We start from the raw sequence: 72089 nt of genomic DNA on the forward strand, positions 1-72089 counted from the left end.
AACTCGTCATTTATCTAAAAAAAAAAAAACACAATCAGTACAACATGATAATGTAATACACAATTTCCCAATTACAAGTTATACTCTAAATTATTTAATAAAATCACCTGTGTTGCATCAAAAGTGCAGGCCATCTACTTTTGAAGTCACTGACAGGTGGTGCCAGATTAACAACTTCCTGTCTGCGACTCGAGAATGTTTTGGCCATTTTTTCACTGATGATCCGATAGTTGTTCCTCTTCTTCACTTCATCAAGAAGTTGCAATCTTTCCTTTTCCAAACTTTCCTCTGTTTCTCCTTGTGGGTTAGGTGGCAAATAGTTCACCTCAGCCTTTCTTGGCTTTTTAAGATTCTTTGAAGGTGTCTTCTCATGTGCTTGCTTTCTTTTGAGAGAGTTCACATCCAGCTCAGGGCACCCAAGCCCTCTGAGTTTACTTCTGTAATTGCCCATTTTATATTTTAGTCTTTGTTGCCATCCATAGCATCCATTATAGGATCCTGGTTCTTTAAGGCATGGATGCTGTCGAACAAGTGCTTCAGCTACATCTGCTAACTGTGCAGATGTTGGGTAGGCAACATACTGAAAGATCGTTTCAGCCAATTTCTCAAGGATATCTGGAAGAACTGGAATAAAGTTGAGTTTAGTTCCATCCTTTTTGAAAGCTTCATTTCCTGAAGCAAGTAAAAGCTCAGTGTCATAAGCAAAGCGAGGAACAGAAAACTGGTAGGCCAGCGCTGTGTAAACGCTGACTCAGATGTTCAGGTGAGGAAAGAATTACTGTATCCTGAGATCCAGATGAGCAACTGGTGCCACAGGACACACTGGAAGTCTCTGACATTGCTGAAGCATTGACCAAGGTCTCTGATGCAGATATAAAGGAACTGTCTACATCACTAAATGTCAGAGTAACTGTGGGGGGTTCAATAATCTGAACCACCTTGAGTGTGTCCTTGTCCTTGATATCACCTGTTGATGTCAGAGAAAAATATTCTTCTCCAAAGTCAGCATCCTTATAGTGCAAAGTAAACTTTCCATCAACCTCAAAAGTGTCTTTCACAATAGATTCAAGTTCCTCCACTGTTCCAGGGATTCCATGTGGTAAGTCCAATTTTCGAATGTTATGGTCTTTGAGTATGATCCGAAGTTTAGCAGGATGAGACATTGAGATACCTACATAAAAAAGGAAAACAAAAAACGAAACAGAATTTGAGACTTCAGGCAGAGCAACAGACTTGAGGCAGAGCAAGGTAGTTGTACTACTAAATGTCTAATTATTGATTGAACATTACTATCCACAAAATTATACCATTTGAGCTATAGTGAAAAACTAAAATAAGGAAGACAAAGCAGCTTTGACAATACTGTATTGAAATGGCTACTGTGCCTTCTACGGCACATAGATGTGGTGCTTTAGGGTCACCATACGCTTCCCTGCTACAGTGTATGCTGCCAGTGGGATGATATCAGACAGATCACTGGGCTCAATAACTTTAACACTTCTTGTGTTTTCAAGCTCAAAGCTCCTGAAATGTTCAGAATACCATGCATTTAAGCATTTCACAATGAAGCCAACATTTCCATTAACTACAACCATCTGAGTCAGTTCCACAAAATCTGGCAGACCACCTGTTGATCCATGTGCCAGGATCATTCCAGTGGTGTAACTGGTGCCACTGTAAGACACAGTATTTGCCATCTGGACATTTGACTCCCCAGGGAACTTATTTTCCACTGCTTTCCTAATGTCTTCTCTTAGCACAGTCAAATTCACAGTTAATAGTTTTGTTGCCTGTAAAGAGGGCTGGGCTGTTTGATTTCCATGTAGATGGTAGGCAATCATTAACTGATGCTTCACTGATAAAGACAACAGAATGTTTCGAAAACAGTGGGTATGCCTCACCACACGCTTAAAAAAGCTGTGCTTGGCTTCAAAACGCATAGTCCACAGAAAAACAAGTGGACCAAAAGCTTTTATGAGTTGTGGATAGTGCTCTAGGAAATGATGTTTTGGTATCAGTCTTTCCTGTGGGAAAACTTCCTGAAATCTTTGCCGATGCTCAAAATCTTGCTGTCAAGAAAACAAATTGTTGAATCTGTATGAACAGATGAAAGGACAAGTTCAACTATATCCTTAAGGTTGAGAAGCAGCAGCCATGCTGGCTCACTCTCTGGTATTCTTTCCCCAACTATAAGGGGGAGGAGGCGAAGCAAAGCCCAGTTTTCATGCGCATTCCCTCCAACTGTTTTTTTTGTTGCAAAATTCAATGGAACTGGTTGTGGTGCATCAGTTTTATCAGCCCATCTGTATGGAAACTGTTTAATTGATTTGTTGAGCTCGTCTAGAGTAAAACACTTTCCCTTGATTAAGGTACTAAGGCAAAGTGCTAATTCCAAAGGTACAATACCTTCAAAGAGATCATGTAGCAAATCCGGTGGATAGCCAGATAAAACATCAAAATGTTTTAGGTTTTCGGTCAGTGGGCACAGTTTTTTTACTCCATAACAGTGAGACTCATTTTTATCTCCTTTTACAGTGTCAACATGTACCCTGTGTTCTTGTACTGTTCTTTGACTAAATGCTCCACTTCGAACATCACTTACTTGGATTTGGGACCGTTCTCCAAGACAAAACCTGCAGACATACGCACTTGAGAAACTCTCCACAAATCCTCCGAGAGAGTGTGCACCAAGGTTGTCTGCAACAACACAAAACACAGTTCCTTTGACACATATGCCTAATGAGGGAATGTAAAGTCCTTCTTCTTCTAGGCATGCAAGATCTTTCAACAGTGGCTCAAAGACAGCACTGTAACCAAATTGTTTTATATCATCAGATTTGCATAGAATGGCTAGGTAGATTGATGTCAGTGAGGACCTGAGCAATGGTGGTACATTAGCTAAAACCCAATATACTGCTGTAATTTTGTGCTTTTTTCTTGAGGTGCCAAGTGGATTACACACTTCAAACTCATCCACATACAAAATGAGGGAAATGGCTGGACTCTCTTCTGATAACAATTTATTGTTTTTAAAATTAGTGCCATGACGAAATGAGGTGTATTGTGTTTCAGAGCTAGTATCTGTTTCAGAGGCCTGTGTGAGGAAATCTTGGATCTCCTTTTTTCAAGACTTCATTCAGGGACTTTAAAACAGGTACATACTGAAACTTCTCCGGTCCCCAACACTAAGCAAATACTCAGTGGGTTCCACCAAACAAAAATGCTCCTTGAAATATTTGCTTCTTTTGTAAGAGGTAGAAAGAGGACCTTTATTTCCAAAAAGCCAATGTGATTGGGTTGCACTGACAGAGGTCTGCCACCATATCTGAAATCACTAAATCATCAACAGCACAATTATGCTTTTTAGGCTTAACTGTAAAATCTGTTTTAGAATAGGACCTGAAGCAGAGGAAGAAATGAATTGTAACTGTTCAACTAATTCATCAATACACCTGCGAGGTACATTGTATATACTTTCCAATTTTAGTAGTAGGTGGGCTAAATGTTTCTCAATTAAATTAGGCAATTCACCAATTTCTTCATCCTCTGCATTTGCTTCATCTTCACTCAATGGATTTTCAATATGTTCCTCAAGAGGATCATCTCCTGTATTCAAACGATTGACACACCTCTGTATCAGCTCAGGCTTGAAGTCATCCAATGAGTGAGGAGTGTGTTTTCGGTTCCTATGAGAAGCATATGTTCCATGAACATTTGTTCTGAAGTTACAGTTTTCAAAAACACAAGCAACAGTTTCCAGTTTTTTAAATGGTGCCCAATATGCTTAAAATATTCCTTTCAGTCGAAAATGTCCTTAAAGAGCAACATGGACATTTGAAAGATAAGACCTCTGAAAATGTCACTATATCAGAGGATGAATGGCTTCTTGATAAATGGCTTCGGAGGCTACTCCATGTTTTAAATGAGCAGTAACAATCCCAGTATAGGCAAGGCATAAACAGTCCACCATGGCTATGTCTAAGCCTGTAATGCTTTAAGAGCTCACTCCTTCTTGATGTTTCAAATTTGCAAATTTTGCAAGTCCAATGCATTTTGAAATTTACTGCAAGCTTTTGTAATGCAAAGAATTATTGAAGCTTTTGAGTTAACAAGCTATTTTAAGTATAAACCTTCTCTAAAACACTACAATGCAACACTGAAAAAAAATTAATCATAAAGACTGAACAAAATTGAATTTTAAAATGTACATCTACAGACTTCAGTTTAAACTTGTAATAAGGTGTCAAATCCAAATGTGTAAGAGAAATTTCTTTTAAACTATTTAAATACCACTGTGGACATGCCACAATCCCACACTTTACATTATGCTTACAATTACAGAAAGCAAATGCAAGTCGTATGCACACAAACACAAAAAATATTATTTTGGGGGTTTTTTTGCTAGGTCAACCAACTTTAACCTCAGGCAGAGTTCCCAGTCGAGCTTAGAACATCAGCACAATTGATATAAATACTTTTAGTCAAGGATAAATTCACCACATTTTACTCTGTCAGTAATTAGTTACCTCACCCGAGACCATCTTGTGGAAACACGAATTTACTCTGACACCATGATAAAAATGCAGACAGCTGCTGACTGGTTAATTTGAACATATACGGGTTCAAATTGAACATGCTCTGCTGTCGGCATGGTCTATCAGCTAACCAAATGTACCCTGACAAGTCACATATTTTAATTGTATCTGTACTCTTTTATTTGTGAGGAACGTTTGCTAGCTAAAAGAAACAGCTAGCTAAACTAAAAAAAAAACAACAACAACTCTACTCTGCTAAATTACGATTAAAACCATCAAATTTCAGTTTTTTAAAGATGACATTTTAAAGTGTACAAATATAACTTGTAATTCATCCATTTAAAATTCAGTACTTACTTAATTCACCGAACACAGTCAAGGGCAAACACACCTCTTCTCCCACGAGGCCACAAGAATCCAGAAACTGTTGTGCACGATACGAACATATGCTACGGGGTTGCCCTCTGCGGTCTGAACGGTCTCAATTCAAACAGGAAGGATGTTGAAACTCATTTTTACATGTTACACAAACTTAATATTTTCTGTTGTTGATTGATGACAAAAGTATTTTATTCAATATACTCAAACATTTAAGTTAAGGAGCTGTTTTTAATTTTGTGTTGCACTGACTTTTAACATTGATTAGTCAACTCACTGAAACGTGTACATGTAGACAACTTACTTTTTTTAGCAGAAAAGTGGTTTTTTGTTAAGTTCTACCGACAAACACAACGAATATTTTTTAGAGTGTATGACCGCCGGCCAAAACTGACACTAATATATTACTTTAGCTGACGCTAACTTCAAAGAACAGCATGAGAGTGTTAATAACGTTACTAATGTTCAGTTACACTTTACTAGGTCACATCTGTGACACACGTCACTTAAATAAAGAAGGAAATATTGGCTCTGTTTTATCTGCTGGGCCCAAAAGTGACTCCCCGTATTTAAACTGCTATGAATAACTTGTTGGTCTATAATATGTGAAACATGTGTCAAATGTCTCCATCATGAAAGATATCAGGTCATCTTGAGCCACAAAAACATTCCTATCATGAGGTAGAAGCTGGAATCAGTTTGTTGCAGAGGGACGTTTATATATCCCATATTTATCCAGTTAAAGTCACATTGAAATTCAAAATGTCTTTTCAAGAGTCGTCTGTCCAAGAGGAGCAGAAACAAATATAACAACAGTTATTTAAGCTGTTTTAAAGGCCACAAAGGAGCAGATTGGTTATAATGCAGCTGCTTCAGAGGAATAAAGATGAAACACTGTTTTTATTTCATGTGTAACACCTTTCAATCATGTGTTGACTAAAGTCTATTGACCAGTATAAGTAAAGACATCACACACACACACATGGAAACACTGAAACCTGTTTTTGGTGCAGCAGCGGTCCCAGCTGCTCGCCTTTATCTAGACTGGGTCGGCTGCTTATCTCAATATAATCAATGTTTAAAGTTCTCAGTGTTTCTGTGTTGCTTCGTATAGGATCTCCCAGCATCATCACTGTGCTGTCCAATCATTGTGTGCTAGGTTACCCTTATAGTGCAATGTGTGTTTGCACAAAGAGAAGCATGTGTGTCAAATATAAAGAAGCACAGAACAGAAAAAGCTGCCAGTTTCTTCTATTTAGAGTCAAGTTAGTGTTTTGTGTCTTTGTTTGAGGCCTAATGTCAAGCAGAGGTGTGTGTAACTGCACTGGTGTCACAGGCTGGGTCTCTGACCCAGCAGTTTGTTTTATTTTGTAATTTTTGAAGTTTTCATGTTAGTTTGGTTATAAGTTTGTGCTGTTCTTATTTAGGGGTTAGTGGAGGTTTAGGTTAGTTATTACTTATCATCTGTCTCGTTGGTTTCTGTGTTTTGGTTCCTTGTCTAGTCTGTCATGTGTGTCAGGTGTACAGAGGCTGAGGAGGCAGGTGAAGCAGGTGGAGCTGTTGTAATGCTGGCAGAGGGTGTGTCTTAGTAACTCTGTGAGGTAGAACTGGATCCAACATTGTGGATGTGTTGATGTTGGAGCCATTAAGATTCTCTGCACACTGTAGGATTTCCCTGTGATTCACTGCGGGGGCATTTTGGAGTCTGTCAATGAAACTCTTCATATTTGTGTTTGACACCAGTTTATAGAAACAGACAAATGTGTCATGCTTTTGTTCGGCCTCCACAAATATACACATTTGTTCATTGGTTGGACTTTTTGGAAGGAGACACATTGAAAACCATGTTAATAAGATCTTGTTGTTTCCTGTGGATCCGACACAGAGAGTGGACTTCAGACAGAAAGCGTGGAAGAGATTTTAGAGGCCGTGTGTGGCAACAGGAAGTTTCTGTATGTTTGCTGATCTTCCATGTGGAAAACAACACGTGATGTTTGTGAAGTTCTACAATGATCATTGTTCTGACAGCATTTTGAGTGGGAACAGTTCAAACTGAGAGTAGTGGGAGTTATTTACTGATTGAAACAAGCTGAATGTTTCTGTGCACGATGAAGATCAGCAGCAGCAGCTCAGCTGATCAATGAATTGACATCTATCAGTCATTTCATGAGATGAAGTCATCAGCAGACATTTGTTCTAACTGTGTGATAAATGTCAGAACGTCAGGGCTCTGCTTTAGTCACTACAAAGCGGTGGGGTGACCTCTACTGGCCACTCTAAAAAACTACAGGTGAACAACTGAACAGAATAAAACTGTAACTATGGGGCCTTTTCACAGATGTAGTTACTTATCTAAGGTGGAAAGTTTTTTTGTTTTGTTTTGTTTTGTTGTTTGTTCGTTTGTTTGTTTTGTTTGTTTTGTTGTTTGTTTGTTTGTTTGTTTGTTTGTTTGTTTTTGCTTTGCTTTGTTTTATTCTTTACTTCCAGCCCTGTGTACAGGAGCTGCATGGGAAAAGATCTTTTGTTACAAGGGTTGGCGTAATAAGCAAATGCTTCAGCCAATACCTTTTGATTAGCCTTGTCTCGTGCTTTCTTGCTTTGTTGTAATCTTTATTCTGTATTCACTGAGATATTTGAATGCTAATCAATAAAAAACAATAAATCAATAAAGAAGTATGCCAAAAATGGAGTGTCCAAGACAGGATAACTGCTTTAGTTCTTTAGTTTAGTTTACTGATTCATGTCTACCTGTTCTCTGGCTTAAATTGTTATGTAAAACTTTGAAATGCATAGATATCAAAAATACTACTGACAAAAGCTGTGTTGAATTAGGTTTCGACTGCCAGCACAACCTACCTTACATCTACAGAGAGTTTTTCTCCAAATGCATCCCTTATTTGTTCAGAGACAGTTTTCTTGTCCCAGGATTTTTGGAATTCAGATCCATTGAATATATGTCCTTGTTCATGTAAATGTTGTTTTGTGTGATGCTTGTGCGATAGATTGAAATATATGAAGGGTAAAATATATATATTTTTGAATAATTTTAATTTGTATTTTGAAATATATTATGAAATTTATTTCAAAATGTATAAAAAATGGCCACATTTTTTAAAATATATTGTAGCACATATTGTGGTGGATTTTTGTGTGATATGTATAACTATGTAACTATATATCTATCTGCACTGAACATATATACTGTAATTTTCACTGTAACTTTCATGTAGAGTCTTAAGCACAAGACATTTTTGCTTCACCGAGGTTTATTAAGTTGGTAAAATAACAGGGCAGTTAATGTAAGGGGAGAGTTCTCCTGAATAATTTACTCTCCGGTAACTAACCTTCCCTAATACACGCTCAACGTCTTTCATGCAGCACAACCAAAACAGTAACATTGTAACAGAGATCCTGAACACATCACAATAAAATATCATACGATATAATCACACACACGTACACACACACACATACTTTGAACCCACACTGAAGTGTTTTTATATATGAGAAAGCATGTAACCTATGTATTATATGTTATAAGATTGTGCCACTTGCTGTATAAGATATAATAATTAGGATTGATGTGTGATGTTTGACCGTGTCATGACCTACGGTGATAAGCCAGAGCAAGGGGTACTCAGAGTCCTGACTGGCCTTTGGCCAAGACCTTGGCCGCTGCCTGACCTGAGCAGCTGTGTTGGAGGCGTGGGAAAGTTACCCAGCAGCAGGGGGCGGGGATACTGGTCCCTATATTAGGGGACCAGAGGGCACCCCTAGTGCTCCTTTTCCTCCTGCTGCTGCTTCCTGTCCGTCTCGGTGTTGCTCTGCTGTCTGTGTTTAAGGCTGTACATCCCGGGGTTTTGCTTTGCTTGCTTTCTGCTATGTAATTGTCTTGCTAAATGTCTGTATGTATTTTTTCTGCTGTTCATATGATTCAGTGTATTAAACTCTGTTCCAAGAATTCTACTCTTTTACAGAGCATCTTTTTGAGTGTCTTGATTTTAATTGGATCTAAAAGGGTTGGATCTCCACATCGTTGGTGGGAGAAGGTTATCAGGATGGCTCCAAAATTGGCGACCACAATATACTTTTTTTTCTTTACCGTACTTCCCCCAAAAATGGGCAAAAATCTATATAAGAAAATTTTTTATGCCCGTCACCACTCAAGCTCACTGCGGTGCATGCAAAAGCGATGAGAAAATTCACACAAAAAAAGATTATTACTATCTTGTGTCTCTTTTCCTCAGTTTTTCTTCTGGTTTCTTTTACTTTGGTGTGACTAACCTCAAGCATGAGTGTTCTCAAGTGGGAGCTGGCGTTTTATTACTGGACCACCTAGATGATTTGCTGAGCCAGAGGACGGTTAGAGAGGGTCGGAGCAATGACACAAGTAAAGTGTGGTGACCCTCTCTTTAAAAGAGGGTCACCACACTTTACAAGAGAGGGAGTGTAGAGATTAGAGAAATATTTTACTGCTATTGTTCATAATCATCATTATTACCATTGCATTAATAATACAGTTTATAGTATTGATATTGCATTCAGATGTTTAAACATATTGGCACCCAATTAGCCTTTATTACAGATGCAGTTATAACTGCTTTAAACTGCTGAGTTGAATCTATAATCTTAAATGCTTTTGAATGCTTTTTATAATCTTAAATGTTTATATGCAGATTACATTGCATTATAAAGAAGGGCCTAACTCTGAGTACACTCTGTGCCAAAATAGACAGGAAACTGCATGCTTTGCAGAAAGTGAAACTAAAAGCAGAGTCTAAGTGCAAGTTATTTTGAGGAGCTGTTTGGATGATGTTATTTGAAAAATCAGGTTATTCATTATTGTCCTTTATTCATTTATATCCTTTTGATTAAGCTTTTAGTAGTGGTTCCTGATTAAAACATTTGTTCAACCTATTACATATACATAGTTTCAGTTAGGTTATTACACATATGAGAGTGGCTTCTGTCTCTCTGTCTGGTGAGAGGTCAGGAGCTAGTCGGCGAGGTGAGGCAGAGTGCATTTGAGGTTAACACACCCACACACACATACACTGTAGGTAAACTAATTTAGAGGTGAAAGTTTAATCATCTTTGCTTGCAACTGCAAAATTGTGTCTGCACAAGTGACAGTGTGCCTTACGATATGCTGCTAACGTTCCGAGATAAGCGAGGGCACCCCTGGGATGGAGACGAGGCCATGTTCTTTTCAAACTGTGTTAAAAGTCATTGTGGTTTTGAGTTGACGTATGCATGTATTGTATCTGCTTAATGCAAGAGGGGGAGTTAAACCCTGATACTATAAAACTATTGTCTTGTGTATTTTTGGGCGGAGATCTACAGCTGATGTTGTGCAGTGTACATCCCCCACGTGTGTTCATTAAAATCATCGTTTGACTCATTATCCTGGACCAGTGTTGTTATTTGGACTTCCTCCTTAATATTTGAACCTTAACAAGTGTAAAGACTGGAAAGTGACATCTTATCGGTTGTAATAGCTGTGTTCTTCCACAGGGCAGAGCTGTGCAGAGTGAAGTAAAAACATTTCCCTGATGAACTTTTAATAAAAAGACATAACTGAGGCAAAAGTGAGTAGCTGTCAGGACCCCCCCCCCCACACACACACACACACACACACACACGCAGACACACACACACAGACACACACACACACACACACTGCTTTATTCTTCACCTCCACCTTCATCTGGATAGTTCAAGAACAAACTGTCTGGTTAGTGATTATTAATATCTGTAACTTTATTCAAAAACATTTTACAAAGTGCTCTAAAAGATTAGCAAAAAAACTGAACACTAAATTCAAATCGCAGAGAAACAGTTTCAGTTTATTTGTGAAGTTATTTGATTGTAATAGTGATTTGGCCCAAACGTCAGATTATATACAGACAATACATATATAATACCTCTACATTATTGTACTAACCTTAATCACTAAACGCCCTAAAGTTATACTAGAAATTCTAACATAAAAAATGCTAATATATGAAGTCAGTGACAACTAGAAATAATAGCACCTCGATTACAAGTTTGAAAAATCTACACAGCGTTCCAAATCAAACATATGTTAGTAGCAAATGTTGTGTTAGAGTCCGTTTGAAGACGGAGAAAGATGTTGACATTTTTAAAGCGCTTTGAATATTATTCCAGATTTGTGGACCTCTACATGGTCACACTGTAGACAAAAAATATTACAAAGAAATAAAAAAGGTCTTATAACAGACACATTAAAGTGATGGTGAGGTCCTTGTCCTTTATTTAACATCAATTTGTGTTTCCTGCATTTGGACGTCTTATGGCCTGAGCTCTTATTGGCTGTTGTGAATGTGAGTTATACATGAGTTCCTGTGCAGACAATGTAGTGTTAACAAACACCGGCTATTAATTTCTGCCTCATTTCCCTGATAAATTCTTCTTTCCTCTCTCAGCTGCTAATTAAACAAAACTGTGTCTTAAAACTGTGTCACTGCATTTCTTTGTGTTCTTAACTTTTACTGTAAAAATATATTCAGTAAACCACATTTAGCTGTTTTGGCTCTTTAGTTTTATGGAGTCTGTGAGGACAGGATTTTGGGAGTGGGTGACAGAACGAACTGTTCAGAGGTGTGTGTAAGACCCTAACCCTGCTTTCTGGTTTTAACTTAAAAAATCCTTCAGATGTCTAGAAAGGAGAGCTGCACCATCCAAAGTGGGATGGATGCCATCTTCCTCAATAAGACCAGGGTTTTCGCTGAAGGTTTGCCAGTTATCTATGAATACCACATTGTTTTCTGAGCACCACTCCAACAGCCAGCGGTTCAGTGACAGCATGGTCTCATTGGGGAAGGGACCAGAGAAAGCTACAGTGTCTGACATTGTTCTGGCAAAGTTACAAACAGATTCAATACTATTTTTAGTGTCCTCAAATTGCTGTAGCTGGATATCATTACTGCCAACGTGAATTACAATCTTTTGAAATCTACGTTTAGCCAACAGTTTCAGCTCGGCCTCAATGACAGGTGCTGTTGCTTCTGGAATGCATTTGATCCTGATTTCTGGAGTATCTAGCCGCAGATTTCTGAGTGCAGAATCACCAATAACCAGAGTTGTTTCCATAATGTGTAGATTGTCTAGACTGGTTATGAGATCTTCATCTGAGTTCTCCTCTTCCTCAGTCTTCTGCAGTTGTTGGCATTCTTCCTCACTTGAGGACCCCTCTCCAGTACTTTTTGGTTTAAGAATGGTCTTTAAATATTTATATAATTCCTTCTTTTCTCCTCTCAGTGTTTTCTCTAGTTGTTTAATTGTGTCTTCATCTGCCAGCCGATGAAGGAGAGGTCCACAGTAAAGTCTGACAAAGCACAAAATCACAGTTAAAGTTGATGACGTGTGTTAAACATCTATGGAGCACATCATTAGTCTGGGGTTTACCGTGCACACTGAGGTTCTGGTAGAGGGGAACACAGCAGCTGGTTCAGGTGGAGACTCTGCCTCATGCAGCACTGCCATTGGCTGAAAGCATGAGCCACACGTGGCTGCCAGATACTCACACCTTCATCCTTTAAAGCTTTCATCCTCCTCTCAAACTCGTCCTCTACAGACAAAGTAAGACAAAGTTTTGGTGCCACAGAACCAGAGACCAGCAGCAGTTTCTCTTCTTGTTCAGGCTGATGTGGAAGCAACAGTGCTGCTGCTGTCACACAAAATCTGTTTAGAATAACTCTGATTACAGGAACTCTGACTACACTCCATCTGCTGACTGCTTGTTACCAATAAATGCATTCCATTGTAGATATCCATAATGTTACCCAGTGAGACTAACCTGGACCATCAAGGTGACACGCAAACCACAGTAGGAGAGCGTGGAGGCAGTTTACAGTTTCAGGTTTTGGGTGGTGTTGTAGCCCCTTGAACCAGAAAAGAGTCACACAGACTGGCAGCTTCAGCTGGTCGGGGATGTTTTCTAAGTCTGATGTCTGAACCTGCAGAGCTTGTTCAAACACCCTGCGACGCAAACCCTCAGGAGCCTGCACAGAGAGGTACCACAGACAAGATGCTCACATGTACCACAGAAACATGCCTACCTGTCAGAGTAATTAAACACATATTCAGTGATTAACCTCAGTACCTTATGCAGACGCTGTAGTTTCAGTTGTTTCTGTTCATCACTGCTGGGAAGTATTGATGTGACACGGTAGTCTTTGATCTCTTCTCCATCCCTGTCATATTCAGTAATATTACCTCCTGTTAACAGTCCATAGAAGTACTGTCTGATGCGGTAAGCAGCTTTGTAACTACTGCGCTGTGAAAAGTCCTCCACAAGTGGGGTCAGCAGAATTGTCTTCTGATCCACAACACTTATGACGAAACTGGTGAGTTCTCCACGCTCAACTTTTTCACACACCCATGGTGGAGAACTTGTGTTTTCTGTTTTTTCTAGTTCATCATATTTCTGAATGGAGCGTTCAAATGTTTGCCTCTCTTTTACATCAACATGTCCTAAAGTGACAGTCAGAGCTTTGCTTCTCTTCTCTGAGGCACTCAAGCCTCCCCATCCCTCTATTTCTTCAGGCACTTTACTAAAAAAGCTCAGTATACCTTTCAGTATTTTAATGTCATCTCTGGTTTCTATTCCTGCAAGTTTAAGTTTTTTATCATCTTTTAATTTTGAATAATCATTTCCTGCTGTTGAAGCAAAGACTGGCATGAGAGCAGGTTCCAATTTAAAACGCTCACAAAACTTTGAACGTGTGTAGAGCTTAGCAGGAATTTTTCCATTCTTTTCTTTTTTCCACTCAAAGTTGTCGAGATAAAGGAAACCTTTGTGCACATCAAAGATGCAAAAATCTGTGTCTCTGGACAGCACAGCACATTGTTTCTGATTTGCAGCAGAAACAACCTCAGGGTCTGCCTCACCTAAACACACTTTAAACTTTATGCCTTCTATGCCCTTTATGCCTTCTGTTAAGATTTCTATGAAGACATCTTTGACCAGAGGTGGTAACACATTATCTTCTTTTTCTAAAGTACCGCCAGTCTCTATTTTCTTTGCTTTTTCCAGTTTATCGCCAAGGCGAAACACAGATGTTGTGCGCTTGTCACGATCTGTGGCTCCATCTAGGATGACATAAGGAGTGACTCCACAGTTGTGCAGAGTCGTAAAGAACTTACAGACCTCATCTTTGAATCCAGGATAATCTCCTCCACAGCGCTGGTCCAGCTTTGGATCAGAGTTAAAATACAAAAAATAGTACAAAGCTGCCCCATCAATGATGACATCTACTTTTTCTATTTCAACTTCTTCACAGGAAGAATCTATTATTTTTTCCAAGTTTGAAACCCCCATGATTCCTTAAAGTGTGGTTAAGGTGAGTGGTGGTAGTAGTGCTAATGCCTCTGTGTCTGCAGATATTTATACATCTACCAGAACATCATACAGGTACACACCCAAACTGACAGAACCAGTCACACCTGTTCTGACTAATCTAGCATACCTATGTTACTCTTTTGGTTTCATTTAGCTCTGTGGAGCAAAACCAAATGTGTTTCATTTACTTTCCAGCTCTGTTAAGGCACTTTGTCTTTTATCTACACATGTGACAACTGCCGTTTAAAAAAATGAGCAATTTAAATCATCTATGTTATGAAAAGGAACTTTTTAAACTGAAACCCATTGCTAAATAAAGCCAGATTTATCTCTTCACAACAGTGATCCATGCTTTTACCACCTTTCAAATGGATTATGTTAACTTTGTATATTCAGTTCAGTTTCTCTTGTCTTCACTACAAATAGTTCAAACTCAGCTGTCTGTGAAACAATGAATTGATTCTAGACTCGTCAGAACATATCCTAATGTGGTTATTTGTGACTTTAATCTTAAATGATTAGCTTTAAATATCCAAACTACAACTTAGCAGTTAAACACTGAAACAATAAACTGAGAATACTAGAAGCCAAATCACATGACACATCCCACATCCAGTAACCATCACAAGTTAAAAAAAAAATCATTTGAGGGAATCTTAAACTTCGGTAGAAGATTTATAATTTTACGATTTCATTTTGCTGTTTTGCAAACATTGTACGTTTAGATTTGAAAACCAAAGTAAAAGCAATAAATGCCAAAAAATATTAGAACTTAATGCTCTCTGATATGTAAGTGTTAATTTGTGAATTACCCGTTGTTGCCCTAAAAATCTTTTGTTTCAACCTCTTGTTATCACAACTCAAGTAATAACTTTTTTTTGTCAGTGACAGAGTGATGACCTGTCCAGACCTCACCTCTCACCCAATGATGAGAGGTGAGTTCTTTTAGTTCCATGAAAGCTCTCAATCAGCCAAGGTTTTTAGGTAAACTCACCCGAAAACCTTGGCTGATTGTGACCTACATCCGTTTTTACACCTTGACTCAGATGAGAGGTGAAACGTCTTCAAGCAACTTAAAGAAGTCCAGACGCTTTTCTTTCCATGCTCTTTACACTACGATGACCTGGATGACTGAGAACCTTCACAGACTTACAAAAACATGCTTTTTCAAATCAATTTTACAACATTTACTAAAATATTTGTAACTTCTGTCGTGTTCAGAATTTGTTGAGAGGAATCTCAGGAGAAAGATCTGTTGTTTAAAAAGATTTAATTTGCTTTGGCAGGTGAAATTACAAGTTTACACAGCGCTATGGACCTCTGTCTGAATCGGCAGCATGCTTCACAGAAAGGATGACACTGATTCAGGTGGTACAGGTTTTATACTACAACAATAACAAAGATTATTATGGCTATCTGGCTCCCACACGGACGAGGCAGTCTTGCTGTCTCGCTGCGAATCTTCACTATCCATGTCCGTGACCTCGTCTGGTATCTGCTCCTTCCTCTGTAAGAGACAGAAAAGGAAAACGCCTCTCTGCCTAGCGTTGATAACCTAATGTTATTACCCATTGTTCTTCTAGTAATTCAAAGTTGGTTTAGAATATCATTTTCGGGACTCTCTGACCCAGAGACTTATTCTAACCATTATCCATGTGTGTAAGCGTGTTTGCAATTACCCCTCTGCACTCTAAGTCCTTCCTACAATATATCAGTCCGGACAGTCATGCCGAACAAAGCTTCTGACCTTCAAAAGACTGAGTGCCGACTCACATGAGCACATTTGCAGTGTAGGTATGAAAATGATTATAACCACTTATTTTAGTAAGAGAAATCAAACATTTTCAATCCTAACACTTTTTATATCTAAAACACAATTTTAAATGTTAGATCTTTTACGTTTTCTCTCCTCTCTTATGGAAATTGTGAATGTACTGGTACATTTTTCCTTTACTTGAGCATTTTATCACTGCGAGCCTCATTCATCCCTTTCTCCTTTCCTGAGCATTTTAGCCTAACATTCACACATTCATCCTTCAGTAGGTGCACTGGGGAGACGACACTCGGTGTTCAGCATCTCACCCAAGGACACTTCAATATACATACTAGTGTACCCAGGGATCAAACCACGACCTTTGGATTGGTAAATGACTTTGTCTTCCTCCTGAGCCACAGCCACCCATACATGATATGTACAACTGCACATATGAACAGGATGTATTCAGTTTGTTTGCTGCATTAGCTGACTTTCTCTGAGAAACAGAGAAGAATGTTGAGACGGGTGGAGGATGAGGTGAGGCTTTGTGTCACGTGATTTAACAGAAACTCTAAAACAGGTACAAGCAGTTTTGTCTTTTCGGACCTGAACACTCGAGGCTTCCACAAATCAAGCTGAACAGGTTGAAGCTGTTCGTTGGAGGACGCAGTCACCTGGATACTTGACCTCACTGCTTGAACAATAGCAAAACAGAAGGTTAATGTGTTCATGGCATCAAAGACAGTGAGCTTGTCTCAGAGTTTTTTGTTAGAGGCCATCACAGCACAGCAACACAACACTTTTATTAATCTATTAATTATTGTTTCTGGACACCAATTTCCCTCCTTATTTTCAGTCCTGATGCAGGAATCCTTTTGCCACACACTTTATCCAGTTCTCTTAAGGGAGTTGGGAAAAAACAATGTAAATGCTCAGATGTTTGCACAAAAGTACTCTGACAGGTGTGAGGGATGAGCAAGCTGGTGCATTATCAGATTTAACTGATGGGCATAACAGTGCACAAAGTGTGCATGAGACAACGTTTCCTTTAACCTTGCCTGCAAGCCTGATGATGTGCTGGTAATTACAGCTGCCCCATTGTAGGGATGGATGACACTGATTCAGGTGGTACAGGTTTTATACTACAACAATAACAAAGATTATTATGGCTATCTGGCTCCCACACGGACGAGGCAGTCTTGCTGTCTCGCTGCGAATCTTCACTATCCATGTCCGTGACCTCGTCTGGTATCTGCTCCTTCCTCTGTAAGAGACAGAAAAAGAAAACGCCTCTCTGCCTAACCTTGATAACCTATGTTTGCAATTACAATGGTTTCGTTCAGCCTGCTGTCCCACAGGTTCCCCTCCAGTGTGATACTCAGCCTTTCAGCTCTTACCTATTAACAGGGGTGGGGTCCTGTGGTCGAGTCAGTGCTAAATCAGCTGTCATCCCCATTCAGTGGGTCTTCAAGACTATCAGCCTGCCTCGTCATGAGAACGCACTAAACGAACAAAGGCATTTTATCATCTAAACGTGATTCAGTTTCTTTTGATCATTAAAGCTTAACCCTTTAAGACCTACCATAGAACCAAGTCCGCCAGAGCTTATATTATATTTTTACATGCTGTGGAGCCATTTTTGGGAGCATTTCAAGTTGATATACATCAATACAACCATTATGGCCCAAATTTTAATAATATGTCTGCATTAAGTGCATAATAATTACATAAATCACAAAATTGCCAAAAAGTGCAATAAACTACAAAAAAATTTAAAATGTTTTTTTTTTTTTTTTAACATATATTTCTAGTTAGAGAAATTTAAGAGGCTTATCCCTCAAAACTGTAAATACAAAAAAGTTGCACAAATTAGTTTCCCACCACAGGAAATTTATTTTGAGTGTCTTCATTGTTTTATTTTTGAAATACACCAATTTTTATATACTGCAGGAAAAACGAAAATAAATATTATAATGCAAATTGCAAAAAAACCAGCATGTGCATCAAAATAAACTATTTCCAGCAGTGCAATATGAGTCCTAAGCATCCCAGAAACGACACAGAAAGTCATAAAGTCAAACATAACTTTTAAAAACACCAGTACAGGCTCATAAGGCCCCGATGGTAAAAAACTATATTTCCGCAAAATGACGTCACTTCCGGTTTCGGGCAGGACATGGCGGACATGCGATAGTTCACGCTGATGGACGTAGGAAGTGTTATGAACAGCTGATCAGATCGGCAAAGCGTGTTTCTGGAATATTATGTTTTTGTTGCTGCAAGTGCTTTTTATGCAGGTTTTGCAAAGCTATATGTGGAAGGAAACCGTGACCTAGGACAAGCTGATGGCATAAGATGTAAGTACAACTCCTCTGGTTTCATATGCAAAAAAATTTATTGCGCTAGCTCATGTGGTTGCAGTGCTACCGGGATGTTAAAATTGTTATGCAAAACGGAGTGTGCCCACTCCGACCGGCTTTAAAGGGTTAACAAATTGCAAAACTGGGTTGGCATTTATGATTTATGTGTCTGTATGTTGAAACATGCATACTTATCTTAAATGTGTGGCAAAAAACCGAAACTTAACGAATTTTTATTTTTGCTTCTCAGGACCAGGGATATACACCATACAAGAACACTATCCACAAAAGTGTTCTTGTCTGTTCAGGACCTCCCCGTTGTTACCAGCTAAAACCAAAGAAAAAAAGTTTGGAAAGTTTGGAACAAAAATGACTGTTGGTGAAAAAAATTTAAAAAAAAGACAAATAAAACCATCTTACTTGTGGCTGAAACAGGAGCAGGAAAATCTACTCTGATCAATGCTCTGCTCAACTACACCATGGGGGTGAAGTGGGAGGATTGAGTCTGGTTTCAGATCGTAGAGGAGGGGGAGAGAGGTCAGACATCAGATGTGATCGTGTACGAGATCTTTGGTTTTGAAGATAAAACTCTGCCCTACTCTCTGACTGTTGGGTCTAAACTCAGACCCCGCTGTATCCAGGACTTATTCCCATGAAAGAAAAACAAGGCAACAGCGTTCGATCGATTACTTGCGCAAGGGAGGCCTCGTTGGTATCTTAGCTCATCACGAATGACCCCAACGATGGCCTCCTCTCGCTGCCTTTTATTGAGAGACAGTTCACACAAAACACAGCAAAGCAACGCTCACATGGTTCTAAGGCATTGTATGTATATGTGTGAACTTCTACATGTAAGTAGGAATGTGTGTGTGTGTGTGTGTGTGTGTGAGACCTCCTGCTGACCAAAGGGTCGTAAACGCAGGAAGCTTACATCAAAAGAAGCAGATCTTCCAGATAGGATGTATCTGCAATAAAACATTATTTTTATGCTCCCAATTATTCCTGTGTAGTATATTCTTAGCCATGCACCTCATGCTTGACAATTTCAGTGCAGGCGTCATTCATACACAGGCTTCTATCATGTCATTCATTCATGTCAATTCATATTGTTATAAAAGTACATAATTAACAAATGTATTAGAAATCATTTTAGTTCCAGACCAGACATTAACCAAATTATCCAGCCTTGTGGTGCATCTACTCCTGTCGTGCGATTCATCATGTATTCCTGCAAGTAAACAACTGAATGTAACAGTCAAACAAGAATAATCCACATTCTCAAAAATCATATGTCACTACAATCCAACTGTATACAGACATAGGCACTCAAACACATCAGTTGACTTTATCGTTTGTCCATGTGGCTCTCAGCTAACTTCAAAGCTGTAGCCTGGTCAACACCCTTCTTTATGACTCCTACCAACCCCCCAAATCTTCTCACTGTGGGCATCCTGTGGGGGTTAGAGTCAACTGGTGAATTATCCGCATTTACAACTCTTCTCCTGTCCTGTTGTCACCACAGGAAAAGCTTTGTAAAGGAAATTGGATCAAGCTGTTTTGATCTTCTTGGCTCAAAACCTCAACGAGCTTAGAGAAGTGTTCATGATGTAAATGTAGACAAAAGGCTTCTCTGTTTGCATCCTTCTTGCAGAGGACACAGAGAATAGGTGATGTTGCACAAATTTCATGGTAAATCTCCACCTTGGACTAATCCATAGCCCTTCATACACATAGGTAACTGGCCTGTTTCCAGTTCATTTAGCTGGTCAATGTCCTGCAGCAAGTCAGATACTTTGAGTCAGACTAGCAGGTCTGTCTTACCAGAGCAGTTCACCTTCCCAGCTACTGGTGAATCAACCGTCCATTCAGGTTCAGAAGTTGAAATGTTGGCAGTGTTCCAAGTACGTTTACTCCTGGATGTGTTGCTAAGGCAACCAAACAACTGTCTCGCTCTCAGTGATGCTATATGACCACAGTCCAGAAGAATGTGTAGCCAGTGGCATCACAAGCATAACCATTGGTCTTGTTGTTTATGTGAGCGGTTGTGTTCATAAACTGCCACCAGTAGTTGGTTGAAAACCCATGCGGGTGCTGGGTGTGGTTTGCTCTGTCCCAGAGCGCTCCTGTCAACCCACTCAGGATCAACACGCTCAAGAAGGTGCTTAGCCATTCTAAGTTGGGTTCTGGATCCTTTGGTTTCTTCACCAGGATTGAGACGAGAGGTCCTAGAGATATACTCCCCCCTTTGTACCCTGGCCTTTTCACCATCACCCAGTCGGCCTGGATGTGTGTCACCTTCTTGCAGTGCGCTTGATGTATCCAAGTGTCTCTTTCAGCAATCTTCACTGCTGTGGTCGTCGTCAGCAGCACCTTATAGGGACCTTCCAACCATGGACTGGACCAGCACTTCCTCTTTATGGCCTTTATCAGCATCCAATCTCCAGACTTCAGACTCTGCTCCTGCGGAGAAACAGAATCATCTGGCAGATCATTTGTTCTCATGACTTCTTTACTTTTAAACATTTTAAGCATCCAATCTGCTAATATGCTCTCTCTTCTGCTTTTCTATCATCACTACAGAAGACTAGAACTCTAAATGCCCTACCATATATAATGTCTGTGAAGGTTCTCAGTCATCCAGGTCATCATAGTCAAAGGAATTTGCAAAGAAAAGCGTCTCGACTTCTTTAAGTTTCTTGAAGACGTTTCACCTCTCATCCGAGAAGCTTCTTCAATTCTAAGGTCAAATGGCCGAGAGTCCCAGATTTAAACCCAGTGGGAGTATCCCCCCAAAGAGGGACAAAGGACCCCCTGATGATCTTCTAATCACCTGAGCCAAGGTGTGAAAGTGGGTGTGGGACCTAATCAGCCAGGGTTTCGGGTGAGCTCATTGTGAAACCTGGCCCCACCTTGTCATATGAATTCCTGAGGTCAGATGGCCCAGGATGTGAGTGGGCATTAAGGCGTCTGGGGAGGGAACTCAAAACTGGATTATAGATGGCAGACAGTTGGTGTCGTAAACCACCGCCTCTGTTCAAAGATGGTCGCTCACAGTGGACATAGATGGCCTCTTTCACTCCTCTTTGAAACCATCTGTCCTCTCTGTCCAATATGTGAACATTGGCATCCTCGAAAGGATAAAGGTCACACTTTTGAGGATGCCAGTGTTCACATTTTTAGAGAGGAGGTTCAGCATCTGAAGCAATGGTGTGACGACAACAACCTGCATCTGAACACAGCCAAGACCAAGGACATGATGATCGACTTCAGCAGAACAAAGCCATCTGAGCACTCCACCCTCTACATTGATGGAGGAGGTAGAAAGGGTGGAGAGCTTCAAGTTCCTCGGAGTCCACATCTCGGCCGACCTCACCTGGTCCACAAACATCTCCCACCAGGTAGGGAAAGCACAACAAAGGCTGCACTTCCTCAGGAAGCAATGTCAAGCCCCAAAGCCTGCTAATTCATTTCTACTGCTCCACCATCGAGAGCCTTCTGACCTCCTGCTGCACCCTCTGCTTCAACTGCTGCACTGTGGAGGACAAGAGGAAACTGCAGCGCGTGGTGAGGGCAGCAGAGCGGCCAATCGGCACTTCACTAACCCCCCTCAGAGACATCTATACTGGCAGCCTTCACCAGGAAGCATCATCATCATCAAGGACCCCTCCACCCTGGACACTCACTTTCCCACCTTCCCTCTGGTAAACTCTACAGGTCCAACAAAGACAAACAGACTCAGTAGAAGTTTCTACCTCCACCCTGATTGAAGGTTAACTGTGCTGTTAACACTCATGGACACTTGCACTAGATTTATTTCTAACCAGTATTCATTACAGTAGAATTCCTGCCTCTATTTATAGAACTGTATTCTTTTACAGCAGCAACCAGCATTCCTACCACTTACTCAATGTGCAATCCCACCAATCACAGAGCACCTTATACTGACCTGATCCTCCTCTTTACACTGTACCTGCAGATATATCTATAGATGTGTTTCTGTATAGAACTTGTGCAGATCCTTTTGTTTACTTCATTTATTGTGCATTACACACATTCCCTGTGTAGGTACCTCTGAAACTTGTTCTTATCTTTATTTATCTTCTTCTATTATCCTAAGAATCTGAATGTAAACAGATACAAGCTGCCAATGGAGAGATGCCAAACTCCTCATTGTTCTGGTAACAGTGACAATAAAGATCTTCTATCTTATCCTGATAGAATTTCTATGAATTTGTGTCAAACTGTGGACTCACGGGACGAGTCTTCAGATGACGTCTCTGCTCATCGCAAGAACTCGAGCAACTAACCATAAACGTTCATCCTCTCTGTGTCTGACTTTTAGCTTCAAAATCGCTTCATTTCATTTTCTTCGTTTCTTCTTAACATAGAAAATTCCATTATGAACATTTGGCTGCATATGAATATACTTCACTTTATGAAGCATCAACCATGCAGTTCATCTTCAGTTAGATTCACCATCAGCTCATTTTCACATCAACATCCACATAATGTCTTTTTGATTCAAATACACAGGAAAACTTTCTTCCCAGAAACAAATATATTCAGTATAATTGATTTGATTTCCATGTTACTGTTAGATTAGTGGCTCCTCCATCCTTTCCACACAGACTCTCAGTGTGGGGCCTACAGAGTTATTATCATAGTTTCTTATTGGTTGCTTTGGTTAAACTTCTACCTGATTGTATTCTAAACAGTTTCAGTCAGTTAAGCAGGATTAACTATCAGCACAATCACATATGAATTATGACTCTATTGTTAACTCTTAATGTCTTTTATCAGGATGGAGTTCTGGCACATTTCTTATCTTCCAACATTCCTGCAGCCACACACACACTAATCTCTCAAAGCTGAGTCTACACACACAACATCTACACATTTAAATCATGTCAATCATTCAACATATTGATTAAACTTCTGATTCAGAATGAAGATGATTTACTAACAGCACTTCATATCATTGTAAACACAACAGCCTGAATGTTAAAACCTTTTTATTTCTCTCAGAGCCAATAAGAGGTGAGGGGGGGACTTCTGTCTCTCTCTGTCCCACCTCTCTCAACAAGGGCTCATTAAAATCATCCCACTTTCATCATTCATTAAAAAACATATTAATGCTGACTATGTGATGTAATGCAAGAACAGTAGAGGTGAATGGATGGATAATACAATAATAAAATGTCATATAATAACTGCAGCTGTCAGCAGGCGCAGAGCAGCTGAACTAGAACAGCAGTCGTACATTTATTTACAAACCCCACGTGTACAGGGCAGGATGTGCAATGGTCCAGGGGAAAAGGGACAAAGTCCAACACACGCTCCGCTCACTCGCTCCTCTCGTATTTGTTTTCAGCACACTCACTCTCACTCCACTCCACGCCACCAGGGAAACAGATCGGGGTCACGGACGAGTGCGAGAAGCACAAGAGAACTGCGGTGAGCATAAACAGAGTCATCACACGACAAACGGGGTTTATCGGGGCTGTACTGACGAGAGTAAGTCCACAACCCAGCAAAGAAGCCTTCTGAGCCTCAGCTTAAATAGCCCAGGAGTCCAGGTCATCAGGTAGATTCACGGCAGGTGTGTGGGCCAAGGGCGGAGCCCAGCTGAGCTCCGCCCAGGCAGACAGGTGAGAGACAGGAGAGAGAGACATATAACCATAGTATGCTAATAGCAAATTCTTTTGTCAGGTTTAAAGTGAGATCCTGCTTTAAGGGCAGCTTCATCTGCTGGTAATGACAGATGTTTCTAGTATATCAGGCTTGGCCAACATTACAGGGACTTACTTGCAGAGACCCACGAGCTCCAAACTTGGTGCTTTATGATTGGTGCAGATGCTCTAAGCTACTATTAACCAATAAGAACCACGGGGTCAGGGGTCACTACAAGAACTTATCAGCCACCAACTTGTATATATAACTTTACTCACACTTGTAAAACTCTGTAAGTAGAATTCAATGGGGCAGAGTGACCTGAGCACAGGCCCACTCTGTGACACTCAGAGGTCTGTGGATATCATCTGCAGGTGCACGTACTGGGAGTACTGGACACAGTGCATGTACAGCCAGCTTGCAGCCACTTTGCCACCACTTTAGGACAATGTTTACAGTAGACTGAGCCACACTGACTGTGAGCAGTCATTGTGCTGCTGCATGGCTGATGGCACTGTCCCTGCAGCTGTCAGGGACAACAAGAACCACTCAGCTACCTCAGCCAAGCCAAGACTGTGCTGATGTTGTGACCTGAGACCAAGACACTAACCCAGGATGGTGATATGATGGTGTGAGAGTGGCTGGATGAGCCCATCCACCTTAAATATGGATCATATAAATATCTGTAATGCAACACATGTTTTATGCAACATGAACATATTTCCAGCTGTTTCATGTTGTGTTTCCAAGATTTCAGTTTCCTGTAACTTTCATTTGTATTTCCTTCAGTCTGTTAATCTTGGAGCTGTGAGCAGCTTCTTATTACCAGGTGAGAATATGTAACAGTCTGTAGATGTGATGACACTATGGAGCGGGATCTCCTGTCTAGTACTGCACAGAAAGCTGATGTCACTGCAGCTGCTAATATGTGCTGCAGCCAAGCCTACATGTGAGGGCTGTGCTGTGGAACAGGGTGGTGCAGGTGGTGTTATCTACATTTGAACATTAGACAACAGTCATATGAAGACACTTGTTAGCTAAAGACCTACAATAAGAGAAAGAGAGCAGCAGCACTAGTGCAGCAACAGCAGCTCATGTTATAAAAACACTGATCAATGATTTGACTGTAACTGCTCCAACTGTCTGTGTCAGTGATGCTGTTGGAGATGAATGTTTCAGTAACACTGACTGAGACTGAAATGGTTTAACACTGGTTTCATGTTCAGTGAGATTTGACCTGCTGTTAAATGTCACATATTTCTGATATATGTATAATACATAATCATGCTCTGTTACACACATTCATATGTGACTGTTACTGTTTCATATTCAGTCCTCGTCTTACACTCAGGTGTTCATCGCAGTCACAGACGTGTCTGTAGTTGTTGTTGTCAGTGTGTGTGTGTGTGTGTGTGTGTGTGTGTGTGTGTGTGTGTGTGTGTGTGTGTGTGAGTGTGTGTGTGTGTTGTAGCATCTAATACTTTCCTCACTCAGGGCCATGAAAACACTTTATCTGCAGCCTTTGTGATGCTGTTGATATTCTGTCTGCATTAAAATGAAACAGCATCAAATCAGAGACGTTGTTGTTTGTCACTAAACAGATAATTATTCCCCCTCCTGTCATTGAAGCTGCTGCTGCTGCTTTTAGAAACAAATCAGAGTTGGAGGAATTAAAGTTAGAAACAGCTTCTACCAGCACATCGGTGCAGCCATTAAAACAGGAAATCACCATGGCAACAGGGTCATCTCCACCTTATGATGAAAAACAATGTTTTTATTCTTTAAATGGATTTTTGTTTGAATCTGGAACAAACTCAGAGCAGCGGCTAAGTGTGTGTGCGTGTGTGTGTGTATGTGTGCGTGTGTATGTGTGTGTGTGCGTGTGTGTGTGTGTGTGTGTGTGCGCGCGTGTGCGCGCGTGTGCGTGTGTGTGTATGTGTGCGTGTGTGTGTGTGTGTGTGTGCGCGTGTGTGTGTGTGTGTGTGTGTGTGCGTGTGTGTGTGTGTGTGTGTGCGTGTGCGTGTGTGTGTGTGTGTGTGTGTGTGTGTGTGTGCGCGTGTGTGTGTGTGTGTGTGTGTGTGTGTGTCTCCTCTGGTCCATGATCAAACAGAGGACATCAGGAACAGCAGCAGCTCCATGTAACAAACATAAACATGTTTCCACATGAGATAGAGAACATGACCCTGTGACTGTGGCAGATCACTGTTTTAATGGATGCAGCGCTACATTTACCCACTTAGCCGCTGGCTTTTCACACAAACACACTTGTTTTCATGTTTTAGGGAGGACATCTAATTAAGATGATGCTTTTTCTCACCACTTCTTCTCCAAACTGAAGCCTAAACCTGACACACACACACACAGTAGCTGCAGCTGTATGATACGACTTTCACCTGCTGCAGGTACAACAAACACTCACTGACTTCTTAAAGGAAGCAGGTGTCACATATTGTAAAGACAAGCATGTAGTCACTTCTAAAGCTTTAGTTGTCCCCATGATGGACAGAAGCTCCACCTCCTGCAGGAGGCTGTGGAGGCCCTGAGAGCTCCTTCATCCCCACAGTCACACTGTGACACAGAATCAAATTCACACTCTGAAGATCATGAGTGGGTTTGTTTTCTTTCTTTCTCCACAGAAAGTAGTGAGAAACAAGTCTGAGCTGTTTGTGCTCGTTCAGCCGTGACTTAGCAGCTAAAGCAGGGGTGTCCAACATACGGCCAGTGGGCCACATCAGGCCCTGATACACTTTCATATGTCAGTTATTATTAATGATTAATGTGGAGCTGAATCTTCAGCTTAAGGTCAAAGGTCACACAGGCTGTGAGCAGAATCCTTAATGCAGGAAAACAACTTTCCAGGACTTTCCCCAAATTCCAGGTCAGATTTTACTGGTCAGAGAAAAGAACTTCAAATTTGGATCCAGTGCTCGTGTCACGATGCTGATCAGCTGATCGGTCCTTTCATTTATTATCAGAGGAAACTTTATCACTGAGTTTAGTTTGGACGATCCACCAATCACAGAGCTCCATCAGGGACCTTACAGTAACTACATCCACCAGCAGAGCTTTGATTGCACTTTTCTCCACCACCACTAGATGTCTCCACACTCTGTGCTGACTCCAATGAACCATCAGGGCTGCTGAGCCTGAACCTCTTTACTCGGTTGAGGCGGCGGAGCCCTCCATTTGCCACAGCGATGTTTCCAGCATCACTTTATTTTATAGAGCTGGAAGATTTCTGAAAGTCACCAAAAACAACAAAAGTGGGACTTCCTGCTCCTCACAGAGGACTTCCTGCTTCTCACAGAGGACTTCCTGCTCCTCACAGAGGACTTCCTGCTCCTCACAGAGGTACCTGCTTCTCACAGAGGACTTCCTGCTTCTCACAGAGGACTTCCTGCTTTTCGCAGAGGACTTTCTGCTTCTCACAGAGGACTTCCTGCTTCTCACAGAGGACTTCCTGCTTCTGACAGAGCACTTCCTGCTTCTCACAGAGCGCTTCCTGCCAGTTCAGACAGAAAAAGTAACCAAAGTATGAACAGCATTTCTTCATTCACATGACCTTTAACCTCTGACCGCTGAAGCTGGCTGACCTTTTCTGCTTCCTTTTCCATATATTTCAAATTAAAGGCCCTCCTAATAGCTGCTGGACAGTTTTGTATTAACAAGGCTTTTATTGTGAAACACTGATTTTGTCCTTAAGAATATGTGTGGCTCTGACAAACGCTCCGTTCTTTGCTGTGAGAGACGGAGTTTAGCTTCCTGTGAGGACACTCTGTGCACGCGCAGAGACATACACACACACACTGTTAGGGTGTAGGTGAGAGTTGACTGATGAAGCAGTAGATGCACGATGCGAGAGCTGAGCTGGCTTACGGAAACCACCGGGAGAAGATGGAAGCCAGTGTACTTTTAATTGTGCCTTAAGTTGTCAAATAGAACATTTGTGGTTTTGAAGCTGATGTATGTGATGACGCAATGAGGGGGCGTCACTAAATATACTCTGATGCATATAAAACTGTATTTTGATGTTAGGAGGATGAGATTGTGGGGCTGTCTGCTTACAGAGTCCGCTCATTCTCCCACGCGTGTCATTTCATTAAAATCATCGTCTTTACCCTTTGGACCAGTGTGGTTACTTGCATTCCTCCTGTGTTTCCTTCCCTATATTTTTGAACCTTAACATTTGGGGGCTTCGTCCGAGGGGGAAGTGAGACAGGACGGAGAAAGGTCCGGGCGTCAGGCGCTCAGGCATTGGTCAGTGGTCAAAGTGAGTGACAAGCCGGCATATAACAAAAGGTAGGCACCACCTGTTGATCTTATGAACCAAAGTGTGTCAAATTGGGCTGTGTAAATTGAAAGTCTACTCACTGAAACTACTGGTAGATGTCTGCTTTGATTTTGGTGAAAAGTTGAAGGTTGAAGTAATGATAATGATAAGGAAGTATAAGTGACAGTACTGAGTAATGAGAATAAAGGAATGAAAAGAGAATTAAAGCAGTTGGACTGCAAGTGAACTTTAGAATGATAGGAATTTGGTCATTGTGTGGGTTCAAGTCCCATTGGTTATGCAACCCTTAAGAACTTTCTCGGAGGTGACGCCCCTGCTGGATAGAGAAATTTATCCTTCACCTAGCGATGACTAGGGATAGTTTCGGGCAACATTCGAGGAGGACTCGGAATCTCCAAAACTGTTGAGGGTTGTCCTTAATCTTAATCCTGTTTTGGGTGTAGATTGTTGTTTCAAATTATTCTAAAATTACTTGAGGACGAGGAGTCTGGGACCCTTAAGAAGCGCATTTTCTCCTTGGTAACGCTTATGCTAAGACAGGACGCTGATCTTAGACCTACTAGGACAGTAGGGATAGTACCGTCGACAGCGGGAGAGAACTTGGGAACCTCTGAAATTGCTAGGAGTTAGAGTCTCCTATTTGCGCTTTTTTGGCTACGATAAATTTGGTTAGGGCATTAGCAATCGGGCCACCGTCAGGGACGGAATACTGGCTAAAATTGGTCGCAAAAAAGTCAGGGACTTTTATCGGTTGGACCGTTATGGATAAATTTGTCGAAATTTGTAGGAGTTGTAAAGGCCTAAAAATCTGTGCAGTGTAAATATAAAGACGTCTTGTGTAAATATAATAATATGAGATCTATGTGGGAGATCCGTCTCTGCACCACCAGTGCACTACCGGATGTGCACTGATGGTGTGTGTAAATGCAAATGAGCAGCGGGACGCAGCAGAGAGGGTGGTTTCAGCTTCGACAGAATTGAGCTTTTTGCTAAATGCCTGTATATAAGAGGTTGGTTTTGCTTATTATGAGAGTGTAAATACAGTGTGAATATATTAGTGTGGATGTATAGTAAATGACTGAATTTTGATAGATGTATATTTCGTGAGCCATAAAGGTTGGTGTGTTTTATTTTCAGTTATGTGTGTGTGGGGAGAAGCGGTGAGACGATGAGAGGTTTCAGTTTTCTTTTTCTTTTTTCTTTTGACTTGCTCTTTCTGATCATGGAAGGCATGTCCAAAATACTCGTATGAAAGCGTATTTTGCGTGATTTTAACTGTGTGAATGCTGTCAGTATTTGATTTGAGTGACTCTGCATGATTTGTCTGAGTGAGTGGAAAATGGCAGTTTGAGAGAGAAAAGCAGTGTGTGTGAGACGATTACTGAATGACTAAAGAGGTTAGAACTTTTAAAGGTGTGTATGGAATAAAGGAGTGTGAAATATATTTCTTGTGTGAGGAAAAGTAGGATGTTTTAAAGTTTGAAAGTGCTTTTAATTCAAGAAATCCATGAGAGATGTTATGACAGGTTGAGTGTATTTTTTCCGATTGAAAATACATAAGTATATGTACTTGGGAAACCCAGTTAAGAGATTATTGGGTGACTGATGCTATAAAACTGACCTAAAGAATGGTCCTGTCCGTGGAGAAGTGTTAGTTGTCCTGATGTTTGGAAGAGCTCTATTTAAAAGTGTGTGTGAGAGGAAGGTGTGTGTGTGACTGATGATGTCAGGGGAGCACCCAGAGAAATAGACAGAGTTAAATTCTAAGAAGATGAAGCGAATGCATGTTTTAAGAAAAAGTAATAAAGTAATAAAATTATATTAATTACAGGTTTTAGAAAAGAGACAGACTGAGAGAAATAAATACAGGAACTAACAATTACATTAAGGAATTGAAAATGCACGTACACCAACTGTTACATGTGAAATTATTGTTGAAAGTTTAATAAAGAAAGCAGTTTACACTCCTTTAATTTCCAGAACCAGTGTGTCCCCTAGGTCTGATAACACCCTTGCCCAGTTGGCTCCTGTAGTAGGCGGGCATGGAAGGCTGGACAGCCCATGACGGGTAAGATCCCACCTCGAAACCCTGGGACAACCTAAGGCAAGGCGCAGTCACGATTGCTCGAACCTAAGTCCCGGAGTGACCTTGGAGTCACTGGAGGAGACGGGATTTAACAGGTAAGGCCACTGGGCACAGGCGGAGGGAAATGTCATTAACAATGACCAGTGATGAACCAGAGAGAGAAAATACACCCTGTCAAAAGGAGTTTGAAACACTGCAAAAGAAACATTTATAAAAACCACACATACAAACAGAAAATGCACTAACCTTACAGAGACAAGCTCATGAAGATTAATGAACAGATAATGACTTAAAACCTGGCTAAGAACACAAACATACGTAATTAAATCAGCCTGCTAATTTCATGAGGGTTAAAATGGTGTGAATGTTGGAGAAAATACACTTAAAACACACTTGGATAAAATAGAGTTGTGGAATAACTCAAACGAAGCTGTATGACAAGGGAGTGAGTTATGGAAAAAAAAAAAAACAAAAACAAAAGAGGAGTAATTACTTAGGAGTGCTCTTGCACTGATTTATCAAAGTAAGTGATTAGTATAGAAAGAAAATGAAAATAATTCAATGATGTGATAAGGTTTAAACATGTATTCCTCTTGTTAAGTTGGCTGTTGAGCTGTGGGTTTATGCAAATTAGCTGGAGCAGAGACACTTCCTGTGTGTGTGTGTGTCGGAGGCTTTCTGTTCAAGAGAGATCGGGGCTGATGAAGAGTATGGGGAGAAATATATAATGGTAAAGTATCAGGATATTTGATTACGGTGGTCAGGTCTGTTCAGAGGGGCAGATTTGGACAGGAAATTTATAATTTAAGGATGATACGTTGTTGAAATTGGTTTTTATCTTGTGCTGAATGAAAACGGTCTTTGATCTTTTGACGAGGTTTTCGGTGTGTTGAATGGGTGAAATTTAAGATTGTTTTAGATTTTTGAGGCTGTTGTTTCTATTTCAAGAGAGGGAGTTTTGATAAACATGGACATGTCTAAAAGGGCCCATAGTTTTTGTAACAGTGCACTTAGAGAAAAAACCTGTCAGGTGATTTTGTTTTGTACTTTGATGAGCTAATAATCAGCTCTCTTTTTCATTTTTGTTCTAAGCAGGCCTGGAAGAGAGTGAATGGACGGCGCTGACAAAATTACCAAGTACGAAAATCAGGTGGGCATTACGGAATTATAATTGATTACAATCAGAGACTGATCGGCGGCGAGTCTCTGTCTAAAAATGGATTGTATCGATTCAATCCAGTCAAAAGTATAGAGAACTATTTTCCTAAAAAAAGAAAACGAAATAAAACAAATGATTGAGCTCATTTTGCTGATGTGGAGCATCTGATGACGTCTTGTGAAGGCTGCAGATCAGCAAAAAAATATATCATGTGTGAATGCATGGGAGTGAATGTGAGTGGTTGGACCAAGGGGGAAATAAATAAAAGGTTGACAAACAGGAGAAGTGGAAGACTTAAATCTGGGGATGCTGATGTTCCTTTGAGTGAATTTCTGTTTTGTTGATTTGGGTTAGACCATATTAATACATTATAAAATGCTAAAAGGGAAACATTGATGTAACTTAAGTTACCATGAACTGAGGTGACACATGATTAATAACTGTTTTGTTTAAGTTTATTTTGTGTCATGACACAGACTAGATCATAAAGGGAGAGTTGAGTATGAAATGTAAGGCACAGGTTTTGTTTTCAGGAAATTCCAAGGATCCAGACCTTGCATGGAGCAACGAGTTGGAGGAGATTTGACATGATGATTAAATTGATTTTGTTCCTTAAACACAGGTTTTCAGGGCTGAAGCAAAACACCGGAGAGGAGAATTGCTGAGCTGTTCTGAGAAATGAAATGACTAACTTTTTTTTCCTTTTGATTTGTTAAGCTTGGGTGGAGCATGTTGAGTTTTTTGCCACATGAGATGTGTCAAAAAAGAGAGGGATTTAAGATTTAATTTGTTTAATTTGAAAGGGGTTTTACTAGGATTTTATAATGATTGGGGTTGTTTGATAATCTAGATATAGTAAAACTGAGGACTTGTTAAAAGAAAGGAGTAAAATGAACTAAATTTTGTTTAGAAGATAAATTGCTGGGGTTAAAAAGAAGTTGTACACCAAATTTAAAGGGGAAACTGTGGGAATAAAGGATATGCTTTGGGGAAAATAGTGAACATTTTATGAGTAGAAAATGTGGGATTTTTCTTTTTGATTTTTAGGATAAGTGGTAACAGTGACATAATGTTAGAATGTTGTTATTTTTAGGGTAGTGGAGAGCTTTTTATGAGGATGTTAAAAGTCTCGCTGACTCAAATGAATAATATTGGAGATTATATATGTAGAAATGATTTTTCATACACATTGCATTTTGGGGCCTTTAACGGAGTTGTGGCTCAGAGAGTCGTCTCTTGAGGGTCATAAACTTTTGGTTAACGTTATGATTAGCCAATCTACTGTGAGAATGACCTGAGTTTTGAAGGATTGCACACGCTTACAGACATACAGAGTTCATCAACACACAGGACAGTATTGATTTGAGGCCTAGGGCCTGAAATTCCTTTAGCTTTTAACTGAATTTGAGTTGGCCCAATAACAAATGACAGAAAGAGGAACTGAATAGGAGTTTTGCTTGTAACTAAACTGAGTGACATATAAAATATTGAGATAACAGATGCAGCTCTAACTTAGTCCTCTTATATAAAAAGCAGTTACAGAATACAGAAATACAGAAAACAGAAGCAAAGGGAGAAAGCTTATATATGTTGGTTAAGTCTGATAAAGTTTAAGTTAGAGGGAGGCATTACATTAAAAGCAGCAAAATGAAATAAAATGATATATTCAAACAGGTTATCACCCAGAAAATGGGAGTGCAAAATACAGTTAGAGTTCAGCTTTTAGCTATGATGAAGTTTATCTAGGAGCAATTAACTATGTGTTTACACGTAATGATTAAAGTGGTTGTTTTTCTTTGATCTTTTAGTAGAATAAGTAGTTTTCTTGGGAGAGGTGACTTTAGATGGTAGGCCCTTGCAGCAGTGGCAGTTTTGTGCACAGGATGTTGATGATCAGATAAGGAAAAACAGGAAACGTATGACAGCAGTGCTGTAAGACTGTTAGAAAGCTGTAGATTGAGATGAGTGATGTTTAAGATTATATAGGAATAAAAGTCAAAACCAAATACGAAATTAGGTTCATGTTTTGAGAACAATCGAGGAACAGAGTAACTTAGAGCATAGTAGGGAGAAAGTGTTTTGTTTCCTTTGCAGGTGGCCAGATTTCCACTAGAGTGGGACCCAGAAGAGGAGCAGAGACCACTTAAGCATGAAGTGTTCTCAAGTGGGAGCGGGCATTTTATAACTAAGACCACCTAGATGACATGAGGTTGTCTGATTTGTTAAGTCACAGGATGCCAAGAGAGGGTCAGAGCTAAGAACAGTGATCCTAAATGTCCATGATGTCTGGGATGGACAGGGGAGCAGCTGAATGGGCCAAGGAGTGACCCAACACAGTATGGTGACCTCTTGTGGTCAAGAGGTCAAGAGTGGGAGTGTCAGGAATAGAAATATTGTCCTGCTATTAGTTGCTGCTATTTTTATAATCATCATTAACATTTCAGTATTAATAGTGAGGTTGCATTCAGATGCATTCAGATGTTCAAATATATGGTTATAGCCTTTATTACAGGTCCAAAGAAGAACCATTTTAAAGGGTTGAGTTGAATCTATAATTTAAAAGTTATTAATGCTTTTATGATCTCTGTGTAGAGGGCAGAGACAGGACAATACTCTCTGTGCCAAACTGAGACAGGAAACACAACGCGTCTGCAGAGCATGTTTTGCAGAAGTGAAACTGAAGCCAGAAGTTTAAGTGCAAGGGTGTTTAGGATGCATTTATTGCGGATTAAGCCTTAAGCAGTTGTGGTAGATTGAAACAGTTGTTTATATATTTCACATATAAGTCAAGATCATTACACACAGGATGGCCTTAGCCTGGTTGGTTGCTTAAGTTGAGGTCAACTAAGGATCAGAAAAGCAGATGCAAACTCTGCACGCACAGACAGACAAATAGTGAAAGGTCATGACACGTACGTAGCATACACTGCAGACACATACACACAGAAATGCAGAAGTGTGCCGACGTACTTAGAGGAAGTGCACCAGACGAAGCGACAGCGAAGAGGGAAGCACCGACCGAAGACAATGTTTTTTAGAGCAATGTTAAAAGTCAGGGAACATTTTGTGGTTTGGATTGACGTGAGCTGTACTATTGTCTATTTTTGTAAAAGAGGGGGGCTTTGTTAGTGTACCCATATAAAACCTTGTCTCATGATTGTAAGTTCAGTTCAACACTGATTGGGTTGTTGAACTCACACATGTGTTCATTAAAATGCCGTCTAAATTGCACACGCCTGGATCTGTGGTTTTTATGGATTCTTCTCTCAACATTGAACCCTAACACTTCCTGCTCCTCACAGAGGACTTCCTGCTCCTCACAGAGGTACCTGCTTCTCACAGAGGACTTCCTGCTTCTCACAGAGGACTTCCTGCTTTTCGCAGAGGACTTTCTGCTTCTCACAGAGGACTTCCTGCTTCTCACAGAGGACTTCCTGCTTCTGACAGAGCACTTCCTGCTTCTCACAGAGCGCTTCCTGCCAGTTCAGACAGAAAAAGTAACCAAAGTATGAACAGCATTTCTTCATTCACATGACCTTTAACCTCTGACCGCTGAAGCTGGCTGACCTTTTCTGCTTCCTTTTCCATATATTTCAAATTAAAGGCCCTCCTAATAGCTGCTGGACAGTTTTGTATTAACAAGGCTTTTATTGTGAAACACTGATTTTGTCCTTAAGAATATGTGTGGCTCTGACAAACGCTCCGTTCTTTGCTGTGAGAGACGGAGTTTAGCTTCCTGTGAGGACAGGAAGTGATGTGAAGGCTTATGTGAAACTATGAGGAAGCTGAACTCTGTGGCAGTCTGCTGTGATATTTGGCTGCACACACTAAACTGAGCTGAAAGAGAGTGTGTGTGTTTTAGTGTGCAATAAGAAGTGAAACACACACACACAGCAGCTGCTTTCAGCACACACACTCACTTTGTTCACACGAGGACAAAAACTTTATTTCACTGAGCTTGTGTGACAGGAGAGTGTGAGTTTAAAGCTCTGCACAGATGAATCACACGAGCTGGGCAGGTTTCTGTGCAGCTTCACCTGAGACACGAGGAGGGAGGAGACAAGGACATGAGGAGGCGAAGGAGACAAAGCGCTCAGAGTAACGTCTCTGACTGGAGGCGGCTTCATGGTGTGATGGTGGATAAAAGGCTGAAACATGCTGAAGGTGGTGTTTGACTGCAGGCTGGAAGCATCACACTTCATGACAGCGCTCGTCTCCCTGCTGCACACACGTCTGACTCTTCTTCTGTGTTTCCAGATTAGAGAGCAACAGGCATGAAGTCATCACCTGTGTGGCCTCGTTTACTAATGTTTGTATGAAAAAGTTCAAACTTCTCGGAGACGTCACACAAAATGACCATCAGATTTATTGGACGAGACTATTTTGTTGTCACCACTGTGCGTATGTTGGAACAGCACAAACACAGTGGTGTGTATGTTGGAGACACTGGGAGCTCAGCGTCTGCTCTTCTTCTGCTCCATCCACATCTTTATTTTACACACGACTCCATCAGGTTACAGCTGAACGATGAACGCACTGTTTCCTGCCACAGGCCATCAGGCTGCAGGTCAGTCAGTGTTCTGATGGCGCCGATCTTTCCACCAATGACATCTGTCGTCACAGTCACATGACTTCTCCTTGTGTGAATTAATGTTTTCTATCTGCATTTTATTTATTTCACACAAACTGTTGTTGTAATGTCATCAAATGTCCACTAGATGTCAGCAGTCATCAGTGGACATCAGCCTTCATGCTCTGAATACACAAACATACATGTGCACTTAAATGAGCTCACATTATTGATCTGGACTGATGGATCGCCTTTGTTTTTATAAGTCAGTGTTACCATGGAAACGACACTGACACACTATCTAAACACACAGTTGACTTCAGTCTTGATTCTGCATGGAAACAATAACCTGACATCTTTGACCATCAGTTTCAGAGCGTCACCTGTAACCATGGTTACTGACCTGCAGCCTCACCAAACCCACGAGGACGAAGCAGCTGTGAGCAGCGTCACTGCTGAGAACACAAACATGTGCAGGAAAGCTTCTCTGCCTGTTTACAGCTTCTGTAGGTGTTTGCATGAGAAAGATGGAATCATGTGTCCATGCACAGCTACACGTGTCTGTTTCTACACGTGTGCATCATGTCACACTCTTCTGATTCTGATTTCTGGAAGCAAAATGAAAAAATTTTCACTACAGAAAAGAATATATCCCATATGGTTTTCAGTGCCCTATGCATAGCCAAGAAAACAGTCCTCATGAACTGGAAAAATAAAAATAATCTTAATTCTAACCAATATAGAAATTATCTATTAGATTACATTAGTCTTGATACAGCCTCTGCCACCACATCAGATCAATTGCTCTGGGCTACTTTGATCAGCTCCATCACCTAGTGGGGGTGGGGGGTGTTAGATTTGTATTGTGATTGTCATTTATGCTTAGAAATATCTACTTATATATTCTTAGAGTTTTATAATTAGGTGTAGATTGGTAGAGGTTTGATCCTTAATAGTCTGCAAGCTTTGTGTGCATTCCAGAGCTCTCTGACTTTCACACCCACATTTTAGGAGCATGGGAGAGGTCGTACCTTGTCTTATTGTTTTATGGTAGGATAAACGTATCTATATCTGTTTTAGGCTAAGTGCCTTTTGTTTAAATGGACGGCTCTGGGGAGTCTTCCTGGGGTCACAGTTTGACCCCCACACACAGATACACACACACACACACACACACACACACACAAGGTATTCTTTGTTCACATGTATACCTATATAAGAGGTCATATGTTAATGAACCTATGCATATTCATGTAACCACAATAAAAGAGCAGTGTTACGGGGGAGCGGACGAGAGCAACTGGGGTCAAGCGAAGGAACGGCGCCTGTCCAGTTCTCTCCCGTGCACGTGAAATATAAAGAATGTTGCCTACTCGTGTCTTGCTTGCTGTGTAATTACATTGCCTTCAACGTTCCAGCGAATAGGGTTAAGCTATAAACCTATCAGGGGGTCATAGTTTGGTCCCGCCTTCACTGTTGTGATTGGTGTGGGGGTTGGGACGGGCTTAGGGCGTCAGGGGGTTCCCCAGGAGCATCTTCCTTGGGGGGCTCAACCAGCGGTAGCGGTCATGGCCAATTAGGGGCTCTGTTGACTCTTAGGTAACGTTTCCTCGTGGCTGCGTGCAGCGGGGCTAGAGGAGCGTCTGTGCTGACGGACGTGGGTTACTGACCTGGTAGCCTGGCTGTCCCTGGGTGGGTCCGGGATGGGCGTGAGGTTCTGGGGGCACTCTGTCTCTGGGCTGGGACCCTAGCCGGGCCTGGTTGGTGTGTTGCCAGGGTTGTGGGCGGGTGGGTGTATGGGGGCCCAGCTCTGGCGCAGGGTGCCGCTGGTGCATCGAGCCACGTGGGGGGCTCTTCAACTGGTGGGGGAGGTTGTCACATCTTGCAGGAGCTTTCCTCTCTTCAGGAACTCTCTCTGCAGGAGGGGGAGATACAGGAGAGGTGGAGGAAGATCTCAGCCTGGGCGTCTATTGTCTTGTGTAGTCTGGAAGATGAGTGGATGATGGGGTGGGTGCAGTTTTCTCTGTGGTGGGGTCAGGTGGACTGTCCCGGGCTCTGTGGGGCCGGGCTGCGCTGCTGCACTGGGCCCCGGTCCGGATGGGCCTGGGCCCCTTTCCTGGCGGGTTGCAGAGTATGGGGTGCCTACTGGGGTCAGCGGGGAGCTGGCCCCAGGAGGGGTCACTGCCCCTCCCTTCCTTCCCTCCCCATCTCCAGCTGCCTCCCTCTTCCCGCTCCACCACAATCACCCACACATGCAGGGCCTTGGGGTAGGGGTGTGTCACCAGGGTGCAGAGGAGGCATCCCCCCCCTCTGTCCCCTTCTGGCTGCCTATACCTCAATTTTATCCCACAACTTAGACATTCACATTACTTCACACTCTCATTACACATACATATAGGATCTTGGGGGTGGGCACGCTACATGGAATCCAAATTACCATCAGGGTGTACACCTCACCCCTGGCGTTGTTGCCCACCTCTCAATTTTAAATACACGTAGACATTGAGGGCTATCAGGTGGGCTATGCGCTTACCTGCTGCTCTCTGGCAGGTAGCCTCATGCCCTCCTGGGTTTTAAATGCACCTTAGAACAAACATACACCAACACTACATATGAGCGGGTTGAGGGAGGTTTGGAGTCTTCTCACACCCCCGTTCTCTGCGGCCTGTTGGAGCGGGGGGGCTAGGAGGAGGAGTTGGCCGTCCAACTGGGGTCTGTTATGTGGGGCCTCCCTGCTGCTGCGGAGTCGGGGCGGTCTGCTTCTCCCCACCTCAGGAAAAAGGGTAACACCACCTGGGTCTGGGTGCAGTTTCCCCCTCCAGGGGCAAGGGTACCTAGACCCGGTTCTTAGAGTACGCTTGGGGAGTGTGATTGTGTGTGTCTCTTTATGTCTGTCTCCACGTTGGTTGAGTGTGGAGTAATTGCATTTGAGAGCATGAGGGTGGGAATGGATGTTTGTGTCTGTGTGTGCCTGTTTGTCTGTGTCTATATGTCAGGTTGGGTATCAGACGCCACCTCTCTGGGCACATCTCAGGCCCTCCAAGGTTTGGAGGCCTATCTCCCCCCACCACTTCCCCTGCCGGTGGCGGACGCCCTCAGACATCGGTGCATTGGTGGTTCTTTGTGTCTGGGGATGGGCGCCCAGGTACACACCGGCTCACTCCTTGGCGGCTGCTTATCGGGGCCTGGAGCCTGGGGCTCGTTCGGGCCACTTCGGAGGTGGGATGCCCTCGGCCTCTTGGCCTGGGGATTGGTCACTCAGGCACAGCTGGCTGCCGGCGGAGCTCACGGGCATGTCACTGCAACCCCCCCTGGCTTCTGCTCCGCGGCTGCTGAGTGACCCCTCATCTGGGACTCTCCTCAGCTCTTTCTGGGATAGTGGCGCGGCTGCCCCTCTGTTGGTCTTCCCTGGTCTCTTGTGTTCTGGGGGCCTCTGGATGTCTGGAGTTTTGATCTCCTCCATACCTGCTTCATGCCCTGGAGGACGGGGCAGTGGCCCCCCACACCCTCTAACAGATCATTACATGAAGGAACCTTTTAAAAAACAAGCGCGTCCATGCTCACAGGTGTACACACGGGTGATCACACATACAAACTACATCCTTTTTGGCTCCTACCTCAAAGCACTCTGTGCGCTGTCGATCTTACGTCCTGCACAATAATGTTTAACATTTAATATTTACTGCCATATTCCCATATATCATTGTGATGTTGTTTATTCTATTACCCTCGTTTTCTTCTGCTTGTTTTTTTTTTCTTTCTCAACAGGTGATCCAGGTGATCGATTTACGTATTTTTTGTCTGCTTACTCTGTTGGTTTTTGTTTTTTGCCCTTTTTCCCCGTCCCTCTTCTCAGGTTTTTTTTTCCTTTCCCTCTTTCTTTCCCCCAGTAAAGTCTGTCCCGTATTCAGCAAATGAAAAATAAAATAAACAATAAAAGGTGAATCAAATAGACCATTACGGCAAGGCTGGGATGGTCCATTTGGTAAAGTAAATCCGTTGGGCATCTTTCTTCGCCTTTAGACAATAATTCTGATGGCAAAAGAGCCAAACGGGACAGGCCAAAAAAAAAGAAAAAGAAAAAAAAAGGAAGCAAAATGAAAACAGCATTTTCTTCACTTCTGTCACTAAAAATCTGCTATTTTCTTTTCTACGTTTTTATTTTTGCATTTCTGAAGATTCAGACACTGATGATCTTTCACATGTCAAGTGTTTTTGTTACCGTGCACTCACAGATTTGGAAGCACTGCTTGCTTGTTTTGTACTCGTGTATTTAAGTCTCTGTGCTGAAGGACAGACCCTGATTCATGTGCATGAGAAGAAAAAGCAGTGATTCCAGTGTGTTTATAGGTGTTGACAGATTCATGTTTAAGCTTTGCCTCAGACTTCAGTGTGCAGGAAAAGGACATGAAAATGAGTGGAAGGAGCATTTTGATGTAAAATATTTGATAGATGAAGGGCGCCTCCTGGGTGAGGTGTTCCGGGCATGTCCCACTGGGAGGAGGCCCCGGGGCAGACCCAGGACGCGCTGGAGAGATTATATCTCTCGGCTGGCCTGGGAACGCCTTGGTGTTCCCCCGGATGAGCTGGAGGAGGTGGCTGGGGAGAGGGAGGTCTGGGCTTCTCTGCTTAGGCTGCTGCCCCCGCGACCCGACCTCGGATAAAGCGGATGAGGATGGATGGATGGATGGAAGTTTGACAGCAGGTTGACCAGGTTGACAGAACCAAAACAAGAGGCAATATTGAACTGTTTCATCCATGAAGTGAATTTATTTGAAGCACAAACAAAGTGAACGAACATTTAACAATCAAAGTGAAGATTTCACATCCTGCACACGTGCACATCTTTAAAAAGCACTGACTGACATCACTGTGGACTGAAACGTCTGCATGCATGAGTCCATAGTTACAGAGAAGTCCACCCAAGGAGGACTTTCCTACCAGCTGGGCTGGAAGCAGCGCCTCCTGTCCCCCATTCATGTGGTGGGGACGTCCTCAGACTGGGGGGGTCGTCCTCGCTCCTGCTGATGTCTGAAAAGAGACGAATGTGGAGGAAACACGAGGCTGTAACTGAGAACTACAGTAACTTATTACTTTATCTTTTCATTGTTGTTGTTACTGAAACTGAGTGTGTGGAGTGTAATCACAGTGTGAGACACACAGGTCTGAGGGCTGCTCCACTGCGTCCCTCACAGCCCGTGTCCTCCTCCTCCTCCTCTCTGTAGTTCCCTCACGCTCTCCATCTTCATCTTTGCTAACAGGGAACAAACGTCTGTGTTTCTTTCATGTCAGCTGATGTTGTTCCAGCTGTGGCGCTGAAAGCTGAGCTCCTGTCTCATTATGAGCGACAGCTTCATGTTTCATGGTTAAAGTAAAAGGATGAAGTCTGTCCCTGAGCCTGTGCGGACTGGATCTGAACACTACTATGGGCTCAAAATGTGGTCATAAATATTTTGTACTTGTAAATCAGTTTTGTACTTGTAAATCAGGATTTGTATGTGTAAAAAAGATTTGTGTGTGCGTAAAAAAGATTTGTGTGTGTAAAAAAGATTTGTGTGTGCGTAAAAAAGATTTGTATGTGTAAAAAAGATTTGTGTGTGCGTAAAAAAGATTTGTATGTGTAAAAAGAATTTGTGTGTGCGTAAAAAAGATTTGTATGTGTAAAAAGAATTTGTGTGTGCGTAAAAAAGATTTGTGTGTGGACTTAGACAAAAAACCCCTGCAAGTTACAAGTACGGATTTTGACCCTATTTTTCTTCCTTTCATCTGATTGGTCAATGTCATGTCAATCACAAATGTAACAATGCAATCAGAGAACAGATGGGTTTGGCTGTCGGAGGGTCACTTTTTTGAACTGCAGGTCCTTGAAGGGTAATACCGTTTGAAGCTGGAGGATTTCTATATAAATATCCGATAGCAGCTAGGTCTCCTAACTTTCAGCAGCTGTTGAAAGGATAAAGTTGTGGTATGTCAGTGGTTAGAAATACCATTATTACTTTAGGATTAGTTTAACACAAAGTCAGGGCTGACCCGGGACTATTGCTGTGAGTCACAGTGCGCAGCATAAAGGTCCTTTCACATCCGACGCAGGATGTGCTGCTAATGCTAACTAAAAGCAAAGGATCCAGACATTGTTGCTCTGGCTGCTGAGTTCTGTGGGTTTTTGCAGCAGCTCTACCTGCACTAGATGCACCTGCTCCTTGTCGTTTCTATCTCTGACTTTATGTCCTCTACAAGAGTTTCTGGTTTTTTTGCTGGTTCTTCAAATGTTCAATAAAAACATGTATGCTAATTCATAACGAAGAAAGCTTTGTAATGAAGACTGTCATTAAGTGTGCCTATGCCAAGAGGCACACTTATTACTATTCCTTGGATTTATTGTGTGGATGCCCTAAAAGGGCTTCCACACTATTGAGTTCCTGTTTCTCTTTATTCTTTATACTTTATTCTTCAAGTTGCCACTTTCTTTGCCGCTTAACTGTTTCCGTTCATGTCACAGTACAGAAACAGCCCTAGTAAAAATCACCAATGATCTTCTGCTTGCAGCTGATTCTGGACTTATATCCATCCTCATTCTCCTTGACCTTACAGCAGCTTTCGATACTATTTCCCACTGCATCCTCCTTCACAGATTAGCATCTATTGGCATCAATGGTACAGCACTCGCCTGGTTTACTTCCTATCTCTCTGGCCGCTCACAGTTTGTTCAATTACTCCCTCACAGATCAGTATCTACTTCAGTTAATTCCGGTGTACCCCAAGGCTCTGTCCTGGGTCCTTTACTTTTTATCATCTATCTCCTACCCCTAGGTAATATATTTAGGAAGCATAACATCCAATTTCACTGCTACGCAGATGACACCCAGCTCTACCTATCCTCCAAACCCACAGCCACTCTCCCACCCACATCCATTTCTGACTGTTTAAGTGAAATCAAGGTCTGGTTTACTCACAACTTTCTTAAACTTAATGGCAATAAAACAGAATTCATTTTAATAGGCACCAGATCAAAACTGACTACAGTTCCAACCAGTCTTTCGTTATCCATTGATAACTCTGTTGTCACACCCTCCCTTCAGGTTAAGAGTCTTGGTGTCATTCTCGATAGCACTCTGTCCTTCACAGCACATATAAATAATATCACTCGGTCTTCCTACTTTCATCTCCATAATATTAACCGTCTTCGTCCCTCACTCACACCACACAGTACCGCCATACTTGTCAATGCTCTTGTCACATCTCGTCTGGATTACTGTAACTCTCTTCTTTATGGTCTACCTCATAAATCCCTCCATAAACTGCAGTTGGTTCAAAATACAGCTGCTCGTATTATTTCCAGAACTAGATCCACTGAACATATAACACCTGTTCTTAAACAGCTCCATTGGCTCCCAATTCACCTCCGTGTCAATTTCAAGATCCTGCTTCTCACTTTCAAAGCGCTTCATAACCTCGCCCTCCATATCTATCCGATCTTCTACATACATACTCACCCCTTCGTACACTCCGCTCTTCTTCAGCTTCCCTCTGTCTGTTCCACCTGCTCGCCTGACTACCACGGGACTCAGAGCCTTTAGTTGTTCTGCCCCGAGACTTTGGAATGCTCTTCCACTGGCTCTACGGACCACACACTGTCTCACCTCTTTTAAATCACTACTCAAAACCCATCTGTTTCGAATTGCATACACCTGATCTGTCTTAGGCCATTTTTACCTTGCTCAGTTTTTATATTTGCTTTTATACTTTTATGACTGTTTATGTCTAAATTTTATCTACCATGTTTGCTATATATACATTTTTTTTAAAAAAAAATGTTTTTTACGGTATTGTTTACCTGCTACTGTAAGGTGACCTTGAGGGTCTGAAAGGCGCCTATAAATAAAATGTATTATTATTATTATTATTATTAACTACTCCCTCAGTTTTCAACCGATTTTCTCCGTTCAAACTCTAAACTGTTCTGCTCTTTCTGCTAATGTGTGCTATATCTTTTGGTGTTTATTACTATTATACTTTTCAAAATATTACACTTTTTTCCTTTAATTTGTCCCATTGAAATGAATGGGAAACTTCCACAATTCTGTGCAATTAACTCAGAGTGAGTGCTGGTCCGTTCTGAATTTTCTCTTCATGTCTAAACAACTTCTTGCTACTCACTCAATTTCCACTCAACCCCCACAAATTATACATCAAAACGTAGGTATTTTTGCTGGCTTTCAGAAAATGTCACAATCACTGTTGTGGAAGTTACAGATTTTTATCAAATCGCCTCAGACCAACACAAGGTCTTAAAACTCTCCATACAAAGTCAATGGAGAGTCTGTTCAAAATCAGCGCTGGGACTCTCTAGTGAGAGGCATTTTCAAATCGTCATATCTCTTAAACAAAGGAAAGTTAGGACATGAGGCTTGTGCCAATATATCTTCAGACACTGCTGACACTCACAGTGGAAGCAGTTTTTACAGTTATCTTACCGTTGAGCAATGAATTACGTTTGTTTGAGGGGTGGAAATCTGTCCTCCTCTCAGTTTTCAAACGCCGAAAATGAAGCCGTTTCTTCTCTCGTCATATCTCCGCGACGGAGGTACAAAGAGCTATGAAAAAGTACACCAAAGTCCGCTGATTCACCCAGTACAAGAATTATGCTGCTAGCCCTCCTAGTTTTTGAGTTACACGACGTTTTGTAATTCCAAAAAACGGCGCTTTTCGCCTCTCACCGCGATCTATTTCTGATTGCTGATGTCTTTGTTTTTCAGCTGCCCACCCCCTTTCCAGGTGGCGCAATCAGTAATGACACGGCTCTGCAGCTCAAAGGCCGTGGGTTCAATCCCACCTTGGTCAACTTTTACACTATTATACACTATCACAGACCTGTAATTTATATTGCTAATTTTTTTCACTACAAATGAGTAGTGCAAAAACATACTATGTCTGCAACATCACAGTATATCTGTTATGTTATAGTATTACTACTAAATCACAGTATTTCTGCCAATTCAAGGAGGCTGACTGTTACTAAGTGCATCAGTGTACATAGGTCATCTGTTGTGTTGGAGTGCCCTCTTGTGGCGCCTTTTGGGTAGTGCCTTAGTAAACGTGAACACTGCAAAGAAGTGGTATCAGACTGGTTTGTAGTGGAGGAATTTGTTGCCAGTTTCTTTCATCTTTAATCTGTATTCATGTTGTAATGTAGTAGTACCACAATATGGCAGAAACACTATGTTTTGGCACAAATACTTTGATTTGGTATACTTTAGCTTCTTCACCCCTTTTCAGCAAAATTTTCTTTTTTTCACCCCTTTTCAGCACAAATTCCAGCTTTTTGGCTGTTTTCAGAAAAAAAAAAACTTTTTCAGCAGAAACTCTGCTGATTCATCTCTTTCAGCGCAAGTTTTATGATTTTAGCAGCTTTTCTAATATGGACCTCAGATTCTTGTTAACGCTCCATGGCAGAAATACATACAAGTACCCACCTGATGAAGCAGACAGAGGCAGTACCTCTGATTGGTGAATTTGAGCAGAAACAGGTTGTTTTGCCTCTTTTCAGCAGAAATTCTGCTGATTCACCTCTATTCAGCGCAACGTTCTGCTTCTTTGCCTCTTTTCTGCAGAAATTCTGCTGATTCACCTCTTTTCTGCAAAATTTTCAACCATTTCACCTCTTATCAGCGCAATTCTCAGCAGTTTCCGCTCATTTCACCATAATTTCAGTCTCTCCATCTCTTACCTTGTGAGAGTGAATTTGGCACAGTGAGATGAGTAGTTGCCTTGCGCCTAGGAGGTCCAGGTTCGAATCCTGCTCAGGGTGACATTTTTTTTTTTCCACCACCATACAACTTTTTGCAACTTTTCATCTTTTTCAGCTTTTCAGCAGACAGCTTCAGCGTTAAGGCATCCACACAGCATTTTCGCAGGAAATGCAAATTTTTCTAGTTATTATTATTCTCCATCTTCCGCCTAAATTTCGGCGCGTAACTCGCCCCACAGTTTTGAGACAAGCTTCATATATGTTACCTCATTTTGTGCGGCTGGATCTGGAATGGTGTGCTATGACTTTTGGAGTTTATGACTATTATAGTTTTTTAAATATTAATATTTCAGTGAAAATTTTCCCGCGCTTATCTGCCAAACAGTTTTGACACAATTGTTACATATGTTAGATCATTTTGTGCAGCTGGAGCAGGACTACTATGGTATGACTTTTGGTGTTCATGACTTTTATAGTTTTTGAAATATTTAGATTTTAGTGCAAATTTAGGCCAATTTCTAGGCTCCTGAGATAGATTCTCCTTTTGGCACCATAGAAACAGACTTCATTTGTGGTGTGTTGGCTCTCTCTAGTGGTATACCGGGAGTAGTACGGCCTAAAGGGTGTATGCTTGGTGGAAAACTCCATATCCCACAACTCATAGCACGTCTCTACAGAGTAAACAATGGCGGACACCACTTCGTTTTATATGTCTTTTATTCATGTTTCTAGGTCACAAAATAAACTTTTAAGATATTTTCAGGCGAGAATGTAGGTGTGTAAACTTCAAATATCTGCTCGTTTTATCAAGATATCCCATATTAGCAACAGTTCTCTTACGTGTTGCTGCTAGTCGGCTAGCTAGCTAGCGCCACTAGCGACCCTTCGTGAAAAAGCACCCGGGCTTGGCTTACAGTGAGTCGGGTGAAACTCGTTTCACCACCCGATCGCTCGCCAACAGTCTCTGTTTTAGCTGGACTTATTTTTCGTTTATATGGGCCGATGATGCTGGAAACCGAAGGCAGGAGCGTCAGGTGAACTGAATTTCAGGTAAGAAGTTATGAACTGCACTCTATTTGGGTCAGATATAAACCGAGTTTAGGTGTAATTTATTTTCGTTTTGCTGACCTTTTACAATCGTACTGCGTGCTAGCTAGCACGACGGGAGTTTCTATACAGCTGTGCGCGCTAAGTTACTGACGTTGAACTTTATTTTATTCATAAGGGTTCGTAGAGTTGCCGTACAAACGGAATCGTCCCACATTCAGAGAAAATATTAAGATTTATTCTGTCGTTATGAAGCCTCCCCTCCACCTGAGAAACAGGTTTACCCTTTAGGTGACATGAATGAGTTGAAGGGAAGTTATGAACTGTTTCTGAGAGACAAATAAACACCAAGCTCCTTTTTTTGTGTAGCTGACAGCTGGTAACTGTGCAGGGGCGGATCTAGCAAAGCTTTTGCCAGGGGGCCAGGTAGGGCATTAACAGAGAAAGGTGGACACAAAGATATACTTTTCTTTCTTACTCTCATATAAAATATTTAGCTTTTATTAAATAGTTATCTGAATCTTACAACCACAGTTTGTATAATAATACACAAGATTGGCTGTAGACCATTGTTCATCAGAACATTCAGAACACTGTGTAAAAATAACAAAAAACAAAAAGTCAATGCGAAAGTGCATAAATATTTATTTTACGTGTTTGATGTGTGTGGCGGGGCATGGTCTGGAGTGCCGCTGCAGGGGGAGGTGGACCCACCTGAGCGGCATCTGCAATCACGCCTCTCAGGCGTAGTCTGTGCTCTCTCGGCTGTGTTTTGGGTGTGTGTGGGGCTGTGAGTTGAAAAGCTACAGCCGGCTATGTGGGTAAACCAACCATGTGTAAAAAGTGGTCCATAACGTAATGCTTCAAAGTGTGTTCATGCAAACATTGTCGGGTCTGCTGTGGTACAATGGGACTTCTGCTCATGAACCTGTGTGCACAGCGTCTGCAAATCGGCGCTGTACGAAGTAACTTCATCTTTACACAAAACTGTAAGCTGTTATCTGTGAAGCGTGAGCGGTGTTTGTTTTTACCATAGTTCATGGTGGAGAATGGCTGCTCTTCTGAGTTTTGCCCTAAGCAGCTGTATGAATGGCAAAGTACACTGATTAGCAGCGGCATAGGCACACTTAAAATTTCTTCCGAAATTTTCGCTTTCTAGGTATGTTTAATGTTTTTCTGTTTGAGAATTTTAATATAATTTCAAATAAATTTTTATAATGACTAATGTCTCAGTTCTACTACACAGCAAATGTTGGCACACAACTTGACACATGTAGAATTTATTTCATATTATACTAATGACAAAATATACTAATACAGTGGGATGCAAAAGTTTGGGCAACCTTGTTAATAGCCATTATTTTCCTGTATAAATCGTTGGTTGTTACAATAAAAAATGTCAGTTAAATATATCATACAGGAGACACACACAGTGACATTTGAGAAGTGAAAAGAAGTTTACTGGATTTACAAAAAGTGTGCAATAATTGTTTAAACAAAATCAAGCAGGTGCATAAATTTGGGCACCACAAAAAAAGAAATGGAATAAATATTTAGTGTATATCAGTGTGTGTGTCTCCTATATGATATACGGGGCGCCTTTGTCTGGACGTGCTTCCCATCCAGAGCTCCACAGCAGAGAGGGAGGTTCCAGCACTCCTGGAATCCCTCTGTGATGGACCGCCAGTCTCCAGGTGAAGGCACAGCCATGAAGTCGTCCACTAGACAGTCCCAGATGGCCGTCGCTACCCTGGGGGGTGATCGGGCACACTGTGGACACACCGACTCTGAAACTGAACGTGATGGTCCTGAAGGAGTCCCCGGTGGCAAGGAACCTGGACAAAATTGTTCAAAATTAGTATTATGTGTACTGCAGTTACAAAATACATTATTCAAATTCCAAAATACTTTTGTGATGTCAGATTTAAATTACAAAACATAAATCTTACATAAAACATTATGTAATTATAAGGATAATTACATAACATATATTAGATATGATATAAAACAGTGAGTTGTGTTTTGTTTTAACTTTAACATATCATAATTTGATTGGTAGCAACTTTTACCACTACAGTGAGCCAATCACTCATAATTCCTAGACATGTCAATCAGGTAGGAATGAAGTAAGACATTAATAGAAATAAAGAGTTGTATGTTGACATGTATCCCTCTCCTTGCTTAAATCATTGTTAATATTTTTGAAAAATTAACCTGTGATAAGACAGCTTATCAAGATAGAATATGCTAGATAGAACCATATAACTAAAGATGAACCAAACTCTTCACAATTTTATCTAGCTCTCAGTTTTAAGAAAGGCTGGTGACCCCTGTTATAGAGTCTGACAGCTGCGGGGATTATATACAAATATTCAACTATACCAGAATTAAACCAGGTCTAAATAAAAAATAAAAAAAAAGGAGTGAGTATCACTACAAAGATTAACCCACAGTGGTCCTCATACCACAGTTTGATATCAGCAAACACTGAGAGCATACATTGATAGACACCACAGCCATGCTATCATTGCTAACACTGATAACAGCATAAATCGAATTAAATCAGGACTTGATGAGACCTTTCGAGTATCACTAGAAATATCATAAACAGTCGTCTCCATACCACAGTTTACTATCAGTAAACACCGACGGCATTCACTGTTAGCATACCACAGCCATGTTAGCAGTGTATAAACGATAGTTTAGCATATATTAGCACAGGTATCAATAAAGGACTACTGTATTAAACACTTTTACTAACCTCAGGCAGATGGACAGGCGCTCTGCAGGTGGGATTGAGCCCCTGTAGTTGGTGTCTAGGCGGGCGATTCTGGGACCGACGCGGGACAGCAGGTCCTCAAACTGGGCGAGTGAAAGACGGTGATATCGCTGAAATCGGCCGTCATCCAGGCGCTGCTCCTCGAGCAAGTGGTGAAACTCACCAAACTGCTCACGCCTCTGGAGGACCTGATGGACCCAGGTACGGCGAGGACGTCCTTAACGCCGCTGCTCTGCTCTCCACAGTAAATAGAGAAGAGAGACTCTCTCTTCAAACACTAGCTCGACAGCTGCCATCTAGCAAAGATACCGTCTGGCACAACTTCCTCCCACATTTTCGGTTCACGCGCGTCAAAATATGCAATTTTGAGGCGTGATGGATTCGTGTTGGACACGCGTTGAGGTGCGAATGTGCACACGTCAAATTAGGGGCGTTTGGGGCGTTTTCGCTCGCGCCTATCGCGTTCGGTGTGAACACACCGTTAGTGTTTCCTGTTCTATTTTGCGCTCCATGTTTAGTGTGTTTAGTTTTGCTTCTTCTGTATCGTTGTGTCTGATTTGTCTCAGCTGTGTTCCTCGTGTGTTTCCTGTTCCCTCCTCATTCCTGGTGTATTTAAGCCCTCTGTTTCCCTCTGTCCAGTGTTGTGTTTTCCCTCATAGCCGTGTGATTCTCTGTGAGTTTAATTTTGAGTTTCACCTGATCTAGCGTTGTATATATCTTTCCATCCAGCAATACAATCTTTTTCTTTTTTTCTAAACTGAAGCCTTGATTGGCTTGACCTTTTCTTCTCTATCTTACATTGGTGTTAATTTTGGATTCCAGTATCAACACCAATCCCCCAACCTGGGAATCACCACAACATTTCACACAAAAATTTTCACATTTTCACACAAAACCATTAATACATTATGGGTTTGGATTGACATTATTATGAATGAAATGTGCTCTATTTGGAAGCAGTTCCAGTTAAAGGATCAATGTGTTTTTAAGAGATGCTTCTAGCTCAAAGTGTCTAAAGATACAATTTAAAACTGGTGCTAGAATGTCTGATATGTGTGAGACACACTGGCTCATCCCTCAAGTTAGCTGTTTGCTTTTTTAAATCTTTGAATGTGTATTGGGATTTCTCTTTAATGTATTGTCTTGATGAAAATCCTTTGATGTCACTTAGTTTTAGTGTGTCTGGTTCACACCTTATTCATGCTGGGAAACCGATGGTGGGAGCCTGGTGAGCGTCTCTCGGGAAATGGAAGCTCACACAGGAAGGTTTGACCCGAGAGTGGGGGAGAGTCCCACAGGTGATAGATGATTTCTGTTTAGAGTGAAGGTGTGAACTACAACTGCGAAAAGCCTTTTGTTCCATGACTGTGTTTAAAAGGGGACCTGAATTGTTCATTGTCAGAGACGACTCTCAGTGCCCCCTGACTGACGTGTGTCCTCATGCATGGGAAATAAAGGTGTTGTGTTTTAACTGCTCATTGTGTCTGCAGACTTTGTTCACAAATTTCCACCACAAATGATTAATAGGTCAGCATGATGTTGCTTCAAGAGAAAATCTACTTTTATAAGGGGTGTCACAGTAGCAGTTCACATTTTGTCACAGTTTTCCACCACATGCCCTTTCTTACACAAATCACGGAGGATTTTTCTCCTGAAATCACACTAGGGCGCACTTGCTTATTAGGAAAATGCATAAAACACTACACCATGGAGCTACTAAAATTAAAAGAAAAAAACCCTCTTTCGAGGTTCACCTGAAAGCCCCAAGGTTTAAAGGTGTATTCAGTATTTTTATGAGGTTATTTAATGGAAAAAGGTATATTTAATGGTAAATAATTATAGAGTAATTCCAATTCCAACAAACTGAAAATACAGTTGATCCAAGCTCTCTGAACAGCTTTCTCCTGTGATGGAAATACTTGTTGCACCCAAGTAGGATGTGCCGGACTGTTTCAATGCTCTTATAGTCACTTTTGCCATCTGATTATATTCCTGTCAGAGTAGAGGAAACCCCCATCCTGAGCCCACAGCTGTCACGTCTCAGTCTGGTAACAACAACGGAGTCTCTTCTCTTGCCAAAGAACCCATTTTTTGTTCTATATTGAAATGCATGCCTTCTTTTTTCTTCACTTTCCAACATGCCCTTCCAATGTTTCATTTATTAACTTTTCATGAATTCTGATGAACCATACTGCAGAAAAAATCCATCATAAAATCCCTCATATACTTCATTTTTTGGCAAATAATCCGTTCCATTGGCTTCCTCTGCTGAACGTGATGGAACTCATAAATCAGAGCCTGTTCTGTATGGTGTTGTAAAATATTTTTAATAACAAGTCTGATCTGGATTTGAAATTCAGTTCCTTAATTGTGAACAATACTGCTGTTAAATCACTGCACATGAGTGAATGAATGAGTTTGCACTTGGTCCTGAATCCACCAGTGAGCCCATAAAACTGTAAAAACTGACATGTGATACAGAAGCAGTAAGCCTACAAACCACTCTGCTGCTCTCTGGCAAGGAATGGTGGTGGTAGAGATCAGTTTAAATACTGCATTGAGTCTTGATAGAAAACGGAGGCCGTTGAGACCACGCCCGACACTTTATTTACACAGACACGTCAGAGAGAGAAAGAGAGAAAGAGGACAGGAGGGAGCGTGACACCGTGGAAGTGGTCAGCTTCTGGGCTGACAGTGAGTAAAAAAACGATAAACTCTGAGTACTTTCAGAAAGTACTCAACAATTATTCAGAACCACTTTAAAAACTATAAGAAAGTCTGAGACTCATGTAAGCGAAACATAAAGACTTGACTAAGGACTTTTGCACAGTTTTATATACACAGGCTATCTAAGCAGTAAATAAATTCAATCAAGTGATATTTCGACGTGAACTGGCTTGAGACCAGAGAAAATGAAACAAGAAATAGGATTTTTGTTTCACTTAATCTCGATTCCTTCCTTTTTTACTTCCGCCCTTAGACTTGAAAGCTCCCGCCCCGCTTTCCGTCTCTCTCTCTCTCTCTCTCTCACACACACACACACACACACACACACAGTGTGAGAAAGTGTGACGCTGTAACGCGTTGAGGAAAGTGCGGTGACATATGAAGGCACTGGGGTGCAGTGTTTTCCCCTCCTACAAACGGCCTCATTTCTCTGCCATTCAAAGGGAAGTAAGTGCTGACGTTCCGAGGACAAAGACAACTTCTGCAGGTTCGCCAAAGGTATGCTATGGTTATATTTATGGTTGAAGCTGCAAACGTGACTGGAAGGTGTCCGGTCACAGTCGTGACGAAAATACGAAAATTAAATATGAATGCTATTATTGTCTTTTACTCTGAGCTCCGTGACCGATAAGCAGGAACGTCACGAATCTTTCGCTGTCGAAATTCGGACTATTAGCTGAGGTTAATGGCGGACCACGAAACATTCAGACACATGTCGAATAAAAAAGCATTTTTGGGGGCGGAGGGTTATAACGCTGACCCAACGTGAACTAATCCTAAACAGGCTGAAGTTTGCTGAAAGCTGACTTTACGGCTGAACTTGTGTATGGCATTATGGGTCATCGGGCTCGGTATAACAGGCTCGGTAACACGCCTTTATCTTCTGTGATGCTACGACAAGCGTGAACAACTCCCGAGGAGCCTGAGGAATTGCCTGAATGTGTTCTGTTATATAGCTGTAACACCGGGCGTCTGATGACTGCAGCGCTCTCACTTTTCAAAGAGGCAATACTAATACTCCCTAATTGATGTTATCTTGTTGTATCTCTGTTGTGGTCAGTGCTATCCTCTATGCCTTTACATGCTGGGGCAGCAGGTTGAGGGTCACAGATGCCAACAGACTATATGAACTGATCCACAAGGCCAGTTATGTTGTGGGGATGGAGCTGGACTCCGTTAGGATGGTGTATGAGAGGCAGATGTTGTCCAAGATAAAGACAATGTTAGATAATACCTCCCACCCACTCCATGACATGACATGCTGGCTAGTCACAGGAGCACGTTCAGTGAGAGACTGAGTTGACCAAAAAGCACCACTGACCGACACAGGAAATCATTCCTGCCCGTGGCCGTCTCCCTGTACAACTCCTCCATCTAAAACACTGTGAACACTGCAATAGTTACATCCTTTTTACACACGCTCTTTTCTACTCTGGAATATTCTTGTCAATTTTCTTGATATTTATTTATAATCCCCTCTGTTAATCCTTGATATTTATAATTGAGTGACCTGTATATATTAGTGCTATTTCTTAAATGTGTAAAATCTGTAACATAATGTGTTGTTTGGAGTTTAGTCTGTTACTGTTACTTTTTTTTTTTACCATTTCTTCTTGGAGCAACTGTAACCCACATTATTTCCTTAGGGATTAATAAACTATTCTGATTATGATTCTGATTGTTTCAGGATGACCTGCCATTATCCAATGACACATCTGCTTACCTGTATCTTTTGCTCGTTTCTCCTCCTCTTCTTTTCTCTTTTTTCTAAACTGAGCACCTGATGGCTTTGAACTTTTACTTGTCCATCTTCCATTGGTTTTAATTTTGCACTCCAGTATGAACACCCATCCCTCAACCAGAGGATCACCACAACATACCCTAATACACCTACACCTTAGTTCACAGATTCACTTTGTCTGGGGTTTATTTCTGGAATTTCGCACAACCCAGGGTTCAAATCATGAATACATAATGGGCTTGGATTTACAACATTATGAATGAAATGTGCTCAATTTGGAAGAAGCAGGCTCCCCTCCCCTTTCGACAGGTTGTGTGTGAGACTTTAAATCATCAAACTGTAAAATATAAATTTTAAATTATTATTGATCACTTTACCCCGAGTCCTAAAGTGTATATTTATTTTCTTACTCTTCTTATATTTATTGTTTGTTTACTTGCACTGCTGTAACTGGAGCCTCGTCGTCTCGTCTCTCTATATACTGGACTGTGTGTAGCGCAGATGACAATAAAGTTTACTTTGACTTCAGCAGCGAGCAGGCGCACCGAGGGCTCTCGCGCTCACTTTTCGCATACAGAATTTCGAAAAAACATCGGTGCAAATTATAAGTCTGTATCATGATGTCTGGTGTTTTTGTGTTTATTGGTTTGTTTCTATTTTGTTTTATTTTGCGAGTTGGTTATTAGATGCTGCTCCAGCCAGCCAGAGAATCCCCCGCCGCGCCGCCCTCTCCTCCCTGTGCCGCAAGCAGCAGGTGCACCTCGCAAACGAGGGCGCCCTTACTCCCAGCAAATGGGCGATAGAAAACCGATTGGTGCCTATGACCTTCCCAATATGCACTGGCTGACGTCGGGGCAGCATGAGTACGAGCAATTTTTTTTTTTTTTTTTTTTTTTTTGCCAATGTCGGTGATGCCGCCCCCCACCACGATGCCGCCCCGGGCAACCGCCCGCGTCGCCCGTATCAAAAACCGCTACTGCTTGTATAGATGAGTTAGTGAAACAAATTGATCCATGTTGTGATACAACATGCATCTTCTTTATTACACGAGGGTTTAAGTATCCTTGGATCTGTCCATTACCAGCCCTTTCATTTTTTACAAATCCAGCCAACTTTTCCAAATTTGTGTGCTTCTTCCTTCTGAGAAGACAGCAGCTCTGACCATGTCTGGTCTAAAAACCAGGCAAGTTGAGCAGCTGCTCAGATTAACATCTATGAGAATAACTGAATGTAATATGTTTAACCAGCGTTTAATCCCCTGTAGATATTGACTGTTAACTACGCTGCTCGAGCCTTTTAATTTAGCAGTTTTTTCTTTTTTTAATTAATATATTTCAATATACTTATTCTTCTTCAGTCTCAGCTGACTGCAGGTTTCCCCAATTTTTAAACAGCACATTTGCATAATTACTGAAACTAGTGACCTCACAGTTAGTCAGTGGTGCTAGTTTCTGTCATTATGTAAGTGTACTGTTTATAAGGTTTGGGGAAACCTGCAGTCAGCTGAGACTGAAGAAGTCACTTGGATGAGTGACGAAATGTTTCTCCCACTGAAAGCGCTACATCCAGAGAACAGAGTCAATCTTTTGGTGATAGCGTTTTATTGCTTTCTTTCATCTCTGTTTGACTTTCTGTACGAGTGGATTAGACTCCTATAGTTGTTTATTTTGGCATCGTCAAGGCCAACTTGGAGTGGACTTGAAATTTAGGATAATAAGAGGACAGGCGTGTCATCATTGTCTGAATAAAGCCATTGTTTGAACTTTGTGAAGGCTCTCTGATGCCACTTTCACTTCTTACAATTGATACAAAATACTTTAGTCCATCCTGCACTGACCTGGCCTTGACAGCACGGCTGATTTATTCTATCAAGGTGACCGCTAATGCACATTAATGACTTAGCACAACTTAACACCTGCTCACCCTATGGCCTGATGCATTATTGTTACTAATAAAGTAGCAAATATCTTTTGAAGGAATGCTGTTCATGTGTCCAGAAGAGTTCAGGAAACTTGGAAAATAAATGCTAAGGTTTTGCACCTTACTAGGAGTTTTTCTTTTCTTTGTTTTCTTGTTGCTTGTCTGTATTGTGCTCTGTGTCTCTCCTGTTTTTGGTTGCGATGAGAAGAAGTGACATTCCCCAGAGTGAGGTTTGTAGTTGCTGTTCTCTAGAGGGGTGATGTATCTCTATTTTTACCTGGCTGTATTACCATGGTAACGTACTCTGAACACATAACCAGGTCATGTTCAGAGTTTTGGTTTAAACTTGTCTCCAGGTGCCATGTTTCAGTGCTTCTTACATTAAAGTATTTTTAAAGTACAATGTAGATTCTTTTTTATTTCCATTGTTGGGGAATGCATTTTAAAAGTGCGAGCTGGTAGCTCGTACAGTACTAAAAGAACTGAATGAAGCATGACATAGCTCCTTCCTACTCTTAATGAATTTTAGGCCACAGGTCACATTTACCCGTACAGTTATTCTATGCACTTTAAGGACTTTGGTTACCAGCTTTATCTTTCTGATATCCCTGGTCAGTTTATAACATCCTGTTCCCTGCATGCTGCTAGATGCAGTTACACTAGGTGCATGTGAACATTTTACAATCAAAGAACTTTGACTTCAGCAGCTTCAAAGACGTCTGCAGCAGAAAGCGATCAAGAGATTAAAGCGTGCAACACAGCAGATATCATGTTTGAAAGTTGCCACAAAATGAAATTCATGAGACCCCCTTTGGTGTCTGCTGCCCATATCCTGTCAGTTTATGATATTGTGTGTAGACAGGATGCTGATTGGTTGAAAACCTACCCAGAGCAAGAGCAGCGTTAACCACAGAAGGAAGGAGTGTGTCAAAAAAAAGAGCCAGCAGAGAAACCCTGACAGACGGCAGTGGACAGTTCTCGTTGTTTTTAACACTTTCATTTACTTTTGTGCAGCTAAGATAAAAGAGCAACCAACATTTTTATTAAAACGTGTAAACACGATGCAGAGCCAGAGCGCCAGCTGGTTATTGAATGAATTTTCAAAATAAGAGCGAGGTCCACTGAGGTAATGTGTATGGATATTTGGTTCTTGCGTGTAGACAGCTGTACACTATGTGTTCAGCACAAGAAGCTTTGGTTATAAATGTGTTTAACTAGGATTTACTGTGCACTGTATTCATTAACCAACCAAGGACTCTGTTTGTGTTAACCTAGTCTACCTGATGGAGTCCAACAGCTGCATCAATGTTGAATTTTTGGATACAGCTGAGGATTCCTTCTACTTTGGAGGTAAATGGGATTTTATACTTTCTCAGTAGTTGCCCAGTCGGTACATTTGATAATGTCAATATTATAGGTTAATTATACAGTTATTTTAATTCTGTTTCTATTGTCTTTTTTTCAATACTTGAACGCGTCCTCTGAAAATCTAAAAGTGGTTCAACAAGGTAAAAGGTTTTAATATTTCTCTTATTTAATTTCATTTTAGAATATGACAGAAGAGTAGTACTGTGAGGCGTGATGTGAGGATTATTATCGTGTTGTTCTCTCAAAAATACAGATTTGGAGGAGGATGATTTCACACAGCCAAAAGACCGTCATTGGTCCATTGAGAGCACGAATGGTTTTGGATACCTCATTTTAAACCAAGAAGACACATTCGTGCTCCAGACCTGCTGTGGTAAGACAGAGTTCTTCTTGTTGTTATGGTTACTGACTTTTCAGTTCAGTTTGGCTGAACAGGGATAGCTCAGTAGGTAGAGTGGTGGCCCCATGATTGGAAGAGTGGGGGTTTGATTCCCCTGAACAGCTACCCTGAGGTACTCCTGAGCAAGGTACTGTCCCTACACACTGCTCCCCGGGCGCCCAATGGCTGCCCACTGCTTCACTGTGTGAGTGGGTTAAATGCAGAGAGGAATTTCCCCACGGGCATCAATAAAGTATACAAAAAAAGGAACTTGTGCGCTAGCTTCTTTAACATTGTAATTGTTGAAATTTTTTAAGAATAAAGCAACTTGCTGGAAATTGGTGAATTTATTATTTAGAGAATAAAACTGTTGACACGTGTTGATGGACATTTGTCTGCTCCGACTCGGATGCTCAGTCATGTTTTGGCCTGATTTAGTCAGTCAGGGCTGGATCAGGTGACCCCAAATCCTCCCTTAATTACATTGCAATAGGCCTCAGCTGCTGGGGCTTCCCATGATCCACGATCTCCCGTGATGAGGGTTTCTTGTTCATTACGTCAGTAATGTAAATCGGTAATGACTTAATGCACAGAGATGTATAAACACATAGTGAGTGAGAAAGGTAACTGAAGAAGAAGTACTCAATGCATCATGGAATCCCCAGCAGCCTACATCTATCGCAGCATAAGTGTTAATAAACTGAAGAAAAAAAAAAAAGGGTCAGCATGGTGGTTAGCACGGTGGCCTCGCAGCAAGAAGGTCCTGGGTTTGAATCCACTATTTAACCAGGGCCTTTCCTTGTTTGCATGATCTCCCGTTTCTGTGTGGGATCTCTCCGGATACTCCGGCTTCCTCCCACAGTCAAAGACATGCAATTAGTGGGGTTAGGTTAACTGATTATTCACACCTATATGTGAGTGGTTATGTGTCTCTGTGTTAGCTCTGTGACACATTGGTGACCTGTCCAGGGGGTACCCTGCCTCTCACCCTATGGCAGCTGGGATAGGCTCCAGCTCCCTGTGACTCTGAAATGTTTAAGTGGAAGAGGATGGATGGAAGTAATGACCACTGACTGTACCTTTAAATGAACAATACATTTGTAGAACAATTGCAGAGGTCTACACTGTGGGGAGGGATTCACATTAGAAATGATTACAACCAGCTACCTCTGCAGTGAGTCTCTCTTAATGTGGTTGAATTTCAACCCTGAGTTTAGTGTTTAGTGTTAATGTGAGTCCCAAATATAATAGATATATTAAGATCATATGTCCAAATCTGTAGTCACTACAGGTGCTGCCTGTCAAAAGGTAACCGCAGGATTTTAAATTGGTTGGTTCATTAAAAGCTAAACAAATACGTTTGTGGAGTGCTGCAGTTTGGTCTGTCCTGTTTTGCACACAGAACAAACACAGACACATATAGATGAACAGAACAGCATTATATCATCACCTTTGTTCTTTAAAACAAGACATAGCTGAATGACATGCTGCTGCTCTTGCTTGTCCTTGTTTCCTCTTCAGAGAAGAAACTCTGCATCAGGACCTATCGGAGCTCTTTTCTAAATGAAAAGTTGCCAGTCATGATATATGCCCAAAAGAATGACCAGACAATGGTGGCATGTTGTAAGGAGCACAAAATTCAAGCTGTACCAATGGTAAGTACAAAAAGTCATTCAGAGTTGGTTTTAGTGCACTCACAGTTATTCTGATATTCATCTCATTTCACATTAAAAACAAAACGATAACATCTGTACCGGAAGCATTTTGCTCAGCGCTTTGAAGCTGACATTCAAAGTTAATCAGGAGTATACTCTGAGTGTATCTCTGAGGTTTGGCCTGTGCTGCAGAAAACTGGGTAATCTGATGGTTTAGATATTAATAAGAAACCAGTATATCAGTAACTGTGTAATTTTACTGGCCCACAAAAAAGCTTTTATTTTTATATTTTTTTAAAATGAATACAGTTTAATTAATAAATTTGATTTTTATTCCAAAACAATGTTACTAAAGCTTTGAAAAAATAGGATCTACTATACTCCATGCCCCCTTTTACATTCACCCCTGCTCGTTATATAAAATGGGATGGCTGCCGGCAGCCTTCAGCAAGCTGCCTGATTTTAAATATTGTATCACACAAAGTTAACAGTCTGTCTGCATTCATTTTAGCTGCTGTAAAGTTACTGAAGGTTCTCACTGTGTTAAACACTGGTTGATGGCAGCAGCTGCAAAATTATCTTCTCTTCATGCTGGAGCTTGTTGAACAGGTGGTTTGACGAAGGCTTTTTCCCAATAACAGTTTTAATTACAGGAACAAGGGTTGCTGTTAGATGCTAGAAAAACATTTTCTTTCAGTCCACCTGATTTCCCCATCTCTCTCTCTGCTCCTTGCTTTGAAGAACAGAGTAACATGTGTTCAGTTTATGCCTGGCTCATTTCATTCTTTCGAATTACTGGAATTTTAGAATTCAACACAAAGATCCGCTTTGACGATCTCCCAAACCCTACACTGACTGTCAGAATCAATTCTATAGGCTGTGTTTATGTACTGTGATGCAATTTGATAAAATCATTGCAAAAGGAGACTTAAATTTACATACTGATAATCTCTAACTGCATAGGTACGGAAATTTATCTTAACATTGCAAAATCATTCACTTTCGGTGCAACATGTTGGTGAGCCGACACTGGATCTGGATTTTACTCTTGGCCTGTCAGCTTTCCTCTCTAATCTCTATTGTTAAAACTCTCCCAGTTCTTTTAATCTTTGGGCTGAAGGAAGGACAATACTCGGTGTATAAATGCTCAATCAACAATTATTTATTCCATACAATTCAACACTTAAGAGCATATGAACCATCATGATGGGGAGACCTGCCTGCAGAGGGACACAGCAAGTCTCAAAATGGTGACGGGTTAGTCAGCCTTTTATAGCCTCTAGTAGCCCCCACCTAATCGTAAACGCCTAAACATTCACATTCTTTCTCTCACACGGCGCCTAAGTTATGACCTCGGCTCCCTGTCTTTCTGCTCTCTGTAAAGGTGGGGGTATGGAATGTGGTCGTCTCTTCTGCTATCAGAACAAGGTCTCCTGCACACAACATTCTCTTCATGATTCAGCAGTATGAGATGTCAAGAAACAGTGTAACACATTCAACAGTGTTGAGTAATGCAGGTCAATCCAATAGATCTAATGATTTTCACACTCTTTTAAGTCAGAAGTATAATGCAAACTAAAACTACATACTGATCACACACTCTATATTAAGGGGTATAATATGATCTACAGCAGTATCATAATTCAACTACTTTGATTACAGATATAAGGTAACATATGATAACAAAATAATCTCACACTATCTACACCTCATTTTTCGGATGGCCTGTATTTGTATAGCGCTTTACTTAGTCCCTAAGGACCCCGAAGCGCTTTACACTACATTCAGTCATCCACCCATTCACACACACATTCACACACTGGTGATGGCAAGCTACATTGTAGCCACAGCCGCCCTGGGGCGCACTGACAGAGGCGAGGCTGCTGGACACTGGCGCCACCGGGCCCTCTGACCACCACCAGTAGGCAACGGGTGAAGTGTCTTGCCCAAGGACACAATGGTTTAATATTCAATGTTTATCAGTTCTGGACTGTGCAGAACTGATAAAAACCAGATTAGCCCGAACCCTTACCCTGGAGCACCAATCACATCTGTTATCACAGAAGAGTGTGCAAAAGCTGACCACAGCTAGAAATCACTGATCTCCATGTTCACTACCTCCTCCTGATTAGGAGTTACTAACCATGTTCAACCAGCTGAAAAAAACGTCTCATTTTGCTAGTTCAGTTAACATTGATTGTCATCGTTCCTGTTTGACACCATCAGCAGACTCCTTAATCCCGCTTAGTCTGCTTTCCATGCCACATCTTGATTGCAAAAATATTCTAAATTTCTTTGCTAGTAAGATCAACAGTATTAGGTCACAGTTCAAGTCTGTACTCTTCAAACCTTCCGAATTTATAAAGGTTTTCAGGACAAGTCTCCTTGATACGCCCACTTCTTCCTCTCCAGCCGACAATAACTTTCCTAAATTCATTAAAGACGTTCTATCTGACATCTCCCCCGTCTTCACTTTATTATAAATCAATCTATTTCTGCACTCCAGGTTGCTGTAAAATAGTCAGCATCTTCTCTCAGCTTATTAAAACCCTCCCTGCATTCCACTGTTTTAGAGGATTTCACGCCTAATTCACGACTGCTGTTCATTTCAAAAACATTTGACCCTAACAACGTGCCAGATATCCCAGACTCTTAAAGTGGATCAGACCACAAACTTGTTTTTTTTAACAAGTTTGTATTAAACTTTGTCACAAGAGTTGGGAGATTTGCCATGCTATTGTATTGCTGTTCGAATTCTCTGGTCTAGGAAGTCCTAACACAAATAAAATATGCATATAAATTATATCAGTATTTAATGTAATGTGGTTAATGCTGCCTGATATACAAGATATCACCAGAAGTATTGACACACCCATTCAAATCATTGCATTCAGGAACTAAGCCACAGAGTGGTAGGCCACATAAAACAACAGAGCAGGTTCAATGGATGTTGAGGCATATAGTGCACAGAGGTCCCTGACTTTCTGCAGAGTCAAACACTGCAGACCTCCAAACATCATGTGACTGTCAGATTAGCTGAAGAGCAGTGTGTAGAGCTTCATGGAATGGGTTTCCATGAAATGTCTTGATGCATGCTCAATCATCCGGGTAAGTAAATCCCCAAAAGTTGATTCTGTTCATCTTTACGTAGAGTTTTCAGTCGAAGAAACGTCACAATGTGAATGGTACTCATGGCCATTGATCAGTGGTCTTTGCTCAATGAGCTTTGGTCAGTGGTTGTTGATCAATGGTCATGAGAATTTGCATATTAATGATGAAGGAACTGACCTCACAGCCCATTGTTCCTTCAGTGGGCTGGTTTCAGTCATTATGCAAATGTACTGTTTATAAGATTGGGGAAACCTGCAGTCAGCTGAGACTGAAGAAGTCACTTGGATGAGTGATGAAACGTTTCTCCCACTGAAAACGGTACGTCCAGATGAACAGAATCAACTTTAGATGAAGGAGATTGTGGAGTGGGGTTGTTGTCCACGATTGAGCTCGGCACCTTAGTTCCAATCAAAGGAACTTTCACAGACATCTCATCCAAAATTAGTCTCTGACCTCACAAAGGAACTCTTTAGCATGCCAAGACATTTTGGACATTATCACGCTCCTAATTTTGTGGGAACACAAAAAGGGATGACCCTTCCTGTTCCAACATGATTGCATAGCAGTAGGATCCATAAAGACCTTGCTGAGTGAGTTTGGAAGAACTTGACTAGCACGCACAGATTCCTGACCTCAACTTGACAGAACACCTTTGGGATGAATTAGAGCAGAGACTGTGAGGCAGGCCTTGTCAGCATCAGTCTCTGGGTTCACAAATGCACTTCTGGAACAATGGTAAAAAATTCCCATAATCACACACCTAAATCTTGTGGAAAGCTATAGAGGGGTAGCTGCTATAGCTGCAAAGAGTTAGCTGACATCATCTTAAAACCTATAGATTAAAGGTATGTTCCAATTCATAGGCCGCATCCTTTGGAGGACCTGGCCTTCGCGGTCTACGTGGGCCAGGTCCTTTGAAAACTGAGAAGGCCAGAAGTGCGAGGTTGAGAAATGGGATGGTCTAGGCTTGAGATTTGAGTCAGTAGCTGTCTCGATGGAGTTTAATAAACTCAGCCGTCTGCTCCTTGCTATCTAAAATATAACAGGACACTGGAGTAAACTCTCGACCATCTCACACTTCTGTTTAATCACTTCTCTGTTTGATGTTTATTCAACTGTGTGAAAACTATAACTTTAATCTCAGCCAAACCGATTTACTCAGGAACAAATAAAACACTGAAAAAAGCCAAACAATAACATTTTTAAGTTATCTAAGTGACTTATATATCATGTTTAACCTGAGTAGCCAAAGACCGCAGGGATCTGAAAACTATGTGCTGGGAATTTGCTGTTCCCGCCGGCTCTAGTGAGCCTCAACCTCCCGGTCAGCTATCAAGCTGGTGTGTAACAGACGTCTCCGAAAAGGTCGGAGCAGTTTTGCAAATATGTGATGTCTTGATAAACCGACCAGATATTTGAAGTTTACACAGCTACATTCTCACCTGAAAAGTTTATTTTGTGAAAGAGTAATATTAAAACTAAGTAGTTGCCGCCATTGTTGGAAACTGGAATTGGCTGGGCCGCACTATGAATTCTGGGATAGGTTTGGCCACGAAGGTTAACCCTTCCTTCAAATTTTGGGAAATGAAGGACGCATTTGTTGGACGCATTTGGAGCAGCCTTCGAATTGGGACAGCCTTTGTGGCCTGGGTGTGACATCATCGACCTTTAAATGCTGCCTCCGAAGGATGCGGCCCCTTAACAATCGGATGTCACTCAAGTTATGTATGATAGCAGTTGAGCAAATGCTTTTGGCAATATAGTGTACATTATACTTTACAATCATGTTTCATGTGTAAGTTGTTCAGGATCAACCAAACTGATATCAAGCAAGTGATAAACATACTGAACATTTGATACAGTAAAAACTTCAAAAGAAAACAAGTTTAATCTCCACGTGTGAAAGGTTCACTATACTTGATCTGCTGTGCATCAGGATGATACAGGGACCTTTTCCTCTTTTTCTCCTTATGTCTGTCCATAGATGCTCCCCACAGACATCACTGGAACGAATCACAATGCTTTGTTCTACCAGACAGAACTGCATGGAACTAACAGGTTTAAGTTTGTGTTCTCAGTGGATCCCACCAAAGTTCTTGGAGTTGTCAATGAAAACAACCTTTATAAACTGACCCTGCTTCCTAAAGTTGATGATGTTGATACAAGAGTTGAGTTTGTGGTCAAATAATTAAAGAAGTTGTCTAACCCTTTATTGAATGCAGATATCCAATGTAACAAGTTCTTGAAGTCATAACTCAGAGTCACTTTGTGATTTACATGGAACAAATCTGATCTGATCTTAAACCATATGGAACCTCAACATGTTCCCTGTTGTATCATGTTGAGGTTAAAATGTGTCCATCCATTGTGTTGACCACCTCTGCTACTAGGGTATGAAATCTTTAAAGGCAGCTTTGAAATAAGTTTTATCTCATTTGAGATTTTGTTTGTATTCAGTTAATCATTGAACATTGTGAGGTTGCACAGATGCATGTTTGGTTTCTCTGGCCAGTGCAACCTCAGATTGAACCCAAAATTAGAACTATAAGCTCATACAACAATCTAGCTATTAGCATTTGTACATAAGAATAAAGGCTTTGTACTTCTTTCATTGTGTTTGTTTTGTCATGAGTGGTGTACTACAAAGAAAGTTGAAAACAGCCAGGCTCTGTTAGCATGAGCTAACTCGACTAATCCCCGCCAGAGATGACGGGTAAGATGACAAACACGTCAGAGGAAATCTGTAATCCTATAAAAATGAAAGGCAACACAAGCACTGTAAATTAGTCAAGAGTAATGTGAGATGAATTTTTCTGATGAAACATTAATATTTGGGCAGTGTAAAAAGGTTAAAATGGAGCCGTGGCACGTACACACTCGGGGTCAACATGTATACTCTATAAGCTCAACATAACCTGCTAACCTATTCACTGCTCTGTAGTACACCCCAGCTGAGCCTTGATGGAAAGAACAGAGTGACACCAAATGTGGAAGCTGTAATAAAACAGGTTTACTGCACAGGTGTTGTGACATCACGCTCACTCCAGCCAAACACAAAGAAGTGCTGGCGTGGAAGCTGCATGCAAAGACTGTATGTGTGTACTGTATATAAGTGCATGTTCCAAGATTATAATGTAATATCATAAAGCTTTGATTTGACTGTCATATTAAGTCTTATTTTACTGATTTAAGAACAGTCCTGGAATTTTCACAAATTGATCAAAATAAACATGATTTATTTTAAAGCATTTTTGTTTCTTTGAAATGTGCAGATTGCAGCAGAAACTGATTCACATACAAAGTATAACATGACCCCATAGAGACGCAGTCGTGTCCTGTTCCTGCCTCGAAGGTTAAAATACCTCTGAGGCAGGAACATGATGGAAGTTTGGAGCTCATAATTTCACACCCAGTCAGCTGGACATGCACAGGCAGGGTTAGCATCACTGGTTTGGTTGAATTTAAGATTTAGCCGGTCTGACCTTTATTAAACCTTCAAGCAGAGCATTAATAAACCTTTATATAAGGGTATGAGATCATATAAGCTGTCTGTTCCTACAGCAGAGGCCACTGCTCTCTGTATAGCCGCAGCATTGCAGGGACATCCTGGTCACAATGACACTAAAACAGGAAGTGGGGCATGGAAATGGTTTTTCCAAACAGGGGTTAGTGTGTGCTGCTGCTGATGGGTGTAATAGAAAAGGCAGCATGCGCACACTCGAAGTAAACATGTTTAAGAGGTCAGCCACACAAAGGACACAAAGGACAAAGAATGAACGAGAGCTTAGACAGCTGTATTCTATAAGACTTGATCAAGTCATGGCTGTGTTGTTAAAACGTGTTTGTAGCTTAAATTTAGCCCACAGTTACTCAGGAACAGCCCAATCAATGAAAACAAAGACAAAGCTTGAATCAATGAACACAAACACTTTTGAATCAATGAAATATTGTCAAAATGATATTTACAGAGAACACACTGATTTCTTTTGTTAAACACGCAGCCAAGACCAGCGTTTCGGTCTTCCTGAGCGTCCCGGCCCACAGTCATATTCACTTGCTCCAGAGCAGGGCGACAGCTTTGCATATGCCCACGTCGTTGTAGTTGAAGTAACAAAGACCAGTGAAGGTGATCGTGGACAGGAGGAAGAGAGCTGCGTTGGCCATCTTGATCTTTGTGTCCCCGTGAACGTAGTCTGTCAACACCTGCCCGAGACCCCTGCAACAACACAGGCAGAGGAAAAGATGAGCAGGCCTCCCTTTGCTTCAGCTGGGTGACACTGAAGCGCTTTAAATGACTGCACAGCACAGCACAGATGGAAAATGTGCAACCAGTGTTTCTAAATTTGACTCTGACATTAATGCAACTAATGCCCCATAAACATGTGCTGACATTTCCACGCGCAACAGATGTTGTGTTTTTTTTAACATCTGAATGAACTCTGTCCACACATGATGACAGCCAGGAGCCTCAGCCATCACGTCTATGACAAAGACCTCGCTCTGCAGCCTGACACACTAATATAGTAAATTCCTGCTGGGACTAAAATGCTGCTGCTGCAGTTGCTCAATTTATCCAAAACCTTTATTTTTTTAAAGGGATTTGAGGTCCAGATTATAAAATATGACTTCTGAGCTGCAAAATCTTCATCCAGCAACAGTCACAGTAACATCTCGCCTTACGTTTGAGCCATTCAGACTCTAATTAACCAAGCTAACCAAGCATAAGAGTCTCCAATTTGCATAAAATAACTTACAGTTGTGTTCAAAATAATAACAGTGTGTTTTAAAACGTGAGTAAAACTCAAAATCCGTATAATATTTTTATTCCTGTTCATTGGGAACACTGCACATTAATTTTTCATTAAAACATGAAGAAAAAGTATCAATATTTGAGTTACTTTACAGAAAATGAAGGAAAACATGATATTGGGCTTCTCAAAAAATAGCAGTGTCTGCATTTTTCATTACAAACTCAAATATGTACTCAATAAACTGAAAAAACGTTAAGATTTAGCAGTCCTGTGAATCACTAAACTAACATTTAGTTGTCTAAACACTGCTTTTGAGAACTGCTTCCCATCTGTGCTGCATGGAGTCCACCAACTTCTGGCAGCTGTAAACAGGTATGCCAGCACAGGATGATTTGACAACCTTCCACAATTCCTCTGGATTTCTTGATTTTGCCTCAGAAACAACATTTTTGATGTCACCCCACAAGTTTCCTATTGGATTAAGGTCCAGCAATTGGGCTGGCCACTCCATAACCTTAATTTTGTTGGTGTGGAAACAAGATGCTGCTTGCTGACTGGTGTGTTTGGGGTCGTTGTTTTTTTGAAACACCCATTTCAAGGGCATTGTAGATATGATTAGCTTATTTTAGAGTTTGGAAATGTGTTAGATAGAATGTAAAATTATTATGAGACACTGACACTGCCCTGGATATAAATAAAGGCCTGACTGTGTCATGAACTTAGGAGTAGATCTTAGGAGACCCTCCCCAGTTGAACTGTGAAAGTAAGACAAAGAGGAGTTAATGCTGAGTGGAAATTCCCCAGAGGATACCTGTGTGGGGGTCTCAACATGTAACTTGATAACTATGGTCTGGAAGAGAGAGGGGGTTTTTATGACCCCTAGGGAGTCACGTACCAGAGACACACACAGTGCTTAAACTGTTACACTCACACATCCACGTGCACACAGGCACTCACGTGCTCGTGCATACACACAGAGACAGAGTTTGGAGCACATTATGGGGGTTTTATGATGCGGCCGCTTGTATAAAGCTGGCTGTGACTAACAAAGGGGTGAAGATTGTTTCAGAGGGACACCGGCCTCGTCTTCCCTTCTAGAAGTGCATGCTTAAATGAAGATGAATAACGATGAATAAAGATTTTGTAAAATAACTACTGAGTTCCGGTGCCATCTCTGGATCCCTCGACGAATAAAAGAACCGGGGTAAAACTGATTTCGCAACAGCATCTCCTCTTCAGCATAAGGCAGCATGACCTCTTCAAGTATTTTGATATAAGCAAATTGATCCATGATCCCTAGTATCCGATAAATAGGCCCGACACCTTAATAAGAGAAACAGCCCCATATCATGATACTTGCACCACCATGCTTCACGGTCTTCAGAGTCGACTGTGGCTTGAATTCAGTGTTTGGGGGTCGTCTGACAAACTGTCTGCGCCCCTTGGACCCAAAAAGAACAATCTTACTTTCATCAGTCCACAAAATGTTTCTCCATTTCTCTTTAAGCCAGTCGATATGTTCTTTAGCAAATTGTATCCTCTTCAGCAGATGTTTTTTTTGTTTGTTTTTTTTTAACAGTGGGGCTTTGCGGAGGCTTCTTGCCGATAGATTAGCCTCACACGTCTTCTAATTGTCACAGCACTCACAGGTAACTTCAGACCGTCTGTGATCTCCCTGGAGCTGATCATTGGCTGAGTCTTTGCTATCTGGCCATTGTTCGATCCATTCAAATGGTAGTCTCCCGTTGTCTTCCACGTCTCTCTGGTTTGGCTTTTCATTTTAAAGCATTGGAGATCATTTTAGCTGAGCAGCCTATCATTTTCTGCACTTCTTTATATGTTTTCCCCTCTCCTATCAGCGTTTTGATTAAAGCACGCTGTTCTTCTGAACAATGTCTGGCACGACCCATGTTTCTCAGGTTTTCAGAGAGAAATGCATGTACAACATGTGCTGTTTCTTCACATAATGAATGACCTCACTGATTGGACTCCACACTGCTATCATTTTGAACACGCCCATTTCATTTAATTCTTCAATTACACAGACTCCGGTGCAGTCATATCATGAATGTTGGGTCTGTTGGTTTCTCGGACTCTGCTACACTGACTGGTAAATTATTTGCCATGTAATAATAAGATTTATACCAAAAACACTGATTGAGCTGGTTAGTCATGTTGGACTGCTTTTGTTTTGAACACATCTGTATATTTTCTGTTTAATATTTATGTGACCTCCAGGGTGAGTAATCATTTAAATGTACATTTATAAAAATCTGCATGAAGGTCAGTAAACATAGAAACATTGTTAATGTCAATAATACACAATCACTGTACCTAATAAACCAGCTCTTTATTGAGAGCTGAATGAGGAAATATTGTTTCTTTCTCTTACTCATAAATGCAGCCTGCACAGTAGTCCTGGTATTGTGACAGACTGACGAGAGCTTATATAGCTTTCAGGAAGTGAAAGCTCTAAAACAGAACAGCTTAGCGTCACTGTTTAAATAAAACACGTGTCAGGAATATTTTATCTGAGGTTTGCGAATATTTGCGAACATTTTAGAAACAAGTGAAACCAGGGATCAGCTGACTGCTAGTCTTACCAGTGTCCGTGAAGGGTCAGGGCAGCAGCCAGAGAGTAATCGATGACAGGACCAGGGTTGAAATAAGCGACAGGGCCCATGGCCAGCAGCAGCACGCTCAGCATTCGCTCTGCCGTCCAGTGCAGAGAGGCCGCTTTGGAGTTGGAGCTCGCTGTGAAGCAAGACAAACTGCAGAGCATCAGAAGGCTGAACAATGTGAAGCTCTGAGCAGAACTGACATACAGACTTCAATCTGACTCAGTCACATGTATCTCAAATTCTACACATTCCACTGGAAAGACCGGGTCTCCTGAAATCTATATTAAGTTTGTCTACTTCACTACTTCACTTGTGTCTTTGCCATTGAAGTCACTGAACATCTTTCTGTGATTTTTTTTAATTTTTTTGGTGTAATTTTGTATCTAATGTTGCACAAATTGTAGATAACAAGTATGTTCAGTGATCCATCAGCGTCATTGGCAACCTGTGAACTTGGCACCAATCTGAGTGTCTGAGGGTGACGACGTCTGCAGCTCTGATCTCACGTTAACAGGTTCAGTTTGTTTAAGCTGCACAAACCAGACGTGGAGCTGTGACACTGTCCTTGTATGGACAACCAAGTAAATGCAGTTTTAAATGATGATTTTATTGTTAAAAATAATAAAGTCATCATTAATGACTCTGCTTTAGCTGAACTCAGAAATCAGGAAGAGGGCATATTGATCTTATCTCTCTCAGCAGGACAGGAAAACTGATTCTTTCTTCACTATAACCTGATAGGACAAAGATTGGAAACCTTTCTATTATAATAATATAAGCTGGAAATCCACATTGTTACAGCAGCACAGTGGACAGGGCAGAAATAAATAGAGTATGAAGCTACGGATTATGATGGAGGTGACACATCCTATCAGGTGTAATTAAACCGATGTAGAATTTAAGGGCGATACAATTTAAACAGCTGAAATTGTGATATATTGGCCAAGATTTTATTTTCTTTATTTGGCTTTGCACTTATTAAGTGCCTTTGTTGAAAGACTCACGGGTGGTGTTACACAGCTTTACAAACTAAAGTTCATGTGAAATTGATCAGATATAAGGACTGGAGTGAAAAAGGAGCCAGTCCAAAGAAAAACTCTGACAGAAAGAAAAGGACTATTACTCACTAAAACAAGAAAGCTAAATCATATTCTGGCTCAATATGAACTTATTTTTCATATTTGAGCAAAAACAGAAAGAAGGCGACTTCATTCTGGAAACCACATAATGGGTAAACCACATGACCACCAAACAGGCCAAAGTGTCACCACCTGTGTTCATGTGGGAAAAAAACACCGTGTGTACACGTGAGGGCGAAACCATCAAGATCCAAAACAGGAACCAAAGCGATCCTGCTCCACTTCAGACACCTGTACCTGCTGAGCGGTTGCCATGTTTGTGGCCCTGGCCACGCCCCACTGGACCACGTGACCACGATCACATCAGAGTTGTTCCAGGCTCAGTGATGACTGCGTGGGCACTAAACACAATCGGCCTGCAATGAGCTGATGTGTGTTTCCTTGGTTTATGACTATAAATAAATAGATTACAGAGCGATCCGTCTTACATGCTTTACTGCTCAAAACACACTATTCTGTGCACAGCTGTAGCTCCTCCTTTCGCCCTCGGGGTGTAACGCTTCTGCTTCTCTCTCACCCTCCATAAAGATTATAGTTAATGCAAAACATGTCTGAACTAGCCATTTTCTGCTTTTGGAAAGTTAACCCAGCTCCTCAGATACCAGGACTGCCCCACTGGACCTCCACTGGTGCTGAAATGTAATGTGTGTGTCACACACGGTTCACACATGCTACAGTTACGTCGAGTCAAAAGTAGAACATGTGCAGCTTACTTGTTGATTTAAGCGTGTCAGAGCTGATGACTGCCAGAGGTTTCTGAGGTTGTGGTATTTAAATATTCTACATGTCTCGCACACGTGGGTTAGACAAGGAAGCTAAAGTAATTTTAGAATTTAATTGAAGAATAAATATAAGCAATACATATTTGATTAGTATAAAAATGAAAGAGATTAGATAAATAATGTATGATTAATTTTATCTGCTGATTCACATG

The 72089-nt window shown here is 41.3% G+C and overlaps 3 protein-coding genes across 3 annotated transcripts; all 3 read right to left on the bottom strand.

Annotated features, from left to right (window-relative positions):
- Nucleotides 1-695: 695 nt before the first annotated feature.
- On the bottom strand, nucleotides 696-5129 carry LOC120435346. Its single transcript, XM_039604764.1, has 3 exons — nucleotides 4902-5129; nucleotides 2603-2697; nucleotides 696-1171 (listed from the first exon to the last, which is right to left on the bottom strand). Exons 1-3 carry the CDS (start codon nucleotides 4979-4981, stop codon nucleotides 696-698), a joined length of 651 nt encoding a protein of 216 aa, XP_039460698.1. The 5' UTR covers nucleotides 4982-5129.
- A 5519-nt stretch (nucleotides 5130-10648) lies between these two features.
- Nucleotides 10649-14283, bottom strand: LOC116316153 (protein asteroid homolog 1-like). Its single transcript, XM_031734663.2, has 4 exons — nucleotides 13039-14283; nucleotides 12733-12937; nucleotides 12342-12504; nucleotides 10649-12261 (listed from the first exon to the last, which is right to left on the bottom strand). The coding sequence occupies exons 1-4, from the start codon at nucleotides 14254-14256 to the stop codon at nucleotides 11568-11570; spliced, it is 2280 nt and encodes a 759-aa protein (XP_031590523.2). The 5' UTR covers nucleotides 14257-14283; the 3' UTR covers nucleotides 10649-11567.
- Nucleotides 14284-66417: 52134 nt separating this feature from the next.
- LOC120438105 (succinate dehydrogenase [ubiquinone] cytochrome b small subunit B, mitochondrial-like) lies at nucleotides 66418-71886 on the bottom strand. Its single transcript, XM_039608550.1, has 3 exons — nucleotides 71869-71886; nucleotides 69999-70149; nucleotides 66418-66860 (listed from the first exon to the last, which is right to left on the bottom strand). Exons 2-3 carry the CDS (start codon nucleotides 70100-70102, stop codon nucleotides 66695-66697), a joined length of 270 nt encoding a protein of 89 aa, XP_039464484.1. The 5' UTR covers nucleotides 70103-70149; nucleotides 71869-71886; the 3' UTR covers nucleotides 66418-66694.
- Nucleotides 71887-72089: the final 203 nt, after the last annotated feature.

The sequence above is a fragment of the Oreochromis aureus genome, linkage group 3 (genome assembly GCF_013358895.1).
Source record: "Oreochromis aureus strain Israel breed Guangdong linkage group 3, ZZ_aureus, whole genome shotgun sequence".
Taxonomy (NCBI): domain Eukaryota; kingdom Metazoa; phylum Chordata; class Actinopteri; order Cichliformes; family Cichlidae; genus Oreochromis; species Oreochromis aureus.

Excerpts from the sequence above, each read along its gene's own strand:
- LOC120435346 (XM_039604764.1), bottom strand. The coding sequence starts at position 4,981 with ATGTTCGTATCGTGCACAACAGTTTCTGGATTCTTGTGGCCTCGTGGG. Across the intron at positions 2,698-4,901 it reads TTTGCCCTTGACTGTGTTCG|ACAACCTTGGTGCACACTCT; the intron begins GTGAATTAAGTA and ends GTGTTGTTGCAG. Across the intron at positions 1,172-2,602 it reads GAGAACGGTCCCAAATCCAA|GTATCTCAATGTCTCATCCT; the intron begins GTAAGTGATGTT and ends TTTTTTATGTAG.
- LOC116316153 (XM_031734663.2), bottom strand. The coding sequence starts at position 14,256 with ATGGGGGTTTCAAACTTGGAAAAAATAATAGATTCTTCCTGTGAAGAA. Across the intron at positions 12,938-13,038 it reads AACTACAGCGTCTGCATAAG|GCTCCTGAGGGTTTGCGTCG; the intron begins GTACTGAGGTTA and ends CTCTCTGTGCAG. Across the intron at positions 12,505-12,732 it reads GTGTCACCTTGATGGTCCAG|AGGACGAGTTTGAGAGGAGG; the intron begins GTTAGTCTCACT and ends CTTTGTCTGTAG.
- LOC120438105 (XM_039608550.1), bottom strand. The coding sequence starts at position 70,102 with ATGCTGAGCGTGCTGCTGCTGGCCATGGGCCCTGTCGCTTATTTCAAC. Across the intron at positions 66,861-69,998 it reads CTGACCCTTCACGGACACTG|GGGTCTCGGGCAGGTGTTGA; the intron begins GTAAGACTAGCA and ends GTGTTGTTGCAG.